Source organism: Ranitomeya imitator, chromosome 5 (genome assembly GCF_032444005.1).
Source record: "Ranitomeya imitator isolate aRanImi1 chromosome 5, aRanImi1.pri, whole genome shotgun sequence".
Taxonomy (NCBI): Eukaryota; Metazoa; Chordata; class Amphibia; order Anura; family Dendrobatidae; genus Ranitomeya; species Ranitomeya imitator.
In genome coordinates, this window is record NC_091286.1 from 15,286,430 (window position 1) to 15,356,963 (window position 70,534).

Genomic DNA, 70,534 nt, shown 5'->3' on the forward strand with positions numbered 1-70,534 from the left:
GGACGGCTCAATGACCCTGCGGAGGAACTACCGGTGTCCAAGACAACACAATGGTTTGCAGCCCGATGCAGGCACTCAACGTCAAGTATCTCAAGACCCGGTCTGTTCTCAAGCAGATGAGTCAGTGTTTATAAAATACCAATCAGATCAGATCCCCAAAAAATTTAAAACGATACAAATTAAGAAATAAATCGATTAAGCAGGAAATGGAAATATGTACAGTATCTGGAGACACAGACATAGCTATTTCTGTAATCCAATATTAGGTCATTCTCTTTGGTGGTGGTAATCACTTTATGTCGATGAACTCAACCTTCACCTGGAAAACGTCTACGATGATCTCCATCTGATCGCCATTGTCCTCACATTATGATACTGACTCCATCACATGCAGCCCTGTCCTAACTATCATCACATGAGTGGATTGCAAAAAAGGAACAAATATATTCCTTAGTTTACCAAAAAATGTCATCCATTATCTTTGATACAGAAGAGATTTTTTGGTATACAAAGACTAAATTCCAGTGGCTTTCTAGCATCAAGTCTTCAAGGTGAATGCCTGGTCCTCAGATGGCGACGTGTACTTGCATACCTTGACTTATTAGGCTATGGAGCACTAATAGAGCGATATTGTAGCATTATTCCCTGTGCCGAGCATTCTACATGGTTGCTTGAGCTGCTACTTCTTAGGTTGGAACCGACTTTGGTAAGTATTGGGCTTCATTATGATTGGATTCATGAAGAAAGGCACTGTGAATGTGGAGGAACATAGAAGGGCACTGTGAACGTGGAGGAACATAGAAGGGCAATGTGAATGTGGAGGAACATAGAAGGGCTTTGTGAATGTGGAGGAACATAGAAGGGCACTGTGAATGTGGAGGAACATAGAAGGGCACTGTGAATGTGGAGGAACATAGAAGGGCACTGTGAATGTGGAGGAACATAGAAGGGCACTGTGAATGTGGAGGAACATAGAAGGGCACTGTGAATGTGGAGGAACATAGAAGGGCACTGTGAATGTGGAGGAACATAGAAGGGCACTGTGAATGTGGAGGAACATAGAAGGGCACTGTGAATGTAGAGGAACATAGAAGGGCACTGTGAATGTGGAGGAACATAGAAGGGCAATGTGAATGTGGAGGAACATAGAAGGGCAATGTGAATGTGGAGGAACATAGAAGGGCATTGTGAATGTGGAGGAACATAGAAGGGCACTGTGAATGTGAAGGAACATAGAAGGGCACTGTGAATGTGGAGGAACATAGAAGGGCACTGTGAATGTGGAGGAACATAGAAGGGCACTGTGAATGTGGAGTAACATAGAAGGGCACTGTGAATGTGAAGGAACATAGAAGGGCACTGTGAATGTGGAGGAACATAGAAGGGCATTGTGAATGTGGAGGAACATAGAAGGGCACTGTGAATGTGGAGGAACATAGAAGGGCACTGTGAATGTGGAGGAACATAGAAGGGCACTGTGAATGTGGAGGAACATAGAAGGGCACTGTGAATGTGAAGGAACATAGAAGGGCACTGTGAATGTGGAGGAACATAGAAGGGCACTGTGAATGTGGAGGAACATAGAAGGGCACTGTGAATGTGGAGTAACATAGAAGGGCACTGTGAATGTGAAGGAACATAGAAGGGCACTGTGAATGTGGAGGAACATAGAAGGGCATTGTGAATGTGGAGGAACATAGAAGGGCACTGTGAATGTGGAGGAACATAGAAGGGCACTGTGAATGTGGAGGAACATAGAAGGGCACTGTGAATGTGGAGTAACATAGAAGGGCACTGTGAATGTGGAGGAACATAGAAGGGCACTGTGAATGTGGAGGAACATAGAAGGGCACTGTGAATGTGGAGGAACATAGAAGGGCACTGTGAATGTGGAGGAACATAGAAGGGCACTGTGAATGTAGAGGAACATAGAAGGGCACTGTGAATGTGGAGGAACATAGAAGGGCAATGTGAATGTGGAGGAACATAGAAGGGCAATGTGAATGTGGAGGAACATAGAAGGGCATTGTGAATGTGGAGGAACATAGAAGGGCACTGTGAATGTGAAGGAACATAGAAGGGCACTGTGAATGTGAAGGAACATAGAAGGGCACTGTGAATGTGGAGGAACATAGAAGGGCACTGTGAATGTGGAGGAACATAGAAGGGCACTGTGAATGTGGAGGAACATAGAAGGGCACTGTGAATGTGGAGGAACATAGAAGGGCACTGTGAATGTGGAGGAACATAGAAGGGCACTGTGAATGTGGAGGAACATAGAAGGGCACTGTGAATGTGGAGGAACATATAAGGGCACTGTGAATGTGGAGGAACATAGAAGGGCACTGTGAGTGTGGAGGAACATAGAAGGGCACTGTGAATGTGGAGGAACATAGAAGGGCACTGTGAATTTGGAGGAACATAGAAGGGCACTGTGAATGTGGAGGAACATAGAAGGGCCCTGTGAATGTGGAGGAACATAGAAGGGCACTGTGAATGTGGAGGAACATAGAAGGGCACTGTGAATGTAGAGGAACATGGTAGGGCACTGTGAATGTGGAGGAACATAGAAGGGCACTGTGAATGTAGAGGAACATAGAAGGGCACTGTGAATGTAGAGGAACATAGAAGGGCACTGTGAATGTGGAAGAACATAGAAGGGCACTGTGAATGTGGAGGAACATAGAAGGGCCCTGTGAATGAGAAAGAACATAGAAGGGCACTGTGAATGTAGAGGAACATAGAAGGGCACTGTGAATGTGGAGGAACATAGAAGGGCACTGTGAATATGGAGGAACATAGAAGGGCACTGTGAATGGGGAGGAACATAGAAGGGCACTGTGAATGTAGAGGAACATAGTAGGGCACTGTGAATGTGGAGGAACATAGAAGGGCACTGTGAATGTAGAGGAACATAGAAGGGCACTGTGAATGTAGAGGAACATAGAAGGGCACTGTGAATGTGGAAGAACATAGAAGGGCACTGTGAATGTGGAGGAACATAGAAGGGCCCTGTGAATGAGAAAGAACATAGAAGGGCACTGTGAATGTAGAGGAACATAGAAGGGCACTGTGAATGTGGAGGAACATAGAAGGGCACTGTGAATGTGGAGGAACATAGAAGGGCACTGTGAATGTGGAGGAACATAGAAGGGCACTGTGAATGTGGAGGAACATAGAAGGGCACTGTGAATGTAGAGGAACATAGAAGGGCACTGTGAATGTGGAGGAACATAGAAGGGCACTGTGAATGTGGAGGAACATAGAAGGGCACTGTGAATGTGGAGGAACATAGAAGGGCACTGTGAATGTGGAGGAACATAGAAGGGCACTGTGAATGTGGAGGAACATAGAAGGGCACTGTGAATGTGGAGGAACATAGAAGGGCACTGTGAATGTGGAGGAACATAGAAGGGCACTGTGATTGTGGAGGAACATAGAAGGGCACTGTGAATGCGGAGGAACATAGAAGGGCACTGTGAATGTGGAGGAGCATAGAAGCTACTGCCCACTTGCTACGTGGCTAATTATCATTGCATTGCGTTAAGCCACCTAATATACTCTGCTCTATTATATTATTGTGAACTTTGCTATTCGGCTAACCATCACTGAATTAAGTTTGCGAAAACACTCCACTCTCATACATTGCTGGACTCTACTATACCACAGGTCAGTTCTACCCTTTACTTCATGACTATTCAACTCTGCTACAATGCTGGACTCTACTATCCCAAAGGTCAGTTATACCCTTTACTTCATAACTATTCAACTCTGCTACATTGCTGGACTCTGCTATACCACAGGCTGTTCTACCCTTTACTCTGTGACTGTTCAACTCTGCTATATTGCTGGACTCTGCTAAACCAAAAGTCAGTTCTACTCTTTACTTCATGACTTTTCAACTCAGCTACATTATTCTGCTCTGCTATACCACAGGTCAGTTCTACCCTTTACTTTGTGACTGTGTAACTCAGCTACATTGCTGGACTCTACAGTCGCATTGGTCAGTGCTATCTAGGACTTGTACTTATGTTTTCCCAGTTCTGCTATGTCACTGACTCTAGTCTGCTGTTCCACTATCCTGTCTCTGCTTCGTAGATATCACAGTTATGATCCTGTAAAAATGTCTACTTCTTTTCATTTGCAGCTTTAAAGAGGCAAAAAGAAAGAGGCGCTCTCTAGACCAATGATTTTATGACCCAATAGACAATATAGCACTACCCTGTACTGTGCTTTCTTTATAGGTAGAACTCTATATAGCAGCACGACTGGGACAATAATCATTCCCTGGTGGATGTTGGCATCTGCAATCCTCTGAAGTCTAATGCCATCCAAACTGGAGGTAAATGATCAACTGGAAATAGCCAACGGTCTGCAGCCTAATGCGGGGCAGAGCCGAGGAACGGACGAAGCAGCTAGAAATAAAAGGAAGGAAATGTATTAAACTATGTATTTATACGAACTGTTTTTATTTTTATTTACAGTTCTTATCATAAATGATTTGTCAGAAAACATTTAGTTTCCTTTAAAAATCAACATTTTCTATGGGTGCCTTACTACAAAAGACTCACACAAATGTCGTCTGTTGATTGCAAACAAGATTTGTTATTTTGTACACCCAAAAAAAAACAATTTTTCCGAACATATTTATTGAAGACCATGTTGCAAAAATGAGGACACTTCAATGAAAGTCTTAGGATTTAATTCTAATCACCGTAACAAGAATTCAACCAAAGTCTGATTAATCATTCGACAGGTGTCCGGCAGACAGTGGACTACTTAACACAGAAAAGCCCTTCACATTTCATGCTGGAAGCAATGGAACCACATGGAAGAGAAATGTCACAGGTCCAAGAAAGGTGAAGGCTACAAGAAGATCAGCTTGTCAGATACTGTAACAAAAGTGATGCAAAAATGTAACAAAGATGGAACTGCAGCATCACACAGAGACGACCAGTGACCATGGAAGTTACCACCATCTTCTGATGAGAAGGGAGGAAGAAAATCAATTTTTAAGTTCACTGAAGTTATCCAAAGAAGTAGAAAGCCGAACCAGGGGACATATTTCCCATCACACAATATGGTGTACACTGCATTGGAACGACTTGCTTGGTGGTCGTCCACGAAGGAAGCCATTCCTAAAGCTCATTGACAAAAAAGGCCTCCTACAATTTACCAGAGTCCATGCTGAAAAACATAAAGACACCGGGACTCTTTTCTCTGGAGTGACGAGACTAAGGGAAATTTGTTAAGATCTGATGACTTCAACATTGGACAGCATCACAAAAGTGAGGAGTTCTAAGAAAAATGCCTGATGCCTACAGTGAGACCTGGTGGTGCTGGTGTCCTTATGTGGGGCTGTTTGAGATTTGCTGGTATCGGGGGCTACATGTCATGGATGGGTCCATGAAGTCCCAGATGTTCTGCTCAATAGCAACAGACCACTTTTCCAGCACGACAATGATACAAAGCAAGCAACTAAGGAAACTGCAGTATTTCTGAAGAAGAACAGGGAGAAAGTGACTCGGTGGTCAAGTGTCTCCTGATCTGACAACTGGACACCTATGAGGAGGTCTGAAGAGACAAGTTGTCATTACCCTCCATCCGGTATCAAGACTCTAGAAAAGCTCATTCTTAAGAACGGAGAAAAATCGATGTTGTAATATGTCGCCAACTTGTTAATTCCAAGCCTAGAAGACAGGACCGAGTCAAAGGACAAATTGGTCAGACCATTGTTCTATGAATCTCAGTCTGGTTAAAAATATGGGAAATTGTTCTTGCGTCCAGTGAGATATTGATTAAAATCTTACTTTTCAAGGGGGTGTACTCATTAATGCTGAACACTGTATATTTATTTTAATAAATCTCATTCCTGCACCCATAAAACTAATTCCATTTTCATTTCAAAGAATTAACCCCAGCAGAACATGATAACTCGTGTTCTTTCTATCCTTCTCCATTTGGCCATGCGATCCTTCTCGCGCTGTAATGGGATCATTCTCTCCATGGAACCTCCATTTATTACATTGTTTCTATTTCCTTTCTTTCCTCCCAGCTTAATTAAAACTCTTAAACAAACAATGTAACAAGAAGTAATCGTTTGTATGTTTCGTTTCCTGGAATCGTCGACGTCCATGTAATGGTATTTCTACGATTTAAGACCTCCTAAAGACTTGGTGTCAAATGCTCGGACCATTTCCAAGATGTCTGAACACAAATGAACTGCATCTTGTGGTGAGAGGGAAGGGGCATTGATTTCTAGCTAATATGTGATCCGGTTTTTCCAGTTACACCCATGTAAGCGATTTTCTGATAAAGATTGATGGGATTACTAGGACTGCTAACTATGCACCGGGCATAGAACAGATTGTCATCCGCTCATCCAGTCAACGTAATTGCACTTTGTTACATTCACGTAAAACTCAGCAGGACACAGTTCCTTTCTCCAATTAATAAAACCTTTGGAAATGTTCGGAGGCAGCAGTATGAGAAGTCTGGATTCTAATTTCTGAGCAGTTTCTGTTGTAAAGAGTCCTGAAAAAAAAAAGGTGTATTCACATATTTATCTTACAGGGGTAATCCAGCGCTTACTAGGGTTGAGCGAAACGGGTCGGCCATTTTCAGAAGTCGCCGACTTTTGGCAAAGCCAAATTTCATGAAACCCGACCCAACCCCTGTGTGGGGTCGGCCATGAGGTCGGCGATCTTCTGAATCTGGTATCGGAATTCCGATACCGAGTTCCGATATTTTTGCAATATCGGAAATCGGTATCAGAATCCATATTTAAGTGTAAAATAAAGAATTAAAATAAAAAATATTGCTATACTTACCCTCTCTATATTCCTATTAGGTATATACTCACCCTCGGACGCGCCCTGCTTCTTTCCGGCAGCCTTCCTTCCTAAGAATCAGCGCTTGAAGGACCTTCGGTGACGTCGCGGCTTGTGATTGGTCGCGTGAGCGGTCACATGGGCGGTCGCGCGACCAATCACAAGCCGCGACGTCATCTAAGGTCCTTCACGCGCTGATTCTAAGGAAGGAAGGCTGCCGGTTAGTACCAGGGCGCGTCAGAGGGTGAGTATAGCAATATTTTTTATTTTAATTCTTTATTTTACACTTAAATATGGATCCCAATGCCTGAAGGAGAGTTTCCTCTCCTTCAGACCCTGGGAACCATAGTATCCCATTGCACTGCATTGGGTTTCGTGTTTCGGCCGACCCCGACTTTTCTATAGGATCGGCCGATTTCACTCGACCCGACTTTTGAGAAAGTCGGGTTTTGTGAAACCCGACCCGATCCTATAAAAGTAAAAGTCGCTCAACCCTACTGCTTACATTTCCGACATTGCAAACTTTTTAACATCATAGTCACAGCTCTAAAGTAGAGGCACAACTTATCTGAGAAGTTCTGTTGAATGAGTGACGTTGTGCGCCGCATTTTGCCAACCTCGATCCAGCAAAATACATTCACTCAGGTAACGTGCGGATCCACATTTATGAAACGAAACGCGCGTCGGGGTAAGGGACGTTTGACAGACCATGCCACAGATGCACCAGATAATCTCTCCATCTTACGTAAATTATTCCTTTTTGCATTATAATATAGCCTCCTGCTTTCTTAGCACTGACATTGTATCAGTCACTGGCCTTGTGTGCTTCCTCAGTCCTACCTTTCTTATATCATTCTCCATCCTTTCCAATATTGTTACTACTATGTAGAGGAATAGCAGCGATTCTGTCTGTATGTACCATTGCACTTTATGGGACTTGTGAACACCCGTCCAGCACTTTATTGAGCTTCATGGATGCATAAAATGACATGTCTGTTTGCACTGGTCTTTCTTTATTCAGTCCCTCACACAAGAAGCACCTGTTTTATATGTACTGTATGTTTTGTGTTATTTTGGTGATTCTATAATATGGTAACATTTATTCTTTTTAATGCCTTCTAAGTGTTCGCTTTGTTTACCTAGTCCGCTGGTCTTTTCCTGGGTAGCAATTTTGATTTTATATCAAACTATAATTAATTTTTGACAATCTTTTCAACCCCAATTATTCAAACCTTGCAAAAAAAAAAAGTAAAATAAATGTTAGGTAGGAAGGAACATGTAAGATGCAAAACGTGACAGCAGGCTGCAGTGTAGCTTGTCAAACTTGACAAGTAAAACAAGTGTGCAAAAAAAACAGACATGCACAGTTAAATGTCTACATTTTTTTAAACATTTTTAAAATATTTTTTTTAACAAAATTCAACCGTTTTCCCAAAATAGGTGATAAGAAATTCCAGGTAGATTCATGTTCAAAAAGCCAGCGCCTGCCATAGGATGCTGTATTGGAGTGGTGTGCACGGATGTAAATTTGACTAGTAGAACAGTTGAACCCAAAAAAATTACTTTGTGAGGTAGACAGCTAAAGATAAAGGGAATCTGTCAGTAGGATCACCCCTCCCGAGCCGTCTATATGGGCATGTAGGTCATAGCAAGCTGAATAAAATGATACCTTGATACCTGCAATCCTGTTTTATTCCAGAGAAAACAATGTTTTTCTTATATGTAAATGAGCTACTAACAGATTCGCTTTATATATCTGGATTTTGAGGGGAAAAAAAGTATTTTTAAAAAAACATTTATTCCCTATTCACAAAAAGAATTGCATAAGAAATGCAAAAACTCAGTACAGTCTCGTCTGACAAGTAACACCATCTCTGACTGACATTGATTTTATTCATTTTTTCTGTTCAATGTATTGTTCTGTCTTGCTGCTGCTTTCCAGTGCATTATGAATGAAGTAAAAAATTAAGGAAGTGTAATTTAAATGCAGCAGAATAGATGCCAGATATGTCATATCATTGAATAATCACACCGAGTCTGGCACTTCCACTATCAATTGAATCTGTATTTCTCACAGGCTTCCTCTCTTACCGTTGTCAGTGCTGCATTTCTACAACACATTATTGTTTGGAAAATGTATCCAATGCTTTAGGGCAGGCTTGTGCAACATAAGGCACGCGGATCACATGCTACCTGACAAAGTTTTTTTTTTTTTGGCTGGCAGAAGCTTCCTCCTATATTCAAATGTATTTATGTCTTTCAGACACGAATATAATTGGACACTCGGGCTTCGGGACTGAGGCAGAGGGTCGCCTGTCAGCCCCGGCCCCGTCATGCAGTGATGTGATGAGGACAGCATGCTGCTCCCCTCAACACACTGCTTCTGGCAGAGACATTGGTAAGCGCTCCATGGAGGAGCTAAAAATTATAATTTTAGATGCCTTTCCCAGGTGGAGGAGCAAGTTGATATTACTGTGAGGGTACATTATGGGACAGTGGGTGACATTATGGGGCAATAAGCAGATAGTGAAATGGGGCATAGTATAGCGAGGGGCAGTGGAGTGGCTGACACGTCAAGCAGAGAGTATATTATGGAGAGGGGCAGTTTGTGGGGGGACATTATGGAGAGGGGCAGTGTGGGTGATATTATATAGAGGGGCAGTGTGTGATATTTTGGCAGTGTGGGAGGTATTATGTAGACAGGCAGTGTAGGAGGATTATTATGGAGATGTACAGTATAGGGGAAATTTTGGAGAAAGGTTGTGTGGTGATATATTATGGAGAGGGGGAAGGGCGGGGTAATAAATAGAAGGGTCATGTGGGGGATATTTTAGTGCGGGGCAGAGAGGGTGAAACATTACGGAGAAGGGCAGTGTGGGGGATATTTTAGGGGCAATGAGGGTGCAATATTATGGAGAAGGGACGTGTAGGAGGGATATTTTGTGCAGGAAGCACAGTGAGGGGCAATTATTTATTCAGGGCGTGAGGCCATGAGGGGAATTATATACGAGAGGCATAGTGAACCCGCTGGAGAGCATTGTGATTACAGCCATGCCTGTGGTTACAAAAAAAGAGTGTGTGGATTTAGTCAAACTATTTGATCAAATTAGATTTTAGTAAAACCTGACATGGGCTTTTGTTTTTGGAGAGATCTGTAGGATTGGTAGTGGGGTGGATCTCTCCCTCCTCTCTGGGCTTAGGGAGTAGCCCATTTCCATGAAAAATATTTAAACTTTCAGTTAAGGATTGGGTATGTCGGTGTGTTATTTGCAAGCATCTGAGCAGGGAGCTCTGTGCAGGACAGGTCTTTGAGAGACTGAACAAAGGCCAGAGTAGACAAAGCCATTGACGTGTCCATGATTGTTACGGCGGTGCAGTTACCCACTGCAACAGCTTTTATACGGACTGTTATGGACGACCCAGCTGCGATCCGGAGGACAACATTTGCCTTTGGTTTGTGAGTTTTGAAAATAAAGATGTTTTTTAAGTTGAACTTTCTTGGGTCACTGCCTCACTGCCACACTGACATGAAAGTGGTTGCCTTACAAGGGGCATAGCATTGGAGATATTTTTATTTATTAAATAATATAATGATACTTTTATTTTGAAGGGCACTGCGTCAGAAAGATCTTAAGACGGAGAACAGGTATGTCTGCAGAGACAAGATTTGGGTATAAAATCTTATCATGGCGACTGTACTACATGGGGACAAAAGTCATAGAAACGACTTCAATCAAAAAATATGTCACCTATAAGGTACCTGGATGTAAATATTTATTTCTGATACTGACTATGGACTATCAGTACTGTGGTCTCTGTATGGTCTACAGTTTGATGACGACTGATAACAACTCCCAGCATCACCTTACCATTTTTAAGGACACAATGAAAGTTTTAGGTTCTTGCAATGCAATTGTTTATGGAGCTGACCTGACATTGTAATTGATCAATGTATTAAATTTGGTGCTGAATATATGTACTGATAGTGGGTCTGGCACTGCATTCATGTATTGGTAGTGGTTCTGGCACTGCATTCATGTACTGATAGTGGTTCTGGCACTGCATTCATGTACTGATGCTGCATTCATTTGATGATGGTGGTTCTGGTGCTGTATTCATTGACTCATGGCGGTTTTGGTGTTGCAATCATGTACTGATGATGGTTCTGGCACCGCAATCATGTGCTGATGGTGGTTCTGATCTTGTACACATGTAGCAATACATAATGTGCTTCATGGCTATGTTAAAACTTAAAACTCCTCAAAACTTAGAGATTTGAGTTTCTGAAATAGGTTTAGAAAGTTTCTGCTCCAAAAACTCAATCTAAGCATGGGTTCACATAAATTTTTTTGGAGCAGAAACTCCACAGAAACACATCTAATGGATGTGTAATTTTTGAGGATTGAGAGCTGATGCTTTTAGTCTGGGAGAGTGTCAATATCCATGGCTCTTTAGCAGGTTATTAATATCAGCCTTCACCTGTCTGTTTAGCCTTTGCTGGTTATTGAATATAGGGGGGGACCCTAAGTTATTTTTTTCTGGGATCTCCCCTCTAATAAACAGTAAAGCGTAACCAAACAGCTCTAAGCTGATATTCATAGCCTGGAAATCTTTGTGGCAATTGTCCTGTTCCCAAAATATTAAGATCAGCCCCCAACCGTCGGATTTCCCTCAGCTGGTTATGAAAATTACAAGAAAATTGACCCCATTTTTTCAAGTAGAGTAAGGTCACCTGATTTCATAGCAGCTTTTTGTCATTCTTTTCAGGAGCCATTGCCGGACTGATGAATGATTGCGAATCCAGCACTATGCACTCCAGTATTCATCAGTCTGGCACTCGATCAACCACTTAGGTAACCTTCAGGTTACCAAAGTTTGCAGCCACTGGTTTTCACAGCAGCTGCATGGCCCAGAAACATAATGGGAAACTTTGAGGGACATTTTAAGGTTACTGGAGTTTTCAGCTGCTGGAACATCTTGAGGCTGTGAACTAAGGTTACCTTGGGTATGTATGTTACTGTACTTGGCTATGGCTATCTACTGATGTTATATTTTTGGGAAAGGGCCAATAGCCATAAAGGTTCCCAGGCTATTAATATCAGCTCACGACTAGTTGCTTAGCCTTTACTGGTTATTATAGGGGAGAACCCCCCAAAAAATGATGTGTAGGTTTATACAAATATTTATGCGGAGAAATGGGAAGGCAGTACTATCTGTGCCATCATCATGTAGCATGAGTCAATGCTATCTGTTGCTACATTATTCTGTGGATAAAACAATTTTTACCCCCAAGTATTATGGCTTCGACAACACCCTAAGACTATATGCCCACATCGCAGAATGTAAGCCGAATTTTCCTCATCAAAACTGGACTCTGTTCACAGGAAATCCACTCGTGTTTTTCTAGCGCTTTTTTTCAGGGGTTTTTTTTTTTGCATTTTTCTCGCGTTTTTTTTCCCATGCGTCCCAATACAATTATATAGCGGCAAAATCGCCGAAATTCCCCAAAATTAATGAACATGTTTTTTTTCCTGCGATGCATTTTTTCTGCGGAAAAAATGCAGCATGGGCACAACAATGCGGAATTCCATGAAAAATAATGAGATGTGTTTGGTAAGAGTTTTTTAAGCGTTTCTGCAGCAAAAAAAACGCTAAAAAAATGCAACGTGTGCACATAGCCTAACAAGTAAGAAAAGAAAAAGGAAAAACAACAAAAACAAAAATAGAAAGAACAGCAGAAAAGTCCGGTCACTGGAGACATTCACCGAGCACTTACATTATGTTTTGCTAAGGGCTCGCTCATTCCTATCAAACCGCTGCTTCCCTTCTTCCCGTAGTAAACAATGGAGGTTAAATGCTTTCATCTGCCTGAATTTTGATACTTGACACGGCAGTTTTCCTGCTGTAATGTGATTTTCAGAACAATAAAGAGACACAAGCACGATGCTGCTTTGAATTAACAATATTTTTATTCATTACAAGCCGCTTTCGTCTGAGTCTCGCGGGTGATCCAAGGTCATCCCAAGCTGAGCGCCCTCCGGAGAGTTCTGCTTAAAAAAAACATAACTCCCGACTCCTTCTCTTCATCTACAAGCAGTGAGCAAGGCTCGAAAACATTGTGTCTTAAGGTGGAGAAAGTCAAACTTTTCATGATGGGGAGACGCTGTCCGCAGGAGCCGAGGTGCTGAAATATTCACTTTCACTGCGGGAAGAAAATGAATAATTAATAGCTACCAAAGACTCACCCTGAGCAGATGTAAGGTTGTGTTTGTTGGCTCTCTTGTTTTATGTTTTAGCTTGAATATTTAATCGTCTGCTAGGGACAGAAATGGATATAAGGCATTGTACACCACCGTAAACACAAGGTGTCGACTGTGGCCGACAGGTCCAATTCCAGCTAGGCCTAGGTTTATACACAGACCCATATAGTCATGGCCAAAAGAATTGACACCCCTGCAATTCTGTCAGATAATACTCAGTTTCTTCCTGAAAATGATTGCAAACACAAATTCTTTGGTATTATTATCTTCATTTAATTTGTCTTCAATGAAAAAACACAAAAGAGAATGAAACAAAAAGCAAAACATTGATCATTTCACACAAAACTCCAAAAATGGGCCAGACAAAAGTATTGGCACCCTCAGCCTAATACTTGGTTGCACAACCTTTAGCCAAAATAACTGCGACCAACCGCTTCTGGTAACCATCAATGAGTTTCTTCCAATGCTCTGCTGGAATTTTAGGCCATTCTTCTTTGGCAAACTGCTCCAGTTCCCTGATATTTGAAGAGTGCCTTCTCCAAACTGCCATTTTTAGATCTCTCCACAGGTGTTCTATGGGATTCAGGTCTGGACTCATTGCTGGCCACCTTAGAAGTCTCCAGTGCTTTCTCTCAAACCATTTTCTAGTGCTTTTTGAAGTGTGCTTTGGGTCATTGTCCTGCTGGAAGACCCATGACCTCTGAGGGAGACCCAGCTTTTTCACACTGGGCCCTACATTATGCTGCAAAATTTGTTGGTAGTCTTCAGACTTCATAATGCCATGCACACGGTCAAGCAGTCCAGTGCCAGAGGCAGCAAAGCAACCCCAAAACATCAGGGAACCTCCGCCATGTTTGACTGTAGGGACCGTGTTCTTTTCTTTGAATGCCTCTTTTTTTCTCCTGTAAACTCTATGTTGATGCCTTTGCCCAAAAAGCTCTACTTTTGTCTCATCTGACAAGAGAACATTCTTCCAAAACGTTTTAGGCTTTTTCAGGTAAGTTTTGGCAAACTCCAGCCAGGCTTTTTTATGTCTCAGGGTAAGAAGTGGGGTCTTCCTGGGTCTCCTACCATACAGTCCCTTTTCATTCAGACACCGACGGATAGTACGGGTTGACACTGTTGTACCCTCGGACTGCAGGGCAGCTTGAACTTGTTTGGATGTTAGTCGAGGTTCTTTATCCAACATCCGCACAATCTTGCGTTGAAATCTCTTGTCAATTTTTCTTTTCCGTCCACATCTAGGGAGGTTAGCCACAGTGCCATGGGCTTTACACTTCTTGATGACACTGCGCACGGTAGACACAGGAACATTCAGGTCTCTGGAGATGGACTTGTAGCCTTGAGATTGCTCATGCCTCCTCACAATTTGGTTTCTCAAGTCCTGAGTCAGTTCTTTGGTCTTCTTTCTTTTCTCCATGCTCAATGTGGTCACACAAGGACACAGGACAGAGGTTGAGTCAACTTTAATCCATGTCAACTGGCTGCAAGTGTGATTTAGTTATTGCCAACACCTGTTAGGTGCCACAGGTAAGTTACAGGTGCTGTTAATTACACTAATTAGAGAAGCATCACATGATTTTTCGAACAGTGCTAATACTTTTGTCCACCCCTTTTTTATGTTTGGTGTGGAATTATATCCAATTTGGCTTTAGGACAATTCTTTGTGTTTTTTCATTTAAGACAAATTAAATGAAGATAATAACACCAAAGAATTTGTGTTTGCAATCATTTTCAGGAAGAAACTGAGTATTATCTGACAGAATTGCAGGGGTGTCAATACTTTTGGCTATCACTGTAATTAGGATGGCAACATGAACATTGCTCCTTCAGTAATTGAGACCCTTGAAACATGATTAACTGTCACATTCCAAAATGTGTCACATGTTGAACAGTCTGTATCACAGGAGACACTTTCACAAACCTTTTCTCAACAAATTTTGAGACTTTATTAATAATAATATGTCGTAGATATCAACCAGTTTTTTCTATAGATCAGCGTCATTATTGATGCTTTCCCCGGACTTCCTCATACATTGGACTTCCACAGTTAACGTTGGACGGAATCAAAGTATTCCTTGGTTTTCACCCTTTAACACTTCTAGAGGTATCAAGAATTGTGTGCAAGGGTTTCCAGATTATGTCTTCAAAGTAGTCAGACTGGTGGAGAAAGCTGAGAAAACAACTAAGTAGCAAAAGTCAAACCAGAGGATCACTAACAGGTACCGGGACTGTTATTTGGTTTTTCACTGTGTGCTTAAGAATCATAAGGCAGATAGTTGCTAACTACCTGCCGGTTGCACGCGGCACCGATTTCTGCTAGCACAAAGGGGTCACAGACTGCTCCTTCTGGTGATTTAACGGGTTTTGCTGATGTCTCGTTGAGAAGATCGCGGCCTCTTTTCTGCTCTGCCCCATCGACAGATCAGCTTGGAAGAAGAAGAGCTGCTCTGTTGACCTGGAGCAGCTGAATCGCCGGTAGGAGAGGTCGCTGACCACTCTGAGCCAGTGCTGAATGAAACGGGCAGTTAGTTGCATTTTTTGGCCCATAGAAAAAAATTTATAATAATCCTGGACAACCCCTTGAAGTTAGCTGGAACAAAACCCAAAGACCCAGGCAGAGTTCATTGGCAGAAATAGACCAAGGTCAAACAAGAATGGGCATCCAGGAGTTAGTCCAGCAGAACAGTCAAGTAATAGCCAAATCAGAAAACAAAAGAAATTCATCACAGTGTCTCATGATTCAGTCTACCAAAGCTCCGACAGTAATCACACATTATTTATTTTATTCCCTTATATTGCACCATCGTATCCAACAGCTGTACAGACATTATCATTAAATTCCCCATCAGGGCTTTTTACGTCATATTTTCTGATTAACTTTTAATATTTGGGTAATAATAAAGACGGCAGACATGGTTTTCGGGGAGATGAATGTATTTTTTTTCTTCTTATTTAGGGCTTAAAATGTTCTGAGGTAAGCGCCGTGTAACATCAATACTTCAGAGCGGGCTTTGTTGTGGAGAGAATAAGAAATGTGCTCTAGACAGATAATATTACGGCTGAAGATGATATGCTGCGATTTTAACGTTCTGTTCAAAACATTCCGAATATTTACAACCCGAAGAATAAGGAGCTTTTAAGAGGTAGTTTAAGGCAATTTGCTAATGATTTTCTTCCGACCATAAAATCACTTTCGAGATTATCTGTATCTGGTAATAAAGTAATGGAGAAGAACTTTACAAAGATCCAGTGGGCACAGAGAAAATGAGATTCATGTCCTGACTCCTAATCTCAGACGATGGAGCATCCGGTTGTGGAACTTCACTGGGATTTTTTTTTCATTTTCCTAAAAAAGTATCTACTGTGCTTCAGCCCTTGCATTAGCGAACAAACATGAAAATAAATAGCTTTATGATTTTTCTTATCAGAGAAATTTGTGTCTTTCATCTTTCAAATTGATCCAAAAAAAAGATATCAATTCATGGGAGAAATCCGCATTCAGTGAAAACTGACGTTTTTCTTATTTCTGAGATAGGAGTTGGCAAGTGGTGCTCTTAAGATTATATGGAGAATGGAGGAGGCGCTGGTAGCATGCATAAACATTCTGCTACAAGTTCTCTTAGCACAACAATTACAACGTGACGGAATTGGGTGTGGACCTGATGCACCATGGGCCAGTATTACCCTAGAGAGATGTGACTAAGCAACTATCTGGTTTTCACTACAGTCTCTGGTGGCCTGGTGGTGACGATAGGCTTGGCCATCGGTACAGTCTCTGGTGGCCTGGTGGTGAGGATAGGCTTGGCCATCGGTAGGCGCCAGGTGTCACTCGTTGGGGAAGCAGATGAGTCATGGATCAGAGCAGATATGTGAGGTACAGAAGGGTGAGACAGAGGCAAAGTCAGACAGTAGGAGGTCAGGGAAGGCATCATAGGTTCACTATACAAGCCGGGGTCAGAAGTGGAAAGATCAGAATAGATGAGTAGACAAGCCGAGTTGATAACAGAGGAGACTAAATAGAGGTACATAATGTCAGAAAGCTAGAAACAAATGCAGCTAGAACCTAAGCTAAGGCAAGGTGAGGAGGGCGTAGCTGCTTAATATAGTCCCTGCTGGTAAGGAACAGGCTGGAGAAGATAAACCCTGCAGATATTGCAGTGTTAAATTCCTGAAAGATCTGGCAATGCCTCCCTATTACCAGAGAAAGCAGGAATATGAAGTTTGGAAGTGCTGTATGAGGACTCAGTGCAGCTGCCTGACACAGGGGAGAGCAGAGCAGCAAACGCAGTGAGTAGGGTGGCACTAAGAAGATGGAGAGTTGCCAGGGTGACAGTAACCCCCCTTACATCCTCAACTTTTTAGGCTAGACCGCCTGTGAAGAGTGACAGAGGTGCAGACATTTTCAGCAGGCTTGTTCCTGGATGCCTTATTTCTAGCACACTTTGGACAGGTGGTTACAAAGTCCCAAACTTTCTTTAGCCTGCTTGGATTCCTGCCTCCAGAACACATTTCTCCTCCTCCTAGTTGAAGCAAAGGAATGTCTTTTTCAAGAACCGGAACTGCTTCAACCTTGGCAGGTTAAAGATGTGCTGGGCTTCCTCCTCAGAATCAGATGCGTCAAAGGATCGAGATAAGACACGGGTCTCAGACAAGGAAGGCAGGTCCAAAGGCATGGAAGGCGGGGACTTTGGCAAGACATTGGCATGGCAGTTGGTAGAGCACAATGGTCCCCATTGAAGCACCTTACCGGTGGACCAGTCAGCAACCGGTTCTTGTAGACTAAGTCATGGGAGACCTTCGAAAAGCAGAATTTACAGACCTAGATATCACATAAAATAGAAGTCTTTCAAAGTGATTGGTTCCAAACTGCAGGGTGACTGGAAGCATGACATGATGAATAGGCTCTGTCAGGGGTTGTCCCTCAATGGAGGCAATAACCAGAGAACAATTTAGCTGTTGCATAGGAAGTTGAAACCGAAGGACCAGATCCAGATGGATGAAGTTGGCAGCACAGTCAGAGTCTAAATGGGCTGCTGTGGACAGAGATCTTTCTCTTCAGATAAAGGTGAGTTGGGCTAAATATTTTGAAGAACTAACCTTCCTATCCAGGGTCATCTCTCCAACTATCCCAAGATGCTCGGGGCATTGACGAACATAATGTCCCTCGCTTTCATAGGACATGTACACATTCTCTCTATACATACGCTATCTCTCTTGTGCAGAAAGCTTGGCAATCTCGGCATGCATCTGTTCAATAGCAGACGTGTGACTGGCGGCAGCAAGGGGTACTGGAATGTAGGAACCAACCTGAGGGTCTATTGAAACTAGAAGATACTTAAATTCTTAAATATCCCTTTATACTTAAATTGTTAAGGGGCTACGTGCTGCATGAGGGCTCAGTGTGGCGGCATGACGCAAGGATAAGCATAGCGGCGAATGAAGTGACTAGAGCGGTGCTGAGAAGACATACAAGCCTCTGGAGTGACATACAGTTCTCCATTGAACTCTATGAGCTCCAACTGTCATCTCCTATCTCAGCAATGGGAAATTTCTTATTCGCTGAAGACGCATTTTACACGTGAACTAAGAATTTTGAGAAGTAACAATCCATCCTGGAGAACAAAAAAGCAGATTTCTCTACTAATATATATACATAAAAAGTGTCTCATTTTCACATGTATCATTGATTTATGGCAAATACATTAAAACAACGTATTGTGGTATTTATAAAAGCTCCTTAAAAGTGACAGTAGACCCCTACAAAGTAAGAAAAACATGATTGATATAACAAGAGCAGGAAAAAAATTTGTCTCAAAAAAGTTCCCATAATGATCCTGAAAATAGCTTCTAACATCGGTAGGTGCGATACAGCAGCCCATGGTGGTCCCTGCAACCTGCTGATTCCAACAGAAAATAATTGTCAATTAAAACAAGGGATAATGGAGCTGTGATGAAGATGATCTCGACCTTGGTGTACTCAGCTTTTTCTTGCTGACATTAGAGATATTGAGTTATTTGGGATATTGATACATAGGCTGATGATCATGGAGACCAGAATGCAATAAGAGCAAATTCTTCATGATGAGATGCTAATCTGATTAATGAAGTCAATGGTTTCTATAGGGCACAACCTGTCATTTTGGTCACGGGGATTGAGCTGCATGGGAGACTAGTCAGGCAAGGCGGGTCCTTAGCGTCTTCTCCCCACCGGCTGCATGTGACTGACAGGTTTCTCCCTGTAGTTGTACCCATCAATCTAAGGCAAGGGGCGGGAAGAAGCCACTGGGGACCCACCTGTCTGACTGGTGTGCCAAGTGTCCAATGATAAAAAAGGAAGGCAGCCGACAGCACATCAATAGTGGGATGCACGCTCCAGTCTAACGACCCAATTGGAAATGAACAGTCTTCAAAGCAAAAGAAACAGCATCCAGTTCAGGTGATAAAACAAAGCCAATATCTTTATTCTGCCACAATGCGACGTTTCGACCTAAAAAGGTCTTTATCAAGCATGTGTGCCAAGTGGGTCAGTGCCCAGAGGCTATTAAACTATGATTCTGGAATGTTTCAGAATTAAACCTGTTGTCACGGGGGTATTGGGTAGACTAAAGCTGATTACCCGGGCCCCTGCGATTTCCCTCAGACTAGGGAAAACCCTGGCTGTCCCTCTCCCAGAATTTACACTGATAGTGTGCTTGTCTGGGCTGCCAGGCCTGACCCTGACTTCTGTTTCAGCCCTATGCTGAAACCTCCACCCGCCACCCAGTGATAAGACCACACACCAACCTACACAGAAAGTACAGACAGGGAAAACTAAAAACGCACCACGCCGCAGACACACAGGAAAACACTATAATGTGCACAGGGCAAAAATAAACACAAATATAGGAAGGAGAACTATGACAAAGGATAATACACCACCAGATACGATACTTCAACTCCTAGACCACCACTCCAGACCGAGATCACCAGGCACAAGACACAAGCTATAATCGGCGACACCCAAAGTCCAGAATGACTATTTAAAGGCCATGGGCGTGACCCAGCCTCCAACCAGATTACCAGCCAGATTAACCCTGGATAACCTGGATAAAATCTAGCCGCCGCCACTGAGCGTATAGTGGACAAATGTGGAATTACCGCTGTCTGTCGTGCGCCCTAGTGTGAATAGCGTCCGACATGACACCTGTGTCCCTAAAATGATGCAGCCACGGTCTGATACATCCTGCCTACGGATCAGGCTACATGCATCAGCAGTCATGTTAACTTCAAGGGATCAATTCATTACGGGGAACACAGCAGAATTTTGGAATAAAACAACTTAATAAGTAAGACTAGAAGTTGGGCAAAAATATTGCAACTTTTAGCATTTTCACGCTAGTTACACCAATATTGATGGAACATGAGTGAGATCGGGCATGGCTAAGCCCACTGTCAAATGCATGATAAGTTATGCTACTTTAGTGCTGTAACTTACTTCATGATCTACTCCTGTACTTGATTGGAATACATTTATGCCGAAGGCACAAATCTGTTATAAGATACACCTAAATTATCAAATGGTGCAATAATAAATAATAATAATAATAATAAATTAGGCCTGTCCTACTCCAGTGGCTCCACTCCTTAAGACTGGCCTGTGCAATATCAGTCTAAATGAATCAGGGCCTCGACTCAGAAATTCCTAAAACTTAAGCAGAGATTCCACTCCACTGACAAAACTTCAATCAACATCATGTCGTTGAGAGCTCTACTGAGCTCCTAAGTCATTAAAGATCATTCTGAAGGTGAAAGAGGATCAGAGGCACCTAGAAGAGGACCAGAAGAAAGGGCAGGGAGCTGTGCTGAGGGACAGGTGAAGAACAGGGAAAGGCAAGCATCATTTTTTTTAATTTAAACTCAACATTTATTCTGCCCTTTTGGGGTCTAGAAAGAACTTTGAGCATAATAAGTCACACTCTGTGACCCGATATAAATGTGGTATTGTTGTAATCATACGAATAAAGATACGTTATTAAATTTTACGACATGTGGGACGACATAAAAAAAAAAAGAAAATACTTCCTGAATTGCTGGTTTTTGCTCATTTTGTCTCACGGAAAAAAATCAGAATAGAAAGCGATACAAAAAATGTCATGTGACCGAAAATGGTACCAAGAAAAAAGTCAACCCGGTCCACAAAATATAAGCCATAACATGACTCTGTTGGACAAAATATGAAAAATTATACTTCTCAAAATATGGTGATGCAAAAAAGTGTGTGACAGGCAGCAGCCAATAATAAAAACTCGATATAAATCTGGTATCGCTGTCATCTCACTAACCCGAGGAATAAAGTCACCTTATCACTTATACCACATGAGTAACGGTGTAAAAAGTAAATAAAACCAATTAGTCACCTGCTGTTGATCTTTTCATTCTGCCTTCCAAAGATCACAGAAAGGCTCGGTGCAGATTTATCCTGCGCTCTGCTCTGAGCACTTACATCGGGCATTCCGTGTAAATCTCTGAAATACGTGATTCAGATTGAACCTCCGATGGAAGATTCCCTATAAGGCTAGGTTCAGATTGCGTTAGTGCAATCCGTTTAGCGCCTAGCGCTAGTGGATTGCGCTAACACAATGTGTTGCAAAGGGGTCGCGTTAAACATCCCCACTCTCGCAGATCTCCGATCTGCGAGAGCGGGGAACGGACCACGGGTGCGCCTCAGACACTGCAAGCAGCGTTCGCGGCGCGCCACAAAACACCAGCACATTGCTAGCGCGTGCTGAAAATGGCACGCGCTAGTGATGCGCGTCCCCATTGCTGTTAATGGGTGCGCTAACGGATGCGTTGCACGGCGTTAATTTCGCCGTGCAACGCTGTCCGTTAGCGCGGTCCCATTAACGCAATGGGAACCTAGCCTAATGAGGCAGATGGAGGCAATATGGATGCTGTCCGACCTGTGAATCAACTGTGACCATCTTTTTAGGCATAAATAAAAGCGCAGTCCGCCACAATTTTGTGAAGGAAAAAGCTGAGCGGAGGCCAGACGGAGTCCAAAGTAACTCTGCTGCCACATTATAGTGAATGGATCCCTTGGGGGTTATGTCACTTGTAGATTACGATGGAAACCCCAAAGTAAGTGCTTAGTGTAGAGCACCTTGAGTGAGGCAGTTTTTAGAATGTTGTCGCTTTTGGGTATTTTCTGTCATATAGATCCCTCAAAATCACTTCAAATGTGATGCGGTCTCTAAAAAAATGGCTTTGTAAATTTTGTTGGAAAAATGAGAAATCGCTGGTCAAATTTTAACCCTCATAACTTCTTAACAGAAAACATTGTTTCAAAACCTGTGCTGATGTAAAGTAGACATTTGGGAAATGTTATTTATTACTTATTTTGTGTGACATATCTCTTATTTAAGGGCATACAAATTAAAAGTTTGAAAATTGCAAAATTTTCCACATTTTTGCCCAATTTCCGATTGTTCATGAATAAATGCAAGTCATATCGAAGAAATTTTACCACTATCATGAAGTACAATATGTCACGAAAAAACATTCTTAGAATCAGTGGGATCTGTTGAAGCGTTCCAGAGTTATTACTCCATAAATAGACACTGGTCAAAATGGCAAAATTTGAAAATTTGGCCTGGTCATAAAGGTGCAAACAGCCTTGAGGGTAATGGGGTTAAACATCTCCCAATGAAATATTGTTGTTACATCATGCGTCAGGATATGTGAAGCCAAGAGAAAAGGTGAGAATTGACACATCTGAACCACCACATATTACCAACCTGCTCCTCAGCAATAATTTATTAGATTAGAAGCAAAATTCTTTAAGAAGGAATTAAGGAATCCCTCCAAAAATGATCAAACCAGAAGGTTTGTAGTTAAGAGTTGTTTCCAAAATGTTAGGGATTGTGAGAAGGAAATGATAGACCAAATAGGTAATGATAAAGTGTATATTCATTGATCGTCCAGCCAACTTCCATCAAGAACAAGTCAACATAATTATTGATTATTAATGATTCCCCTTCGAATGGTCACGTACATGAAGACAGATTGTCCCCCATCTTCTGGTCTTCTACTAACTACTCATAGTTCTGTGCAGTAATTTGGGGCACACACCTTAATCAGTTTAGGTGTATAAAATCCAAATACATTGCGACCATGTACAACATCCACCCCTCGCCATGCTGTCTGCCATTACTAACATGTGACAGAATGGCCCGGTGGTGCAGGGCTCACTGATACCAGCATGGCCCTATGATAGGAGCCTTCAGTGTAACAAGTCCATCCATGACAATTCTTTGTCCTGATTCTTCACCCATCACCTGTGAGTGATATTATTGAGAAACGGAAGGAACCGCATCAACTCGGCCACTAAGTGGAGACCCTGTAACGTTAGAGAGCAAGTGTTCATACAGCCATACATCACAAGGCACAATGCTGAGCATCAGATGGAGTGGTGTAAAGCCACCACCACTGGACTCTGGAGGAGACGTGGTCTGTGCACGGAACGCACTTCTCTATCTGTGTCTGATGGAGGAGTCTGAGTTTGGTGACACCAGAAGGACGTTCCCCCCTGACTGCATTGTGCCCCCTGTACAGATGGTGGAGGAGGATAATGCTATGGGATTGTTATCAAGGGGTGGCCTCGGTTGCTCAGCTCGAATGAATGGGAAATCTGAATCTTCAGCAAAAGGCATTGTGGACAATGGTAGCTTCATCTTTCTGGGAACAGTTTGGGGAAGACCCATAACTGTGCCCAGTGAATAAGGTCCATACAGACATAAACGGGAGACCAATGGCAGCCGCACAGAGTCCCGATGTCAACTCCATCCAACACCAATGTGTAAATGGAAAGTCATTTTTCTAGGCTTCAGTGGTGATATAATGACATTTTTAGAAAGCTGTTTAGATAGTTATCAAAGGGGTGGTGTTATGATCTGGTGGCCTTGGAGCCGCATGGAACTTTCTCTGGAGTTGGTGGAAACTGTACTGACCGCAAATCCTGAACTTAACACCGCAACTAGAAGTAGCCGTGGGGTGTGCCTAACAAATCCTAGACACCTCGACACAGCCGGAGGACTAAATACCCCTATAGATGGAAGTAGGAATTCTACCTTGCCTCAGAGCAGAACCCCAAAGGATAGGCAGCCCCCCACAAATATTGACTGTGAGTAGTAGAGGAAAGACACACGCAGGCAGGAAACAGGATTTAGCAAAAGAGGCCACTTCTAGCTAGATAGGAAAGGATAGGACAGAATACTAAGAGGTCAGTATTAAAACCCTTCCAAAAAATATCCACAGCAGATGATACAAAAACTTCCACCATCTAACTAAAGATGTGGAGCGTATATCTGCAACTCCTGAGAATCCAACAAGACTGAGAAAACACTGACACAATCTAAGCTGGACAAGAGAAAACAAATGAATAGCACAAAATGATTAAGCACACAGCATGTGTGCCACAGGGAAAAAAAACCAAACACTTATCTTTTCTGAATTGGCAGCAAGGCAGGAGGAACCAGACAAAGATCCAAAACCTCCCTGAACCATGGACAACTGGCAAGGGCTAATGAATCCTGCACACCTAAATACCCCAGTCAGAACTGCAATCAGCAGATACACCTGACCATGACTGCCACTCAGGGACAACTGCATTACCACCTACAACCACTGGAGGGAACCCAAAAGCAGAATTCACAACAGTGTGGCACAAGTCTAATACAGGGAAACCTGATGACAATTTCTTTTTAAAAAACCATAAAGCCACAACAACAAGCAACCTAATAAGTAAGTGGAAAAACAGAGACCATTCTTCATTTTCGACTGAGCCCAAAGACTCACATTCTCAATTTTAAAAACAGTATCACGGTTTCACCCCTCAGTGCGTCTTGGATGTAGTCATTGACAGCTCAGCCATACAATCTGGAACAAGGACGTTCTGAGCTGTCAGTGTGTTGTTTGACAGCTCGGCCATCCAATCTGAGACTGGGAGGTGTCAGCTGTCTCCAGGTGCTCATTGTCCCAGATGATTGCCAGGCTACTTAACTGAGCTGTTACTCTCAGACCTCTGTCAGATGTACCTTTAGCTACTGTGTGATTTTTTCCTCTGTGCTTTGTGTTCTGTATGTTAATCTTTCATTGCCTGAGTTTGGACCTCGTTATGACCATCCGCCTGTTTAACCCCTTCTGCTCAGATCCATTATCCTCTCGGTATGCTGACCATGAAATGTTACCTGACTACACTTTTTGTCTCTTCCTTCTGTTTATAACGTGCCCTCCTAGCTTCCGACCTTGGGCTCCTTGACTATCCTGGCTCATGGCTTGGCCGTGAGAAGTGACTAGTGTCACAAACAATCAATCCCTCGAAAAGAAAAAAACTAAAAAAAAAAATGTTGGCGCCCTTAAGACTAGATGACAAAATAAACAGTCGATATCATGCTAAATATATTGAAGTCCAGCATATCCAGAATCAATAACAATAAAGAGATGCTAAACGCTCTTCTTTACAAATCAATAAATAAATACAAGAATGTCGAAAATACCTGACAAGCAGGAGATGTGAGCCCATGCTGAGCAAGGAGATCAACTTCTTAAAGGAAACTTGGTTAAATCAGTGAAACCAGAAATAATTAGGATTGTGAATACCCAAACCGCTTAATTATTGCTTTATGAAAAACTCTATAAATAATGAAATTAATTTATGCAACCCTGGGTTACACAACTGGCGGGAGGGAGGTTGTAAGATTAATTTATGCACACTCACCGGTACAGACCTGGTAGGAGCTTGGTATACCGAACTTATCTGATTACAGAAGTTTTTGAAGAAAATTGATAACAATAAATATATTAAATCAAAATGTTTTTTCAGTATTTTACATAAATTCAAAGTGAATTTGCAATTAATAAAGAACAGATCAAATTCTACAGTTAAGAAATTCAACCATAATGTTTAGGTGGCAAGGCCATAACCGGTCCTAAGCTAAGAGGTGGTAAAATGAAGCAAACATGATAAAATGAATGATGCCTTTCCAGAATAAAACTCAAGTTCACATCTGCAAGCGATTTATTGTGCATTATTTTCCTTCCTTTACCTCTGAACACTAGTAATGCTTTCACACACTAACTGTAATGTTTATTCAGTATTTGATTGCTTTCATTCCCTATCTCTATTGCTGAGCCGTGACTTCCTTTCACTATCCAGATTCACCCTAAAATAGCTGCTGCGTTCCCTGCTTCAGGTTTTGCACAGTGTATGACAGTCCCATGTGATTGGTTTTGCTTTACCATGTGATGTGATAGCTGCAAATGTAGTAAGGGGAAGGTATTATGGTTGATACACTATTTTGCAGTGTATAGAATGGTGGCAGCCATTTCGGGCAATTCACTCAAAAAAACTGTACAATTGCTCAAATTTGCTGGGCATAGCAAAATCATACAAATTCGATATTGAACCGATTAACTCATCAATCAGTCAAATGGCGCCGACCTGACACTGTCTGTAGTTGCTGTGCACAATCCTGCTGACAGGGTCACTTTAAAAAGCAATCAAAGGTAATAATAGATAAATAGATAGATAATAATAATCTTTATTTTTATAGAGCGCTAACATATTCCACAGCGCTTTACAGTTTGCACACATTATCATCACTGTCTCTATCAGTCTATGGAATGTGGGAGGAAACTGGAGAAGCCGGAGGTAACCCACGCAAACACGGGAAGAACATACAAACTCCTTGCAGATGTTGTCCTTGGTGGGATTTGAACCACTGAGCCAATGATAATAGATAGACAGATAGATAGATAGATAGATAGATAGATAGATAGATAGATAGAAAAAGAAAACACAGCAGCACTCTATATGAGCCAAGATATATGCAAACATTGAAAACATTGAATCTAAATTGTGTTATTATTCGGTAAGATGAAATTACAAAAATGAAGGTTGTTAGCGCATAAATTGGCCAATCCATGTGTGCAAATCAACCGCGACAAGGTGACCTCTCTCTGATGGGTCCCTGTTCTACTATACATACCTCTCTTGAGCTATTGGCCTACAGTTAAATTGACAAAACATGTCTCTCCCGGGCTATGAGCCTATAATTCAATTGGGTGAATAGAACTGATGAACATCACTTGCTGGTCAATCGGAGGAGTGCATAGTCAGGCTCAAGAGTGGTGGTTCAGTTCACAAAATAGATGGCATCATGAGAAAAGAAGATTATGTGGCAATACTGAAGCAACATCTAAGCCAGGAAGTTAAAGCTTAGGCGGAAATGGGTCTTCCAAATGAGCAATGACCCCAAGCATACTGCCAAAATGGCAACAACGTGGCTTCAGGATAACAAAGTCAATGTTTTGGAGTGGCCATCACAAAGCCCTGATCTCAATCCTATGGAAAATTTGTGGGCAAAACTGACAAGGCCGGTGCGAGCAAGGCGACTTAAAAACCGGGATCAGTTACACCAATTTTGTCAGGACAGGAGGAATGAGCCCAAATTTGGACCAACTATTGTGAGAAGCTTGTGGAAGGAGATCCCCAACGTCTGACCAATGTAATTCAGATTAAGGGCAATGGTGCCAAATAGGGATGGGTGAACCCGCATGAACAATGCCGGAAAAAGTCGAAGACCGCTGAGTGCAGTGAATACTGCCGGCAGTTAATGAGCAGCCCCGGAAGCAGATGCGCCTGGGAGACAGCGGGACGGGAGGGTGTGCGTCGCTGGACAGGTAAGTATAATTCTAATGTTTATTATTAATTTTCTGCTTTTTTTTTTACAGCCTCTCCCCCACCCCATTTTATATATGTAAAGTCTGAGTTCAGGGTTTGGACGCAAGTTCATGTCATGTCCGGCCCGAAACTCAAAATATACAAAAAACTTAGGTGAACTCACCGATCCCGAACATTGTGGGGTTCGCCCATCACTAGTACCAAATACTAATGAAATGGATGGAAACTTTTGACTAAAAATGCCTTAAAACATTCTCTCTCTCATTATTCTGGCATTTGGCAAATATTAATAATTATGGTAATCCTAATTGTCCTAAAACAAGAAAGGCTTATTCTGATTTCATATCGGATATTGAGAAAAACCTGCAGATGTGTCTTTATATAGTGGATGGAAACTTCTGGTCTCAACTGTAGAAAGATAATAGATAGATAATAGATAATAGATAGATATATAATAGGTAAATAGATAGATAATAGATAGATATATAATAGGTAAATAGATAGATAATAGATACCGTATATACTCGAGTATAAGCCGAGATTTTCAGCCCAAATTTTTGGGCTGAAAGTGCCCCTCTCGGCTTATACTCGAGTCAATGTGGGTGGCAGGGTCGGCGGGTGAGGGCGCTGAGGCATACTTACCTAGTCCCAGCGATCCTGGCGCTCCCTGCCGTCCCACGGTCTTCTGTGCTGCAGCTTCTTCCCCTCTTCAGCAGTCACGTGGGACCGCTCATTACAGAAATGAATAAGCGGCTCCACCTCCCATAGGGGCGGAGCCGCCTATTCATTCCTCTAATCAGCGGTGCCGGTGACCGCTGATAGAGAAAGAAGCTGCGGCACCGAAGACCAGGCAGAGGGACAGCGCGAGGATCGCCAGGACTAGGTAAGTATAGCATATTCACCTGTCCTCGTTCCAGCCGCCGGGAGCCGCTCCATCTTCCCGGCCGGCGCCTCCATCTTCCCGGCGTCTGCGCTCTGACTGTTCAGGCAGAGGGCGCGATGACGCATATAGTGTGCGCGGCGCCCTCTGCCTGATCAGTCAGAGCAGAGACGCCGGGAAGATGGAGGCGCCGGAACGAGACGCCGGGAGCTGCAATCAAGGGAGGTGAGTATGTGGTTTTTTTTTTTATTGCAGCAGCGGCGGCAGAGATTTCTATGGGGCACAATGAACGGTGCAGAGCACCGTATATGGCACAGCAATGGGGCACAATGAACGGTGCAGAGCACCGTATATGGCACATCTATGGGGCACAGTGAACGGTGCAGAGCACCGTATATGGCACAGCAATGGGGCACAATGAACGGTGCAGAGCACCGTATATGGCACAGCAATGGGGCACAATGAACGGTGCAGAGCACCGTATATGTCACAGCAATGGGGCACAATGAACGGTGCAGAGCACCGTATATGGCACAGCAATGGGGCACAATGAACGGTGCAGGGCACCGTATATGGCACAGCAATGGGGCACAATGAACGGTGCAAAGCACCGTATATGGCACAGCAATGGGGCACAATGAACGGTGCAGAGCACCGTATATGGCACAGCAATGGGGCACAATGAACGGTGCAGAGCACCGTATATGGGCACAGATATGGGGCACAGTGAACGGTGCAGAGCACTGTATATGTCACAGCAATGGGGCACAATGAACGGTGCAGAGCACCGTATACGGGCACAGATATGGGGCACAATGAACGGTGCAGAGCACCGTATATGGGCACAGATATGGGGCACAGTGAACGGTGCAGAGCACTGTATATGGCACATCTATGGGGCACAGTGAACGGTGCAGAGCACCGTATATGGCACAGCAATGGGGCACAATGAACGGTGCAGAGCACCGTATATGGGCACAGATATGGGGCACAATGAACGGTGCAGAGCACCGTATATGGGCACAGATATGGGGCACAGTGAACGGTGCAGAGCACCGTATATGGCACAGCAATGGGGCACAGTGAACGGTGCAGAGCACCGTATATGGCACATCTATGGGGCACAATGAACGGTGCAGAGCACCGTATATGGCACAGCAATGGGGCACAGTGAACGGTGCAGAGCACTGTACATGGCACAGCAATGGGGCACAATGAACGGTGCAGAGCACTATATGGGGCACAGCTATGGGGAAATAATGAACGGTGCAGAGCACTATATGGCACAGCTATGGGGAAATAATGATCTATTTTTATTTTTGATATTCACCGGTAAATGCTGCATTTCCACCCTAGGCTTATACTCGAGTCAATAAGTTTTCCCAGTTTTTTGTGGCAAAATTAGGGGGGTCGGCTTATACTCGGGTCGGCTTATACTCGAGTATATACGGTAGATATATAATAGGTAAATAGATAGATAATAGGTAGATAGATAAAAAATAGACAGATACATTTATGTTTCAGTCACATGTAATTTTGCAGTCGCTGAATGTCTATATCTGCTCACATATTGTACCATATGTCAAAGAGACAACATTAGAGTCAGGTTGTATGATGGTAATTTACTGTTATGTCTCCACGTTGCCACACATCTCCAGTATTTCCATCTCTTAGAAGTTACAACCTACTGATAGAATGTGTCAAGAAAGCAATTTCACTGACATGATTCTCAAAATGATAATATATTATGTATATCAAGCGCGTCTCTTTACTAGATGTTTATAACTTGCAAGAAGAAAAATGAGATCAAGTCATCACTGTGTCCATAATGGAAAAAGGGGAAATATCTGACAACATTTGAGACTGGAGAACTACATGAGAAACCAGGATGAAGTATCCATGGAATATATGTCACACAGTATATTGCTACAGATACAGAGCAAACATGAGACAGTCTATTTATTTCCTTTTACCTCCTTCATCTTTTTGCTTTCTCCTTCAATTTTTCATTTTCATTTATCTCTCTCTTCCTTACGTCTTTATTTTTCATCAACCTATCATCTTCAACATCTCCATCTTTTCTGCGCTCCTTCTCCATCTTGTCCTGTTACCATTTCCCAATTTCCTATTAATTCTTTCCTTTATGTTATTTATTTTTCTTCAAGTTTCTTTTTTCGACTATCTCATGTAAATGTGTCATGTCAATTTTTACTTCATGGAAACACATCAATGTTAAGATGCCATCATGGCAGTTATACTTAAATACTGAGGCGCTTGGTTTGGAGGTTTCACATCTATACAGAGGCATGGAGCTTGGTGGTTACATTAAAATACTTCTGCACAGAGCTTGACTGTTATATATCAGTACCCAGCCACAGAGCTTGATGTTTGACCTATAATACTGAGGCACAGAGTTTTGCAGCTACACATCAGTAAGGGACAATATTTTTCAGTTACCCAGTAAGCCACGGAGCTTTGGAGTTACACATCAGTAAGGCAAAGAGCTTTGGAGTTACACATTAGTAAGGCAAAGAGCTTTGGAGTTATACATCAGAAAGGCACAGAGCTTTAGAGTTACAGATTAGTAAGGCACATAACTTTGGAGTTACCCATGAGTAAGGCACAGAGCTTTGGAGTTACCCATGAGTAAGGCACAGAGCTTTGGAGTTATACATCAGTAAGGCACATAGCTTTATAGTAACACATCAGTAAGGCACAGAGCTTTAGAGTTACACATCAGTAAGGCACAGAGCTTTGGAGTGATACATCAGTAAGGCACAGAGCTTTGGAGTTATACATAGTAACATAGTAACATAGTTAGTAATGCCGAAAAAAGACATTTGTCAATCCAGTTCAGCCTATATTCCATCATAACAAATCCCCAGATCTACGTCCTTCTACAGAACCTAATAATTGTATGATACAATATTGTTCTGCTCCAGGAAGACATCCAGGCCTCTCTTGAACCCCTCGACTGAGTTCGCAATCACCACCTCCTCAAGCAAGCAATTCCAGATTCTCACTGCCCTAACAGTAAAGAATCCTCTTCTATGTTGGTGGAAAAACCTTCTCTCCTCCAGACGCAAAGAATGCCCCCTTGTGCCCGTCAACTTCCTTGGTATAAACAGATCCTCAGCGAGATATTTGTATTGTCCCCTTATATACTTATACATGGTTATTAGATCACCCATGTTATGGTCTGGTGGCCTAGGAGCAGCATGAGACGGACTCTGGAGAAGGTGGTCCCTGTACTGACCACAAACCCTGAACCTAGCAGCACAACTAGAAGTAGCCGTGGGGGTACCTAACACTCCCTAGACCCCTCGGCACAGCCTAAGATCTAACTACCCCTAAAGACAGAAACAGGAAACTTATCTTGCCTCAGAGAAACTCCCCAAAGGATAGATAGCCCCCCACAAATATTGACTGTGAGAGGAGAGGGAAATAACATACGCAGATATGAAATCAGATTTTAGCATAGGAGGCCATACTAGCTAAAAAGAAAGAATAGAACAGAGTACTCTGCGGTCAGTATAAAAACACTAGAAAATATCCACCGCAGAAAATACGGATCACCACATCTGACTAAAGACATGGGGGGTATATCTGCATCTCCAGAGAAATAGCTAGGCTGCAAAAAATCCTTCACAGACTAAGCTGGACAAGACAAAAACATGAAAATGCACAGAACTATAAGGTCCACAGCAGGTGGACAACAAAAACAAAGCCAGGACTTATCTTTGTACAAAAGCACAGCAAACTGGAGAGACCAGCAGGGAAGTGAATCCTTCAAGAACAATGGACAACTGGCACTGACTAAAGGATCCTGCAAAGCTATATACCCCAGTCAGTTTTGCAATTAGTAGATACACCTGTCCACTCCTGCAGTCCAGGCACAACTGCATTACCCTCTACAACCACCGGAGGGAGCCCAAAAGCTGAATTCACAACAGTACCCCCCCCTTGAGGAGGGGTCACCGAACCCTCACCAGAGCCCCCAGGCTGATCAGGATGAGCCCGATGAAAGGCACGAACCAAATCAACGGCATGGACATCAGAGGCAGAAATCCAAGAATTATCCTCCTGGCCATAACCCTTCCACTTGACAAGGTACTGAAGCTTCCGCCTCGAAAAACGGGAATCCAAAACCTTCTCAACAACATATTCCAACTCCCCATCGACCAATACAGGGGCCGGAGGATCAACAGAGGGAACAACGGGCTCCACATATTTCCGCAACAAAGATCTATGGAAGACATTATGAATAGCAAAAGAAGCCGGAAGCGCCAGGCGAAAGGACACCGGATTAATAATCTCAGAAATCCTTCAAGAACAATGGACAACTGGCACTGACTAAAGGATCCTGCAAAGCTATATACCCCAGTCAGTTTTGCAATTAGTAGATACACCTGTCCACTCCTGCAGTCCAGGCACAACTGCATTACCCTCTACAACCACCGGAGGGAGCCCAAAAGCTGAATTCACAACACACCCCTCAGTCGTCTTTTTTCTAGACTAAATAATCCTAATTTCTCTAATCTATCTGGGTATTGTAGTTCTCCCATCCCCTTTATTAATTTTGTGGCCAAATTCTGTGCTAAGCGTCTCAAAAACATTTTTTTTCCTAATGTTCAAAAAGAAAGTTTGCAATTCATATTTCATGTATTTGCTATTTGACGTGTTTTGGCACGATAGAGTGCAACCTTTTTTTGTATATTATATATGGAGGTAGCTGCTCCTGGTATGCACCTATTCACACTAGTTTGGATGTGCCAGTCTTTTTTCTGTCATTACATATCAGTAAGGCACAGAGCTTTGCATTTATACATTAGTGAGGCACAGAGCTTTGCGGTTGCACATTAGTGAGGCGCAGATCTTTGGAGTTATACATCAGTAAGGCACAGAGCTTAGTTACACATTAGTGAGGCACAGAGCTTTGTAGTTGCACATTAGTGAGGCACAGAGCTTTGTAGTTACACATTAGTGAGACACAGCTTTGTAGTTGCACATTAGTGAGGCACAGAGCTTTGTAGTTACACATTAGTGAGACACAGAGCTTTGTTGTTACACATTAGTAAGGCACAGAGCTTTGCAGTTGTACATTAGTCAGGCACATAGCTTTGTAGTTACACATTAGTGAAGCACAGAGCTTTGTAGTTACACATTAGTGAGGCACAGAGCTTTGTAGTTACACATTAGTGAGGCACAGAGCTTTGTAGTTACATATTAGTGTGGCACAGAGCTTTGTAGTTACACATTAGTGAGGCACAGAGCTTTGCATTTACACATTAGTGAGGCACAGAGCTTTGTAGTTACACATTAGTGAAGCACAGAGCTTTGTAGTTACACATTAGTGAGGCACAGAGCTTTGTAGTTTCACATTAGTGAAGCACAGAGCTTTGTAGTTACACATTAGTGAAGCACAGAGCTTTGTAGTTACACATTAGTGAGGCACAGAGCTTTGTAGTTACACATTAGTGAGGCACAGAGCTTTGCATTTACACATTAGTGAGGCACAGAGCTTTGTAGTTACACATTAGTGAGGCACAAAGCTTTGCATTTACACATTAGTGAGGCACAGAGCTTTGTAGTTACACATTAGTGAAGCACAGAGCTTTGTAGTTACACATTAGTGAGGCACCGAGCTTTGCAGTTACACATTAGTGAGGGACAGAGCTTTGCAGTTACACATTAGTGAAGCACAGAGCTTTGTAGTTACACATTAGTGAGGCACAGAGCTTTGTAGTTACACATTAGTGAAGCACAGAGCTTTGTAGTTACACATTAGTGAAGCACAGAGCTTTGTAGTTACACATTAGTGAGGCACAGAGCATTGTAGTTACACATTAGTGAGACACAGAGCTTTGTAGTTACACATTAGTGAGGCACAGAGCTTTGTAGTTACACATTAGTGAGGCACAGAGCTTTGTAGTTACACATTAGTGAGGCACAGAGCTTTGTAGTTACACATTAGTGAGTCACAGAGCTTTGTAGTTACACATTAGTGAGGCACCGAGCTTTGTAGTTACACATTAGTGAGGCACAGAGCTTTGTAGTTACACATTAGTGAGGCACAGAGCTTTGTAGTTACACATTAATGAGGCACAGAGCTTTGTAGTTACACATTAGTGAGGCACAGAGCTTTGTAGTTGCACATTAGTGAGGCACAGAGCTTTGTAGTTACACATTAGTGAGGCACAGAGCTTTGTAGTTACACATTAGTGAGGCACAGAGCATTGTAGTTACACATTAGTGAGACACAGAGCTTTGTAGTTACACATTAGTGAGGCACAGAGCTTTGTAGTTACACATTAGTGAGGCACAGAGCTTTGTAGTTACACATTAGTGAGGCACAGAGCTTTGTAGTTACACATTAGTGAGTCACAGAGCTTTGTAGTTACACATTAGTGAGGCACCGAGCTTTGTAGTTACACATTAGTGAGGCACAGAGCTTTGTAGTTACACATTAGTGAGGCACAGAGCTTTGTAGTTACACATTAATGAGGCACAGAGCTTTGTAGTTACACATTAGTGAGGCACAGAGCTTTGTAGTTACACATTAGTGAGGCACAGAGCTTTGTAGTTACACATTAGTGAGGCACCGAGCTTTGTAGTTACACATCAGTAAGGCATAGAGCTTTGTAGTTACACATTAGTGAGTCACAGAGCTTTGTAGTTACACATTAGTGAGGCACCGAGCTTTGTAGTTACACATCAGTAAGGCACAGAGCTTTGTAGTTACACATTAGTGAGGCACAGAGCTTTGTAGTTACACATTAGTGAGGCACAGAGCTTTGTAGTTACACATTAGTGAGGCACAGAGCTTTGTAGTTACACATTAGTGAGGCACAGAGCTTTGTAGTTGCACATTAGTGAGGCACAGAGCTTTGTAGTTACACATTAGTGAGGCACAGAGCTTTGTAGTTACACATTAATGAGGCACAGAGCTTTGTAGTTACACATTAGTGAGGCACAGAGCTTTGTAGTTGCACATTAGTGAGGCACAGAGCTTTGTAGTTACACATTAGTGAGGCACCGAGCTTTGTAGTTACACATCAGTAAGGCATAGAGCTTTGTAGTTACACATTAGTGAGGCACAGAGCTTTGTAGTTACACATTAGTGAGGCACAGATCTTTGTAGTTACACATTAGTGAGGCACAGAGCTTTGTAGTTACACATTAGTGAGGCACAGAGCTTTGTAGTTACACATTAGTGAGGCACAGAGCTTTGTAGTTACACATTAGTGAGGCACAGAGCTTTGTAGTTACACATTAATGAGGCACAGAGCTTTGTAGTTACACATTAGTGAGGCACAGATCTTTGTAGTTACACATTAGTGAGGCACAGATCTTTGTAGTTACACATTAGTGAGGCACAGAGCTTTGTAGTTACACATTAGTGAGACACAGAGCTTTGTAGTTACACATTAGTGAGGCACAGAGCTTTGTAGTTACACATTAGTGAGGCACAGATCTTTGTAGTTACACATTAGTGAGGCACAGAGATTTGTAGTTACACATTAGTGAGGCACAGAGCGTTGTAGTTACACATTAGTGAGACACAGAGCTTTGCAGTTACACATTAGTGAGGCACAGAGCGTTGTAGTTACACATTAGTGAGACACAGAGCTTTGTAGTTACACATTAGTGAGGCACAGAGCTTTGTAGTTACACATTAGTGAGGCACAGATATTTGTAGTTACACATTAGTGAGGCACAGAGCTTTGTAGTTACACATTAGTGAGGCACAGAGATTTGTAGTTACACATTAGTGAGGCACAGAGCGTTGTAGTTACACATTAGTGAGACACAGAGCTTTGTAGTTACACATTAGTGAGGCACAGAGCTTTGTAGTTACACATTAGTGAGGCACAGATCTTTGTAGTTACACATTAGTGAGGCACAGAGCTTTGCAGTTACAATTAGGGACAGAACTTTGTAGTTACATATCAGTAATTTGGTTATGCCTTCAGAATGAAGCACAAATCTTACTTCATAGATAACAATATATAACATATATCCACTGCACAGAAAGCTACATGTGCATGATGGTGGTACATTACCAACTATTGTTTGAGCTACTCCTTTTATATTTCCTCCTACTGCAAGCAAGAACGACCTGAAGCTACAAGAGCAAAGCTTCAGGGAAGTCTAATACCCCGCAGCATCCCTGCAGGATACAGGATCATTTATGCTTTTTAACAGTTTGTAGCCTGCTTTTCAGAGTAAGAGTTTAGTTCTAAAATAAAGAAAATAGTTGAAAGCTATAGCGCATCTGATAGCAAGTCATGGCATGCTTTATCAGAAGCATTAGTTGTAGGGGAGAAAACGCAAAGCGGCTGGTAGAGTGCCTGCGGCTCCATAATGTAGAGGAATAGAGACTCAGTGAGCTTTTATACTGCCTGATACATTAGCCAAGCAGCTGTAACCAACGCTCTTTCTGCCTGCTTTGGTAATTATGATTATCCTCCTATCGAAATATTCCTGAATAAGCTAATATATTAAAGGTTATCGAGGCAGAGTTCTTATCTACATTATATCTGTGTGACAGGGGCTGTGTGATCATCATCAATAACTGTGATAGGGGTTTCTAACACTTATGTAGAAAAGGTGTGTGACTGTGTGGTACTGTCCATAGAATTTCATCATACAGGAGAATCTGGTAACTTGCCCCATTGAACTAGTCGTGAAATTTTCAGGGTGTCACCATGAGATCAAATTACCTAAGTAAAGAAAAGTACAGCATACTGTACATAGCTTGGCAGTTGCACTTCACTACTATGGCACTGAGCTTTGCGGTTTCAATTCCATGCTGAGGTTGACGAGTATTTCTTGTCTGTGGGACTCACTGAGTTCATACAGGTGCAGAGGTCCAACAGTATAAAATCAAGATACTCCACAGGACTCTGTCAGCAATGTGTTTAAAAAAATCCTTTTTAGTTTATTAAATCGAATGGTTTCAAAGTTACAACTCATTTTGAAGTCCTAAGGTTTCTTTGTCAAGTTAAAATACTAAAATAATGTCAAAACTTAAGGATTGAGGATGGGGAGGTCTATGCATGGAAATCGAGCCGAACATAACTCCAAAATTTTAATAAAGTGTTTACACGACCTGCTGTGACCATTCAAAACAATAAAGTGTAAAGGTCTGTATGTTGCACTATTACTGAGAAGCTGAATGCATCAACATCTGAGATTGCCAAGCAGCCATTACCCTGGTCCAGAGTATTGGGAGCACATGTGTGATCGGGACCAATACAAGCCAGTAATTGCAACAGTACCTGGACACTTCAGAGAGACGACTAGAGATGAGCAAACATTTTAAGGTTCAGTTTGGCTGTGTCCGCCGAACTTCCCAATGTTCGCCGAATAGTTTGCCAAACATAATCCGAACACCATTGAATTCAAAAGGAGGCAAAACCAAAAGCATAGACAACACCTTCAGGGGGTCCAAAAGGTGCCCAAACAGCTCAAATGAGGGTCAGACACTAGGAAAAATGGCATCAATTGACCGGTTAATTGTGCCATAATTAAATAATTTTTAAAAAGATTGACGTGGGTTCCCTTGTGTTTTTGATAACCAGCCACGTATTCTCAGGCTGGTAAAGGGCCATGGATATTGCCCTGCCCAGCCTAAAGATAGCAGCCTTCAGCCTCCCATAAATGGCACATCTATTAGATGTGCCAATTCTTGCGCTTTGCCCAGCTCTTCCCACTTGCCCTGTGGTAGTGGCAAGTGGGTTTCATATTTGTGGGGTTGATGTCACCTTTGAATTGTCCGGTGACATCAAACCCAGAGGTTAGTAATGGAGAGGCATCTATAAGACACCCCCATTACTAACCCAATAATGATAGTATATAAAAAAATGCACCCAGATTAAAGTCCTCAAATTGAACGAATGACACAGACACCTTTAATGAACCTAAATTAAACCATACTCACATCATCGCCCAGTCCACTGCAGTCAATGTCTCCTGTAAGAGAATTAAAATAATAAACAACAATATTCTTCACCTATCTGCTGAGACGATAATACATTTGTTTCGCGACACGTCTACCTATGCTACATCTAAATGGCAGGTTGCATTGTTGCATAATGATAATGTGACTATACAGCCCGTTATCCATCAGAGACACTGATCTGTGCATTCTAGCTCAGCTCTGTGTCTCGCAGTGATGTCAGAAAGGTCCTGGGAGTTCACAGCCAATGAACTCAGTTCAACTCACTGACGTCAGCGCAAGTGCCATTACAACTTTTCGCAGGTACCCATTCAGATGAAGAAGTTTATTCTCAGCGAGGAAAGGCAAGTGTAAGTAGGACCTGGTATAAGAGAGATGCCCTAATGTGGCTACCAGGTACACATAAATTCACCAATATTTCTAGTGCAGTAATGCAGTTCAATTTTCATGTTTCATGTTTGCATGTTTTACCGCCACAGTGTGATGCCTTATTTATTTGACTTTATACGAGTTGGTGACTCTAGGTTCAGCACCTGTTCACACTTATTCTATGTTTGGATGTGACAGTCAGTTTTTTGAAATTTGTATTCACTAGCCTTCTGACTGAGCACTCCGCCTCCTAGCCACAGAGTTTTTTGAAATTTGTTTTCAGCCAAAGAGGCACAGCCGACGCGGTTTCAGTCATTGCTCAGAACATTGTGAACGACAATTGTAGCTGAACCCTTGCAGTGACTGACAGCCGGCTCTACAATGTGTCAGGGGATTACTTGTTGCATTTTTCCAAATATAAACTAAATCCACCACCATTAAAGCCTCTCAGTCCAACAATCTGTATGTCAGCCTGCAACCCCCTTTGCATATTCAAAAGAACACCTTTAATAATCCCGCCGTATGATGCGATCAAGTCCGATGGACGTTTCTGGTCTTGCTCGGCACCTCCTCTATCCCCTCGATCACTGTCCTCCTGCCTTGCTTGATGTTGATGATGCATCCTATGTCATCTACATAGCTCCACCAATGTTGCTCATCGGCAGGCGTACTCCGCCCTGCCCTGCTGAAGCCTAAGCAAAGTCCTGTAATACACATGAACCGGCTTTACTTCTGGGTCATCGGTACTCTTTGTCCTGGCGCATGCCCATTACACCAATTTTTTCTGCCCGCATGTGACCGCTGAAATGGTGCAAAGGCTTTTGGGCCGAGAGTGAATAAATCAACATGTATCTCACTAGTAATTTTGTTTTCCATTCCACTCTATTACGCCCAGGTTCACATATACTAGACCTGACTCCATATATTTTGGCTTTTCTAATTTCGCATATGACAACTGTATGATGGGGAAGATCATTCGAATGTGGGTAGTTCGAAAGCAAAAAGGCTCCGAACATCTGAGAGGAGCAAATAAATGAGCAGAACAATGTAAGAAGCTGTGAACTTTGCAGAGATCAGACAGAAATCCAGGCGCTGTCATTATAAGTATTACTGGCTCATATCGAACAAGTGTTACAAAAGCTTAGCCTGGGGCTTTCACCCAGCAAGGTCCATTTGGTCTCTTTCCAGCTGAAGCTAAAAAAAAAAAGACTTGATCAATTACAATTTGCATTCTGAATAGATATGACATCGAAGAAATAAAAAGGAAGATCTCATTATAAATCTGGAAATATCATATCCATTATCTGGTAAGAAATAATTCCGCCACCTGATACTTGCGTTCCCAGCTGGAATCTGTTTTCTTTTGATATTACACACACGGGATGAGACTAAGAAATGGAGCGTAATCACAGCAGATCGGGGTGGTCATGGGCTCCTTTTCCAATCCACACACATATTAGGGTCAAGACTACTGCTACTCGTGAAGCTTTCCCTGCAGAAGACTAATTTCCAGTATATCGGTCAGCTAACACCATCATCCATCGTAACACGATCACTACTGGATGAAGATGAGCCAACTGGCTATAGGGCAAATTTGGCAAATTAATTTGAAATTGGACCAGAATAAGTTTGGTGCAAGCTGAATCTATTGGAAAGGGGTGAAACAAAATGATCTTATAATAACTTTTCTTTGGCCCTCCCGATACCTCTCCAGCTGTCAACTATCCTGGATGCAGCATATCTATGTTCTACGAGTCTTCTTCTCTTTTTATGCCTCTGGTGCTGCCATTCTTCACAAGTCCCCACCACGCCATCTTTTGGAGTGCGATGTAAGTCATAGACAAGGACGACGGTGAAAAACGGCAAAGTTGTAAGACTGGAAAGAGGAGAATATCGATGCTAAATGGGAGAAGAAATTATGGAGGAGCTGAACAATGGATCGGTGGTGGAAGAAGAGGAACAGGGAGGGCCAAGAAGAGGTTAGCTTCGAATTTTGTTTTTGAATTGCAAAAATATGTGATTCGTTACGAATTGGTTTAGATCATATGGCCTGTCTGCATGACGTTAAGCCTCTAGCTCACTTTTTAATAGTCGACTGTTTTGGGGTTTGTATTAAATTTCCCAATGGTTGCAGTCAATGACGAGCTCAATAGTAAACTCAGGTTTCTCCAATGAGTGTTTTATATTTCCCCTTTTGAAAATGTACAGTTTGCGAAAAATTCATCACCTACCCCTGTGTCCCTCTGCTGAGATCCACACCGATGGGAAGATTGGGGAATTCTTATCTCCGATGGGGAATCCCCATTACACAATGGTTGGTTGCCCGAATACTGATCCAGTAATTAATTAATTCATTAATTAATTCATGGTGCTGCTGGCAAAAATAAAAATCAAGCACACAACTCTTCAGCCCCATGAGGAAAGAAAGAAGAGCCGAGCAAACATGTGTACTACCGCTCCAGGATAAAATTGACCATTTTGCTGATTGATGCAGTCGGACCCCCGCCAATCAACAAGAGGATATTATGGGTTTTCACGAGAGAGCCCTTTTAAACTCAAAAGCTGTAATCCTGGGTGGAGGGTCAGAAGGCGTCTTCATTAGCGATGAGCGAATGTGTTCAGATAACGTGTTGTCCAAGCATGCTCGGGGGTTATCCGGGTATCTTGGGCATGCTCACAGTGCTGCTGTCCATATTGGCTTTATTCTGGTCCAGTACTGATGATACTTTGTAATAGAAAAAGCTGGGTTACGTTCGGAACAAGTTAGGCCCCCAAGCTGAATGTTTTGGATCATGTAGAAAAGCAGCCGAGTACGGTGCCATTTTGCAATTTTTGACACAATATTTCCTTAAAAAATCCCGATTTCTGCAGTTTTTATGAACTTTCCCCACCATTGAGCTGCGCTCATTTTTCCTTATTTTTTTTTAATAACCTACAACATTTTCCAAAACTTGAACTCATTTTTGCGTTATTTTTCATAAACTTTTGCAGAGAATTCAGCCTATTCACACACTACAGGGAAATTACAGAAAGCAACAGGAAAATGACTGCATTTTGGCACAGAAAGCGGGAGCAGCTGGCATCAGACGTCTTTCTTCGGGTCCATGATGGTGGTTTTGGCTCGGAGAGACATGACACCTGCCGGCGTCTGTGTGATCGTTACCTACGAATAAACATTTGAAAAGAAAACTACAATAGACGTTTCTACAAGTTGCAGAAAGTAGAGTGGGAGCACATTCGCTCCTTTCAGTGATGTTCGCTCATTTAATATGTGGATTTTCAATAATTAGACAATCGCCAGTAGTTTTGTGGAAGGCGGGATGGTTTTATCCGGGAAAAATAAGGCTCACACAAAAGAAAGAATTGACTTCAGGACAAAACCAAAAACAACAGATGGAAAAAATTATTTCATTTTTTTTGTTCCTTTTTTTAAGCATTTTGTATGTTTTTTACCTTGAAAAAAAAGTATCCGGATATGTGCACGCGATTTACTTGAATTGGAAGTCTGCTACTGTTAAAAAGCCCACTAAAAAGAGACAATGGTCCACCTCAACTATCTGTAGAGAGACAATGGCCCACCTCACTTCTGAAAAAGACACAAATACCCCTCCGGCCTCGGCTGACTGTGACCCATCTCAGGGTTTCTGCTGATAGAGGCAGATTGCACTTGACAACAGGCAGTATTCTGACTCCATGACTAAGGCTGGTTTCACATTTGCGTTTTTTGCCGCTGGGTTTTAGCGCAAAAAAAGCATGCGTTTTTTTCCCTATACTTAACATTAAAAACGCATGCATTTTTTTGCATGCGTTTTGCCGCCGCATGCGTCTTTTATATGCATGCGTTGTGTTGCAGAAATGCAACATGTAGTAATTTCTAGCGGCGTTTTTTTGCCGCACAAAAACCTATTGCTGTCTATGTAAACGCATGCGTTTTTAAGCACATGCGTTTTAATAGAAAAACACAATAATACACACTAATAAACCAACCCCAAACCCTAACCCTAAGGGATCCTAACCCTAACCCTAAGGGATCCTAACCCTAACGCTAAGGGATCCTAACCCTAACCCTAAGGGATCCTAACCCTAACCCTAAGGGATCCTAACCCTAACCCTAAATGTTAGGGTTAGGGTTAGGATACCTTAGAGTTAGGGTTAGGGCTAGGATCCCTTAGGGTGAGGGTTAGGGTTAGGATCCCTTAGGGTTAGGGTTAGGGTTAGGGTTAGGGATAGGGTTAAGGTTCGGGTTAGGATCCCTAGGGTTACTAGGGATCCTAACCCTAACCCTATCCCTAACCCTAGCTATTTCTGTTTAAAGTGGGTTTTGTTGATTTTGATGATTGGCAGCTGTCAGACACTTCTCATCATGCGTTTTAAAAATGCAAACGCAGGAAAAAACGCATGTAAACGCATCAAAACGCCGCGTTTGTATTAAAACATGCCAAAACTCATGTGTCTAAAAAAACTCTGCGTTTTAACGCGTTTACATGCATTTTTTTCACCACATGCGTTTGCGTTTAAAACGCTGCGTTTTTAAAAGCAAATGTGAAACCAGCCTAAGCTGCAAGCGTAGGGCGCTGCGAGACACCGTTTCTAGGCTGCCTCTTTTAAACCGTACTCACATGTTGTGATGTCCTCAGATAGTTTTAACTTGATTGTATGGGAGCGTGTATGAAGATTCCAGATGAAGGTTTATTTTACAGTTTAATTCTCGTAGATATGTGCACATATAGCAGGTAAAAATGACTTTTCGGAAACAGGGCTGCATACACACGAGCTTCTATGATGGCTGATAGATGGTGAATGAGGAAGAAGGGAGGGGTTACGATGTCAGAGCTACAGGGAGAGAGGAAGGACAAATCTCTAAGAGGGCAAACCTTATTGCATAGCAACTAAACAGCACAATATAACAACACAATCATAATGTAATACTCTGTGTATGGTTCCTAAATCATGGAACATGACAGGCAGAGATGCACTTAGCGGCTACAACACTGCATGCAAATTGCCTCTTCAGAGATAAAGAGGACTTGAACTCTATAGCGCCACCTGTTTTTCCTCTTTTTCTTTGAAGAGGCAATTTGCATATTATATTTCCCAGAGGAGCATTGCGCGGCGAATCAGCCTCCTTACCTTGACAAGCCAGAGATGGTATGTCCCTCTCCACAAGAAGAAACCTTACAACACTGTAGTAATTTTCAGGAGAAATCTAAACATTTCTATTCATTGATACATTTTTATACACTGGGAACTGCCCACAGCCCATCCGTTCTGGGAATATGACCTCTGCAGTCAATCACTACCCATGTGACCTCTGCAGTCAATCACTACCCATGTGACCTCTGCAGTCAATCACTACCCATGTGACCTCTGCAGTCAATCACTACCCATGTGACCTCTGCAGTCAATCACTACCCATGTGATCTCTGAAGTCAATCACTACCCATGTGATCTCTGAAGTCAATCACTACCCATGTGACCTCTGCAGTCAATCACTACCCATGTGATCTCTGAAGTCAATCACTACCCATGTGACCTCTGCAGTTAATCACTACCCATGTGATCTCTGAAGTCAATCACTACCCATGTGATCTCTGAAGTCAATCACTACCCATGTGATCTCTGAAGTCAATCACTATCCATGTGATCTCTACAGTCAATCACTACCCATGTGATCTCTGAAGTCAATCACTAGCTACATGAACTCTGCAGTCAATCACTACCCATGTGATCTCTGCAGTCAATCACTACCCATGTGACCTCTGCGGTCTATCACTACCCATGTGATCTCTGAAGTCAATCACTAGCTACATGAACTCTGCAGTCAATCACTACCCATGTGATCTCTGAAGTCAATCACTACCCATGTGACCTCTTCAGTCAATCACTACCCATGTGATCTCTGAAGTCAATCACTAGCTACATGAACTCTGCAGTCAATCACTACCCATGTGATCTCTGAAGTCAATCACTACCCATGTGACCTCTGCAGTTAATCACTACCCATGTGATCTCTGAAGTCAATCACTACCCATGTGATCTCTGAAGTCAATCACTACCCATGTGATCTCTGAAGTCAATCACTACCCATGTGATCTCTGAAGTCAATCACTAGCTACATGAACTCTGCAGTTAATCACTACCCATGTGATCTCTGAAGTCAATCACTACCCATGTGATCTCTGAAGTCAATCACTACCCATGTGACCTCTGCAGTCAATCACTACCCATGTGATCTCTGAAGTCAATCACTAGCTACATGAACTCTGCAGTCAATCACTACCCATGTGATCTCTGCAGTCAATCACTACCCATGTGACCTCTGCGGTCTATCACTACCCATGTGATCTCTGAAGTCAATCACTAGCTACATGAACTCTGCAGTCAATCACTACCCATGTGATCTCTGAAGTCAATCACTACCCATGTGACCTCTGCAGTCAATCACTACCCATGTGATCTCTGAAGTCAATCACTAGCTACATGAACTCTGCAGTCAATCACTACCCATGTGATCTCTGAAGTCAATCACTACCCATGTGACCTCTGCAGTTAATCACTACCCATGTGATCTCTGAAGTCAATCACTACCCATGTGATCTCTGAAGTCAATCACTACCCATGTGATCTCTGAAGTCAATCACTACCCATGTGATCTCTGAAGTCAATCACTAGCTACATGAACTCTGCAGTTAATCACTACCCATGTGATCTCTGAAGTCAATCACTACCCATGTGATCTCTGAAGTCAATCACTACCCATGTGACCTCTGCAGTCAATCACTACCCATGTGATCTCTGAAGTCAATCACTACCCATGTGACCTCTGCAGTCAATCACTACCCATGTGACCTCTGCAGTCAATCACTACCCATGTGACCTCTGCAGTCAATCACTACCCATGTGATCTCTGAAGTCAATCACTACCCATGTGATCTCTGAAGTCAATCACTACCCATGTGACCTCTGCAGTCAATCACTACCCATGTGATCTCTGAAGTCAATCACTACCCATGTGACCTCTGCAGTTAATCACTACCCATGTGATCTCTGAAGTCAATCACTACCCATGTGATCTCTGAAGTCAATCACTACCCATGTGATCTCTGAAGTCAATCACTATCCATGTGATCTCTACAGTCAATCACTACCCATGTGATCTCTGAAGTCAATCACTAGCTACATGAACTCTGCAGTCAATCACTACCCATGTGATCTCTGCAGTCAATCACTACCCATGTGACCTCTGCGGTCTATCACTACCCATGTGATCTCTGAAGTCAATCACTAGCTACATGAACTCTGCAGTCAATCACTACCCATGTGATCTCTGAAGTCAATCACTACCCATGTGACCTCTTCAGTCAATCACTACCCATGTGATCTCTGAAGTCAATCACTAGCTACATGAACTCTGCAGTCAATCACTACCCATGTGATCTCTGAAGTCAATCACTACCCATGTGACCTCTGCAGTTAATCACTACCCATGTGATCTCTGAAGTCAATCACTACCCATGTGATCTCTGAAGTCAATCACTACCCATGTGATCTCTGAAGTCAATCACTACCCATGTGATCTCTGAAGTCAATCACTAGCTACATGAACTCTGCAGTTAATCACTACCCATGTGATCTCTGAAGTCAATCACTACCCATGTGATCTCTGAAGTCAATCACTACCCATGTGACCTCTGCAGTCAATCACTACCCATGTGATCTCTGAAGTCAATCACTAGCTACATGAACTCTGCAGTCAATCACTACCCATGTGATCTCTGCAGTCAATCACTACCCATGTGACCTCTGCGGTCTATCACTACCCATGTGATCTCTGAAGTCAATCACTAGCTACATGAACTCTGCAGTCAATCACTACCCATGTGATCTCTGAAGTCAATCACTACCCATGTGACCTCTGCAGTCAATCACTACCCATGTGATCTCTGAAGTCAATCACTAGCTACATGAACTCTGCAGTCAATCACTACCCATGTGATCTCTGAAGTCAATCACTACCCATGTGACCTCTGCAGTTAATCACTACCCATGTGATCTCTGAAGTCAATCACTACCCATGTGATCTCTGAAGTCAATCACTACCCATGTGATCTCTGAAGTCAATCACTATCCATGTGATCTCTACAGTCAATCACTACCCATGTGATCTCTGAAGTCAATCACTAGCTACATGAACTCTGCAGTCAATCACTACCCATGTGATCTCTGCAGTCAATCACTACCCATGTGACCTCTGCGGTCTATCACTACCCATGTGATCTCTGAAGTCAATCACTAGCTACATGAACTCTGCAGTCAATCACTACCCATGTGATCTCTGAAGTCAATCACTACCCATGTGACCTCTTCAGTCAATCACTACCCATGTGATCTCTGAAGTCAATCACTAGCTACATGAACTCTGCAGTCAATCACTACCCATGTGATCTCTGAAGTCAATCACTACCCATGTGACCTCTGCAGTTAATCACTACCCATGTGATCTCTGAAGTCAATCACTACCCATGTGATCTCTGAAGTCAATCACTACCCATGTGATCTCTGAAGTCAATCACTACCCATGTGATCTCTGAAGTCAATCACTAGCTACATGAACTCTGCAGTCAATCACTACCCATGTGATCTCTGAAGTCAATCACTACCCATGTGACCTCTGCAGTCAATCACTACCCATGTGATCTCTGAAGTCAATCACTAGCTACATGAACTCTGCAGTCAATCACTACCCATGTGATCTCTGAAGTCAATCACTACCCATGTGACCTCTGCAGTTAATCACTACCCATGTGATCTCTGAAGTCAATCACTACCCATGTGATCTCTGAAGTCAATCACTACCCATGTGATCTCTGAAGTCAATCACTATCCATGTGATCTCTACAGTCAATCACTACCCATGTGATCTCTGAAGTCAATCACTAGCTACATGAACTCTGCAGTCAATCACTACCCATGTGATCTCTGCAGTCAATCACTACCCATGTGACCTCTGCGGTCTATCACTACCCATGTGATCTCTGAAGTCAATCACTAGCTACATGAACTCTGCAGTCAATCACTACCCATGTGATCTCTGAAGTCAATCACTACCCATGTGACCTCTTCAGTCAATCACTACCCATGTGATCTCTGAAGTCAATCACTAGCTACATGAACTCTGCAGTCAATCACTACCCATGTGATCTCTGAAGTCAATCACTACCCATGTGACCTCTGCAGTTAATCACTACCCATGTGATCTCTGAAGTCAATCACTACCCATGTGATCTCTGAAGTCAATCACTACCCATGTGATCTCTGAAGTCAATCACTACCCATGTGATCTCTGAAGTCAATCACTAGCTACATGAACTCTGCAGTTAATCACTACCCATGTGATCTCTGAAGTCAATCACTACCCATGTGATCTCTGAAGTCAATCACTACCCATGTGACCTCTGCAGTCAATCACTACCCATGTGATCTCTGAAGTCAATCACTAGCTACATGAACTCTGCAGTCAATCACTACCCATGTGATCTCTGCAGTCAATCACTACCCATGTGACCTCTGCGGTCTATCACTACCCATGTGATCTCTGAAGTCAATCACTAGCTACATGAACTCTGCAGTCAATCACTACCCATGTGATCTCTGAAGTCAATCACTACCCATGTGACCTCTGCAGTCAATCACTACCCATGTGATCTCTGAAGTCAATCACTAGCTACATGAACTCTGCAGTCAATCACTACCCATGTGATCTCTGAAGTCAATCACTACCCATGTGACCTCTGCAGTTAATCACTACCCATGTGATCTCTGAAGTCAATCACTACCCATGTGATCTCTGAAGTCAATCACTACCCATGTGATCTCTGAAGTCAATCACTACCCATGTGATCTCTGAAGTCAATCACTAGCTACATGAACTCTGCAGTTAATCACTACCCATGTGATCTCTGAAGTCAATCACTACCCATGTGATCTCTGAAGTCAATCACTACCCATGTGACCTCTGCAGTCAATCACTACCCATGTGATCTCTGAAGTCAATCACTACCCATGTGACCTCTGCAGTCAATCACTACCCATGTGACCTCTGCAGTCAATCACTACCCATGTGACCTCTGCAGTCAATCACTACCCATGTGATCTCTGAAGTCAATCACTACCCATGTGATCTCTGAAGTCAATCACTACCCATGTGACCTCTGCAGTCAATCACTACCCATGTGATCTCTGAAGTCAATCACTACCCATGTGACCTCTGCAGTTAATCACTACCCATGTGATCTCTGAAGTCAATCACTACCCATGTGATCTCTGAAGTCAATCACTACCCATGTGATCTCTGAAGTCAATCACTATCCATGTGATCTCTACAGTCAATCACTACCCATGTGATCTCTGAAGTCAATCACTAGCTACATGAACTCTGCAGTCAATCACTACCCATGTGATCTCTGCAGTCAATCACTACCCATGTGACCTCTGCGGTCTATCACTACCCATGTGATCTCTGAAGTCAATCACTAGCTACATGAACTCTGCAGTCAATCACTACCCATGTGATCTCTGAAGTCAATCACTACCCATGTGACCTCTTCAGTCAATCACTACCCATGTGATCTCTGAAGTCAATCACTAGCTACATGAACTCTGCAGTCAATCACTACCCATGTGATCTCTGAAGTCAATCACTACCCATGTGACCTCTGCAGTTAATCACTACCCATGTGATCTCTGAAGTCAATCACTACCCATGTGATCTCTGAAGTCAATCACTACCCATGTGATCTCTGAAGTCAATCACTACCCATGTGATCTCTGAAGTCAATCACTAGCTACATGAACTCTGCAGTTAATCACTACCCATGTGATCTCTGAAGTCAATCACTACCCATGTGATCTCTGAAGTCAATCACTACCCATGTGACCTCTGCAGTCAATCACTACCCATGTGATCTCTGAAGTCAATCACTAGCTACATGAACTCTGCAGTCAATCACTACCCATGTGATCTCTGCAGTCAATCACTACCCATGTGACCTCTGCGGTCTATCACTACCCATGTGATCTCTGAAGTCAATCACTAGCTACATGAACTCTGCAGTCAATCACTACCCATGTGATCTCTGAAGTCAATCACTACCCATGTGACCTCTGCAGTCAATCACTACCCATGTGATCTCTGAAGTCAATCACTAGCTACATGAACTCTGCAGTCAATCACTACCCATGTGATCTCTGAAGTCAATCACTACCCATGTGACCTCTGCAGTTAATCACTACCCATGTGATCTCTGAAGTCAATCACTACCCATGTGATCTCTGAAGTCAATCACTACCCATGTGATCTCTGAAGTCAATCACTACCCATGTGATCTCTGAAGTCAATCACTAGCTACATGAACTCTGCAGTTAATCACTACCCATGTGATCTCTGAAGTCAATCACTACCCATGTGATCTCTGAAGTCAATCACTACCCATGTGACCTCTGCAGTCAATCACTACCCATGTGATCTCTGAAGTCAATCACTAGCTACATGAACTCTGCAGTCAATCACTAAGTACCCATGTGATCTCTGCAGTCAATCACTACCCATGTGACCTCTGCGGTCTATCACTACCCATGTGATCTCTGAAGTCAATCACTAGCTACATGAACTCTGCAGTCAATCACTACCCATGTGATCTCTGAAGTCAATCACTACCCATGTGACCTCTGCAGTCAATCACTACCCATGTGATCTCTGAAGTCAATCACTAGCTACATGAACTCTGCAGTCAATCACTACCCATGTGATCTCTGAAGTCAATCACTAGCTACATGAACTCTGCAGTCAATCACTACCCATGTGATCTCTGAAGTCAATCACTACCCATGTGACCTCTGCAGTTAATCACTACCCATGTGATCTCTGAAGTCAATCACTACCCATGTGATCTCTGAAGTCAATCACTACCCATGTGATCTCTGAAGTCAATCACTACCCATGTGATCTCTGAAGTCAATCACTACCCATGTGACCTCTGCAGTCAATCACTACCCATGTGATCTCTGAAGTTAATCACTAGCTACATGAACTCTGCAGTCAATCACTACCCATGTGATCTCTGAAGTCAATCACTACCCATGTGACCTCTGCAGTTAATCACTACCCATGTGATCTCTGAAGTCAATCACTACCCATGTGATCTCTGAAGTCAATCACTACCCATGTGATCTCTGAAGTCAATCACTACCCATGTGATCTCTGAAGTCAATCACTAGCTACATGAACTCTGCAGTTAATCACTACCCATGTGATCTCTGAAGTCAATCACTACCCATGTGATCTCTGAAGGCAATCACTACCCATGTGACCTCTGCAGTTAATCACTACCCATGTGATCTCTGAAGTCAATCACTAGCTACATGAACTCTGCAGTTAATCACTACCCATGTGATCTCTGCAGTCAATCACTACCCATGTGATCTCTGCAGTCAATCACTACCCATGTGATCTCTGAAGTCAATCACTAGCTACATGAACTCTGCAGTCAATCATCCACAACGTAAGCTCCGCAGTCAATCACTGGCCACAACAGTGACTTCCTATAACCCTCCAAATTCTATATCATGAATGATAACGGGCCCTATTCCTTTATATCTCAGGGGCCCACATAATTCTCTGTCTAACCTCACGCATTTGTGTTATCGCACCTTAGCGATTCACAACCCCAACGAAAACTGTTGAGCTGATTTTTTAGTTGCCGTTTGAAATATTGGAGGAGAATTTTGGAGACCAGAACTGTTTTGTGTCTTTTCTTCATTTATCTTTGTTTCTTCTGCTTTTGTTGTCATCCGATCTATTACAGTCATGAACATATGCAAATTACCGCTTAACATAAATCAATTCCTACCGCCAGCGGAGCCGGTGGTACAGTAATGCGCCGAAGATGAGCTTAGAAATCATTATATTTCCACCTCAATTTCACTGACAAGTCTGCGAGTGAGATTACTGGGCATGTGAGCAGATTAGTCTACGGGAGGAGTGTGACTGGGAATCAGACGGAAAGTTAATTTTGGTGTAACGATATCATTCTAGAAAATCGGCTCTGATGAAAAATTGTGGAAAGTGTCCAAAATGTCTGCAAATTGAGAGCGTAATCCCACTGTATATACTTTATAGCCTTAGATAATGAACACGGGCGACAAAAATGCAAATATATAAAGAAAAAAAAAACAGAAGAAAAGAAATGTAAAAAGTTCAGGGATAAAATGTAACATTTTATACAACCCCTATGTTATTCATAGATATGTAAAAGTTGGGGGGTTGGCGAGCTGGGATGAAGGTTACGTTGGAAAAATTTGGCAAGGGCACCAATCTAATTGTTTCCAGAGATGAGTAGTGTGAGATGAAAAGCTTTAAAGAAAATGATAATTTTGCGATACTCTGTCATGAGATGTCTATGTGTGACCACCAAGTGGTTGTAATGTGTATTGCAGCCTATTCAGGATTTTACCTGCACGTTATGATAATGCGTTAAAAAGAGAGAAGTCCGTTTTTTGTTTTTTTTTTTTATGAATTTTCTTGTATTATTATTTTTTTTAATTTAAATCCTGCTTCGTGTTCTTTTTTAATTATGTTTCCTGAAATTATTTTATATTTCTGGACTTCCTAAAAGTAATCTGCTGGCTTTTTCTTGCTATATAATCGGACAACAGCATGATGTAGGGACAGAGACCCTGATTACATGGATGTGTCACTTAGTTTACTGGGCACAACAGTTGTGACATAATCACAGTTTTCTCTGCTGTAGATCTGGCAGAGCTCGGAATGCTGAGCCCTGTATAACCCCGCCCACACCACTGATTGGCAGCTTTTAGTGTACATTGTTTTTGCAATCACTGCAGGAGTTGGTTTGGACCAGGAGGCACGAGACATCTAGTCTCCGGCTAACAAAACACTAATTTTATTGAAACAGCAAAACACAGGCCAGTATGTGACACATTGCTGGAATCAGGGTCTCCGCCTCTACATTGTGCTGCTCTCAGATTACACTACAGAACCTGACAGATTCTCTGTAAGGGTTGCCAATCTTCTGGGCACCAGAGAAGCCTTCTGAAAGGAACTTCTCTTGGAAAGTAATTTTTGCGAGGGTCTGGGATATGCCTAACAGTCACCTCTCATGAGATAAGGGCAAAAGCAAAGATCCTTAAAAGGGCAAAATAGGTTCAAAGAGCATTTCAAATGTGGCTGGCCTGTAGCTGAAAAGGATAGATAGAGAAGTGATGCCATCTGCTTTTAGCCAATCAGCTTAGTTGAAGATTTTCTCGGCAGTGATGATAGGCTGAAAGCTGCTCTTCACTGCTCCTCCCAAAACTCCTTTTCAGATCAATACCCGATACAGTCATGAGAAAAAAATAAGTACACTCTTTTTTAATTTTATGGTTTTACTTTTCAGAACATAATAAATAAAAGGTCTTAAAGATGGATAAGTAAATCCTTAAATTAACAACAGTAAATTAAAAATTACAGTGTGTCTTTATTTATTTACCAAAAACGCTTCAAAGTGCAGAAATAGTGTGTGAAAAATTAGGTACATCCTTACTGCTTCCATGAGAATTAAGAAGGTGAAAAAAAGTCAGTTTTTGCTAAGTGAATGTCTGTAAAATGAACAAGTCAGCTGCCAGACCAGCAAAATGCCAGAACTTCTGCTTTTATAAAGGTGGTCATGAATTAATAGCCACCAGGGACCAAGCCTTGATGTAAACCAGTTGTACAGGAGGAGGGGTCCCCAGTGGTTTCTCCTTGCCCGCTGCTTTGGATTGACAGGTCTCTCTCTATAGGTGAACGTACGCGGACGACTTAAGTACAAACGTGTCAATCCAGGGCAGAAGTTGACTTAAGTAAGTTTTTCTCCGAAACGCAGCAGTGTTTTAGAGTCAAACACGTCTGGCTGAGTTCATAGAGCCAGTGCCTGATACATGATGTCCACAGATTGGGCAGAATGTATCAGCTGACAAGTTATCTTTGATAATTTTTTAGCACTAAGTGTGACTACCTTTATAAAAAGCTGAAGTTTTGGCAGCTTGCTGGTCTGAATCATTCACTCATGTGTTAACACAATGCCAGAAAGAAAAGGCATCAGCAATAATCGTAGAGAGCAAATTGTTTCTGACCATCAATCTGAAAAGGGTTATAAGGCCATTTCGAAACTCTTTGGAGTCCATCATTCTACTATGAGAGAGATTATTCAGAATTAGAAAGCATTACAGAGAGTTGACAATCTTCCCAAGAGTGGATGTCTTAGCAAATTTATCCCACAGTCAGATTGGGAAAGCTCAATGAAAATGCAAAAAAAAAAAACCCAAGAGCTTCAGCTCGGAATCTAAAGGCCTCAAAGTGTGAAATGCTCGGGTTCATGACAGTACAAAGTACTGCCACAATGAACGGAAGCAGATTTATAAAGTGTGTGCTAAAATCCCTCCAGAATAAGGACACGATGAAGCTTGTTGTACAGTATGCTTTTATTCATCTGAGTTTGTAGTTACCTAATTTTTAAAACTTTTATAGAGCAGATTTTTTTTATTATGTCCTGATATACAAAAAAGGTGGCTACTTTGAAGAATCGAGAATATAAGACATAATTTCAGTTGTTTCACACTTTTTTGTTGAGTATATAATTCCACATGTGTTAATTCATAGTTTTGATGCCTTCAGAGTGAATGTACAATTTTCATAGTCATGAAAATACAGAAAAATCTTTAAATGAGAAGGTGTGTCCAAACTTTTGGTCTGTACTGTATAAAACCATAGAATTCACAGAAGGTGTACTTATTTTTTTTTTTCCATGACTATATGTTATTGCAGCAGTGGTTTTAGGCACAAATCAACAGAAGAAATTATCGTTTACCTACTAGTTTAACCCATTATGAGCTTCTTGAAGGTGCTACGGAGCAGCTCACGACTTCGGTGTCGGTGTCGTAAGCGGAGATCTGGTCATTGTAGGAGAACTTGCGAGTATAAAGTAAAAGTTAGGCTTATGGGGGTCCAGATAATTAGTGGGTACAATATAGTGGGTACAGGTGATCTCAAGCTTAGGGGAACCCAAAACGTCCAATACCCTTAAAGACCAGTTAAAGTTGAATACTTTGCATCACTGAGAACAGCGCACCCCAGCAATGTTTCCTTCCTCTCCATCAGTGGACTTGCTGGTGGCAAGAGATCTGGGTCTGCCGATTAAAGTTCCCCAATTAGAGGGATCCTAATGAAGATCTAAGGTGCGTTGGATATTAATGCTGAGACGTTTTAGGTCATGTACCCCAAAAATACTCCAGCATCTGTCATTAAACACTGCTGAGATATCACCGGCCATATCTCTGCTGTTCCATAAACCCATCGCTTTTTATCATAACCCACAGGCTCATCATAGATGCATACATACAAAGCTAAAATGACAAATGAACGAGAGTTAGAAAAAAAAATCTTTAAGAAATGACATGCCAGCCATTACTTGACAAAACTGAGCTCTGACTTGGAGTGACATGCCCCAGGAACGTCGTCTCCAGTGAACCAGCTGCCGCGCTAATGAGCATGAAATTAGAAATAAAAATGCCAAAAGGTATGATCGGGCTTGATTGGTATTGATGTTGTCATGGTGATGTCTTGGCGCACCTGTTTACTTGAATAAACGACCTAGAAAACTGTAAACATGGAGACGAGCCTCAGACCGGCAGGTCCAAGCACACAAAAGTGAATCTACAGACACGTGATAAGCAGTCAATATATCCAGTCTACCCAATACACCTGTAATGGGCCCCTCCAATCACCTGCTGGCCAATAACAAATCCGTCTGCCCAAATGGAAGGAGAATTGGACACCGATCGATGACTTCACAATTGGAAGTTTCAGACTTCTAATTTTCTCATCCCTATTGCATCTGTATCTCTTCAGATGAATCTTTTTGGGGACCATTGGTGGTAACACGCTTCAACTTCCTAACTAGGCGTTCATCAGATATCTGGATTTGATGGGGCTGATACTAGATGAAGAACACTCTCACGGAAAGGGGGCTCACTGGGTGAGGTGGATCCTCTAAACCCAAGGTCCTGTGGTTACATGGGCCACAGGCATCTGTGTAGCAGATGTTTGAGGTACGCATGCCAAAAAACGGTTAGCAGTGGTAATCAACTGGGAGCCACAGTCAGACTGCAGAGTTACTGAAGACCACATGCAGACTAGAGACTCAAGGACTGGAAGTAGTAGGCAGATTGTAGAGTTACTGAAGACCACAGGCAGACTAGAGACTCAAGGACTGGAAGTAGTAGGCAGATTGTAGAGTTACTGAAGACCACATGCAGACTAGAGACTCAAGGACTGGAAGTAGTAGGCAGATTGTAGAGTAACTGAAGACCACATGCAGACTAGAGACTCTAGGACTGGAAGTAGTAGGCAGATTGTAGAGCTGCTGAAGACCACAGGCAGACTAGAGACTCAAGGACTGGAAGTAGTAGGCAGATTGCAGAGTTACTGAAGACCACAGGCAGACTAGAGACTCAAGGACTGGAAGTAGTAGGCAGATTGTAGAGTTACTGAAGAGCACAGGAGGCTGGAAACTCTAGGACTGGAAGTAGTAGGCAGATTGTAGAGTTACTGAAGACCACAGGCAGACTAGAGACTCAAGGACTGAAAGTAGTAGGCAGATTGTAGAGTTACTGAAGAGCACAGGCAGACTAGAGACTCTAGGACTGGAAGTAGTAGGCAGATTGTAGAGTTACTGAAGAGCACAGGCAGACTAGAGACTCTAGGACTGGAAGTAGTAGGCAGATTGTAGAGTTGCTGAAGAGCACATGCAGACTAGAGACTCTAGGACTGGAAGTAGTAGGCAGATTGTAGAGTTGCTGAAGACCACAGGCAGACTAGAGACTCTACGACTGGAAGTAGTAGGCAGATTGTAGAGTTACTGAAGACCACAGGCAGATTAGAGACTCTAGGACTGGAAGTAGTAGGCAGATTGTAGAGTTGCTGAAGAGCACAGGCAGGCTGGAAACTCAAGGACTGGAAGTAGTAGGCAGATTGTAGAGTTGCTGAAGACCCCAGCAGACTAGAGACTCAAGGACTGGAAGTAGTAGGCAAACTGCAGAGTAACAAACCAGTAAGGGGATAACACATGTTCCTTCTTCTGGCTACTGTTTGTTGTCACTATAGAAGAGTGAATCTTTAAAATTGAATTTAAGACATATTTACTTAATCTGGATTGGGAGGGTGCAATAAAATCTAACTGAAAGGGTTAAAAAAATCCTCACCTCTCCACCGCACCCCCAGTATCTGTCACTTCATGCATGGAGAGCCTGTGTGTTGTGACTGTCATAAAGCCACGACACATGCAGCTGTGGCGCCGGACGCCTGATTATCAGGAGCGATCCAGGTATCTGGGTTCCCGCTATTTGGTAAGCTCTATTAGCGACCCAGATAAGGAGGGATCCGACGATATTCGCTCATATCCACTCCTCTACAGTCTTCTTCTCCCTCTTAGTTTTCTGGAAGGTGCCGCCAGGGACTGGACTCTACGAAGTCCAGTTAATTGTTTTTGAAAATTTTCCAGCACGTTTCCAGCAAAATAGTGGTCAACAACATTTGTGCGTATCGAATCCCCTAAAATTTGGATTTGTAAAAATTTGGGGAAATTTGTTAGAAGTTTTGGCAAAATTTGTATGATATTTGATTCGTTTGTGATCGGTTTATTAATCTCAAGCTGAGGGAAATCCTCAGGTTCCCCTCCTACAGTCCCCCTCTAACTTGTAGAGGATGTAATGACACATTCATGTACGAGTTATCGCTACCATTGTCGATAGTCTTCTGTTTAGATCTTTTGTGGGGATTTCCACTTTCCTCGATGCAAGATCACCGTCGAGCAGCCATTAAGTTAGCGGCAGCCTCTTAATTACTGAACACTGAGCATTGCATTCAGCCCGGATGCACACACTCCGCATCAGCCTCCTTAATAACCTCTGATGGCAATGAAAAGAAGCTCCTGCGAGGAAGGTGTGCCGGGTTTAATTAAAGCAATTAGTGATACATGTGAGACTTGTGTTTTACATTCCGTGTCTGCTTTAGATCACCGGAGCTGACTAAAAGCTTCCTGGATTACCCGCCTCGTGTTCCTAGGAAATTACAGTATTCATGTCAGAGACTTCCGGACCGATGGATGCGTTAGCCGGGTGGTGAACCGCTGCTCGGATTCCGACTCGGTGACAATGTGAATATTAAGGCTCATACTTGCTAATACCGTATCATCAGTCAGCTATGGGGCGATGCGTTACCTATGGAGTCACATGAAGGATTTTACTCATGGGTTCCATAACATCCCCTCAATGACCAGTCCTGAAAAAAAAGCCTCAATAATGAGCAGATTTTTTTTTTTTCAATTTTTGTCTCTTTGCATTTCAGATTTTTTTTTTAAATTTTTACACTGTTGTGGCTGCACTAGTTTTATTTAAGAGTATAATTCACAAAAATGCCCATAAATAAATATATCCCTAATCAGGGAAATAAAGACCACTAATTCAATACACCTATGTCACATCTTTGGAAATGAAAATGAATATAATCCCAAAGCAAGTGGTACTTTTTTTGCTAAAATTTATTTTTATTATAAACAATTAAAATATATGACAATAACAGAAAAAAGATGCTGGAACCCAAAAAGAGGGACACTATATCCATAGGAAAAACATCCACCATAGTATTTTAGCACTACTACATATTATATCTTTATATATAACACTGTATCACTTGCAATGCAAGGGCACCTACTGGGGAAGTGGGGCTAAGTTACCCTGTGATTAAGCTTGTAAATGTAAATAGCACAGCCGTGCTTAATAGCCAACACTCTAAGATGTCTTTTATAAATTCCCTGCGGTGGTACAATAAACATGCAAAGATAATGCCAATGAAGAGTGAGATAAGTACAAATTTACCTGTAGTGTGCTGTGTGGTGTTTCCTCGGCGTCCCTCTGCCTCGACGCGCGTTTCGCCAGATGCTTCTTCGGGAGGCGTATTTAAGAGTATTAGGTTTTGGTTTCTACGTGTAAATTAATCACGTTGCGATTTATGGAATTTTCTTTTTCGGTTTTAAAAAACTAATTTTGGTATTGTTATTAGACATCAGCGAATCATCCAAAATGTGCTTCAAGGAAATTCTCTCAAATTGGGCGGCAGATTTAAGTTGGTTGGAATAAAAGCGGTCAAATAAGGGGTTAAACTATTGTACTCACCTGTCCTGTCACCGCATATTCCCTCCTAGTCCTCCGATAGATTCTGATGGATCTCTGCTCCAGGACGGATGTTCTGGGGCTGATTTGGCCTCGTCGTCAGGTGCGTCGTTCTATACGTGACATAAACATCGGAAAATCCGGACCAATGTGAAAACCAATACGAAGAAAGCAGAGGACTGGTGGAGGTGCAATACTCATTGGATACAATACTTTATTATTTTTAAATCCCTTCCTGACCATATAAAGAATCCAGAAAAATGTCGACCTTTCTCCTGAATTTGTGATAATCGAATCCCAAACAGTATTTGAATTTTGGCAAATCCAAATGTTTTAGGTGTTTACTAACAAATCTGACTAGTTATAATTATTTGTGATAATTGATATATTTTATCTTATGTTCACATAAGATAATTCACGGAATAATTTATAAATAATTCTGCAAGTTTTTACCATTGTTGATACCTAACATAAGTTTGTTTTTTGCTTGCTTGTTTTTCTGTTACATATTTCTAAAGATGCTATTGACATGAAATTCTCACCAGATGCCAGTAACAATGCATCCAATCCACACAGGCAAAGAAATCAAAAGGTCTTGAATAGGGATAGGCGGACCCATGGATGTTTGGGTCAGCCGAACTTTTCGGGTACCAGAACTTGATCCCGAACCCAGACCCCATTCAAATGGGAGGGCCTGAACATCCGGCAGTTCCCTCACGGTCGTCTGTGTGACAACATAGGAAACAACAGCTCTGATCTGCGGTAACCAAACTGACATCATCACCGGTCACAGCGCTTTGGTTCCCACGCTGTCACACAGATGACAGCGTGTGAAGCGTGTGAGCCAGCAGCTGTGACTGGAGGTGAAAAGGTTATCCCCGGTAACTACTACTCTCATCAGAATTTGCCTGTTCTCATTGATAGAGGTGAGAGGAGGCGACACTGATGAGAGTATTTAGCAGCCGACGCCTGTGCATAGTAAGAAATATGTTAGTTATATCAAATTAGTGCAATGCGTGTGTAGTTTATTATACATGAATTTAGCTAATAAATAAAGAAAGAAAAAAATGGCATGGGTCCCCTTATTTTTAATACCCAGCTGAGGGAAAGCAGACAGCTGTGGGCAGGTGTTAACAGCTCACAGCTGTCTACGTAGCCTTTACTGGTTATTAAGGGTTAGGTGTTACCCAGTTTGGCGCTTTTTAGAAAAATAAATACATAAAAGAATGGTGATTTGTAACCTGTGCCATACTAAAAACACCAGGGACCTGACCACCATCAGCATGATGAGGCACATGAAATCAAAGCACTCAACTAGGTGGGCCAAACACATGGGTCCACAATCACTGTCTCCAGGTTACACCACTGCCCCTTCCCGTGCTATGTGCTTGCCAATGCTCTCTCCATGACACATGCACAAATGCTTCCCACCCTCCACCTGTCGTTACACATTCGCAAGCACCATCAGCAACCATGTATAATTCCTAATCCCAGTGCAGCGTTTAGCTGTCCCTAACTAGGTCTTGGAAGACAAGTGAAAATAACCAGCCATCCACTCAGTTACTGGGAAGATATACTTAATCATCGATATGTGGACAAGTGCTTGTGGCCAGGGACGCTACATTTCCCTGACGGCACGCTGGGTGAACCTTGTGGAGGCCGGAACTGATTCACACCCTGGGATCACACACTATCAACGCTAAGGATGGTGGGCCTTGTTCCATCATGACTTCCTCCACCTCCCCTCTTCCTCCTCCATCTCCAAATTATCATCTCGGAGCATGTTGTCCATATCAGTCGAAATCAGGAAGCACTGGAGCTCTGCTTTGGTGAAGCTACAAAAGGCTCTGAAGAAACTAATTTGTTTAGGAGACAAACAGCACACCGCCGCAGAGTTGTGAAAAGGTATAACAAATCAGACAGATGTCTGGCTCTCGCCACTGAACCTACAACCACGCATGGAGAGGAAAAAACATACACAGGCAGAAAAACAGGATCCAGCACAGGAGGCCACTCTAGCTAAATAGGACAGGATAGGACAGAGTTCTGTGCGGTCAGTATTAAAACCCTTCAAAAATATCCACAGCAGAATATACAAAAACTTCCTACATCTAACTAAAGATGTAGGAGCGTATATCTGCAACTCCAGCGAATCCTACAATCAGAGCAGGAATACAAACAAAAACAAGCACACAGCAGTGTGCCACAGACACAAAAAACCAAACACTTATCTTTGCTGAATTTGGCAGCTAGCAGGAGAAGCCAGAAAGTGATCCAACACTTCACAAGGAACATTGACAACTGGCAAGGGCTAATGAATCCTGCACACTTAAATATCCCAGTCAGAACAGCAATTAGCAGATACACCTGGCCAGGACTGCGACTCAGAGACAACTGCATTCCCACCTACAACCACTGGAGGGAACCCAAGAGCAGAATTCACAACACAGCTGCTGCCGATCTGGCAGTGCTGCATTGGTGCTTGCAAGTGCCAGCTTCAGAAGGAAAGGCGTGCCCTCTGTAGGAGTGAAGCTGGTGCAGGCTGAACCTGGAATTAATCCAGTGAACTCATAAATTCGGACAAACAACCGCACTCAGAAAATGTATTCAGATTGCATCAGAAGAGTGAAGTATTTATTGAGTAACACCACAGTGGTCAATGGGGTTCTGAGGTAACGTTTCAACCCTATGGGTCTTTATCAAACCTCACTTACTAAGTAGAGAATGATAGGGGAGAGAGGAGGACGCTTGTCCAATGGACGGAGACAGAGGCTCCACAAAGTATCCAAACTAGCTGGAAGGTGCGAGGGTCTGGTACGGCACAGACAGGGGGCAGGGTCCCTAGAGGCACTGTGGGTCCCGCAGGAGGAGAAAAGCCAACCCATATGTAGGCTTTGCGGAGAGAGGTGTCCATATTCACCCAAGCATACAGACATTGGCCTTCGGTAAGTGTTCACATTTGGACAAGGAGGTCAGGGACCCATCAGTTTAATGAGACCACCTTGACGATGGTTGATGGGATTACACTATTTGGCCAAATTCTGTGCTAAGCGTCTCGAAAAATTTTTCCTAATGTTCAAAAAGCCAGTGTGCTATTCATATTTCATGTATTTCATATTTGACGTGTTTTGGCACGATAGAGTGCAACCTTTTCTTGTATTTTATAGGGTCATGAGGCGGTCCTGACTCAAACTTTTAAGAGGGTCATCTTGGAACCCTTGCTCTTATTATCTTTGCTCCTTTTCTTTGGCTCCACCCATGACAACACACTTCTTCTGCTTTCCGCATGCCACGTGGCGTGATAATGGCGGTTACCAAACAGTTCAATAAAGTTTATGGCACACAGGACCCGGTGGTACTGGGCTACGTCGATCCTGTTCGTGACGCCAAGTTCCAACGCCCACCAGTGCCGTGGGGCCCTCACAACCGGGTCGGACAGTTCTTTGGGGAAGTCACGGCCCTGTGACTTCCCCAAAGAACCATCCGACCCGCTTCCGAGTACCCCACGGCACTGGTGGGCATCGCATAAGCATAGGTATAGCTGTGTAGGTGTTTGTCTAACACCTTTTTATTTTTTAGAGATCCGATGAGCCAGTCATGAGATAGTTAATGTAAAACTCATATGCAAATCAGCCGGAAATACACAGTGGGTGTGTCAGTTCACTTAGACTTCTTCCATTGCCACGCCCCCAGTGCACTTCCAGTGTTTGATTTCTCTGCAGCGCTTCCGCAGGGCAAATAAGGTAGTACACGCACCCTATTAAAGTCAATGAAGGGCTCCATAAAAAGCATCCTACCTCTCTCCAGAGAGAAAAATATTACTTTTATATCTGTTCTCCAAATTGTCTGACAGATAAAGAGGTTACATGAGTCCTCTCGCTCTATTAAAGGGATTGTCCACTAATGGCTGCAGTGGGCACATGACAAGAGGCACAACACTAACATCACAGGCATGGCCCAGGTCCAAGAGGTCATTTATTTAGCAATTAATTAGTGAACAACCCCTGTAATTCAGAAAGCACCAATAACATATTTTCTAGCCCAAACAGCTCCTTTAATAACTTTTTTAAAACTATTTTTATGAAAACATAAAATTATAGATAAATTGTGGTTGTGAATCTTTACGGGCAAAGTGATTCAGGGGGACACAGATGTTTTATGGATGTGCGGAGTGAACGAGCAAAGAGACATTAAGTATCAATTAGGGAGACAGAAAACCATATTGTTCTTCAGATCCAAATTTATTAAACCATTTGTAATCTGAAATTTTCTTCCAATTTACACAGAGGTGAAAAATCTCCTGCAGGACGAGGATGGATGGCGGACAGTCGGTGATTTATCAGCGGTCCGCGCACGATTCTCTGTAATTGAACATATGGGGTGGAAATGGGGAGACGGAATATTTGTATCTTATAATTAACTTCTAATGTCTCCACGGATTCGATTTGTTGCTGGGTTACAGTTCTGGTTTGTTCTTCCCTCATCTAAATATTCTTAATAAAGATAACAAAGGTCACTTGTGTGAGACCCCCAACAATTCACAGAATACATGGTAACAGCAGTGACCCTCTGGGCATTTAAAGGGGAACTGAATTGTCATCAATGTTGGCATAAACCGATAGTATAGACAAATATAAGAAACTTCGCAATATATCTTAATGGATAGTTTAGCTTATTTCTTAACTTAAGGGACATTTTTCCCCTCCCGATGCATCCATTCTGAAAAAAACAAAAAACAGCTCAACTCCATCTTTCCCATGACAAAACTGAGATGTCAGATTACATCTCCTATTATGCTCTATGAGAGTGAACCCTGAGCTGGATTCACAGCTACACTGCTCAGTGCTGCTGTAGAATTTCATCCATGCTGCTGCTTCTTCTGTCTGTGTTCTATCTAAAGAATAAAAGCCAGGAATCTGCCCATGTGCGTAGTGATGTATGGGAGACATCACAGCAGATCGTCACCTCCAACCAGATCAGAATCATTGCAAATCTAATATATAAAGCTGAATGTGTGTGTGTGTGTGTGTGTGTGTGTGTGTGTGTGTGTGTGTGTGTGTGTGTGTGTGTGTGTGTGTGTGTGTGTGTGTGTGTGTGTGTGTGTGTGTGTGTGTGTGTGTATGTATGTCCGGGATTGTCATCTGCACTGTCGCAGCTACAGCCACAAAATTTTGCACAGTCACACGTCTGGACCCCGAGAGCGTCATAGGCTATGTTGTGAGGTGAAATTTTAACCCCGCGCTTTCCAATTCACCAAACAATTTTGCCCCTATCTACATAATGGGGAAAAAGTGAAAGGACAAGTGTTGGAGGCGTCGCAGCTACAGAAACAAAATTTTGCACAGTCACACGTCTGGACCCTGAGAGCGTCATAGGCTATGTTGTGAGGTGAAATTTTAACCCCTCGCTTTCCAATTCACCAAACAATTTTGCCCCTATCTACATAATGGGGAAAAATGAAAGGAAAAGTGTTGGAGGCAAATTGACAGCTGCCAGATGTGAACAAGGGGGACTTAAAGAGTGAGAGCGATGGCGCCAAAGAGAATATACCGTACAGTTGCTAAGGTGGGGCCCCGACATGGGATACTCACCACACACGGGGATATGAACACACACAAAATGCGCCACACACTACCACATGCTTGAACACATATACCACCCTCAGCACACATTTCACCACACATACACCAACCTCGCCACATAAAAGTCGAAACACAAAAGTCGCCGCTCAAAACTCGCCACGCGCAGAACTCGCCACATGCAAAAACTAGGCTCTTGCAAAACTCGCCACAAGTGCAAAACTCACCTCATGGAAAACTCACCACACGCAAAACTTGCACACGCGGAAAAATTGCCACATGCACAAAAGTTGCAACACATGCAAAAGTTGCCTCACACAAAACTTACACATACTCAAAAGGCACCACACATAAAACTCACCATGTGCAAAACTTGCTGCACACAACTTGCTACACTAACCTGTCACATGCAACTCGACACACAAAAAGTTGCTACACGCATGTCGCCACACAAAACTCATCTCATAAAAGTCGCTACATGCATGTCGCCACACGCAGCTCAACACACACAACTTGACAAACGAAACGCCCTAAAACACACAAGTCTGGTATTATCCTTCAAAAATAAAAATCTGATTAATAAGCAGACAAACTACAAGAGCAACAAATGTACCATATAGGAAATACGGCAGCTGTCAGTCACATGACCTGTCTATTATGTGTATGTGTGAGCTTAGGCTACGTTCACACTAGCGTTCGGCTAGTGTGCGTCGCGCTAGCGTCGGGCGATGCAGCGGCGACGCACGCGTCATGCTCCCCTATGTTTAACATGGGGGACGCATGCGTTTTTGCTTGTTGCGTTTTCCGACACGTGCGTCTTTTTTGATGCTAGCGTCGGACCAAGAAAACGCAACAAGTTGCATTTTTCTTGCGTCCGATTTTCGTCAAAAAACGACACACGCGTCAAAAAACGCAGCGTTTGCACGCGTTTTTCGGTGCATTGTGCGTCGCGTCGCCGACGCAGCGGCGCACAACGCTAGTGTGAACGTAGCCTAATATATACTGCCAGGGGGGAGGGCTTCCTGTTGTCTGGGGATTTATCAGGCTGCCAATTTAGCTTACAAATACTGAGGTAAAAATACTGAGCAAATAACGTGTGAACGAGGTCTAATACAGGAGGAGATGACACACAGGTATATACTATATACAGGGGAGATGACACACAGATATATACTATATACAGGAGAGATGACACACAGGTATATACTATATAGAGGAGGAGATGACATACAGGTACATATATATACAGGAGGAGATGACATACAGGTATATACTATATACAGGAGGAGATAACACACACAGGTATATACTATACACAGGAGCAGATGACCTACAGGTATATACTATATACAGGAGGAGATGACATACAGGTATATGCTATATATATAAGATGACATGCAGGTATATACTATATACAATAGGGGATTACACACAGATATATACTATATATAGGGGAGATGACACACAGGTATATACTATATACAGGAGGAGATGACATACAGGTATATACTATATATAGAAGGAGATGACATTCAAGTATATACCTTATCTAGGGGAGATGACACACAGCAGGTATATACTATATACAGGGGAGATGACATACAGGTATATACTATATACAGGAGATGACATACAGATGTATACTACATATAAGGGAGATGACAAACATGTATATACTGAGGTGATGAGGTGAAAATGAGAGGTGTGAGGTGAAAATGAAAAGGTGTGAGTGCAAAATGAGAGGAGTGAGGAAAAATAGTGGAGTGATCGGAATATGACAGATGTGAGGTTGAAATGACAAGTGTTAGGGGGGAATGAGAGGTGTGAGGGGGAAAATGAGAGGTGTGAGGGGGAAAATGAGAGATGTGATTGGGAAAATGAGAGGCGTGATGGGAAAATAAGAGAAGTGAGGTGCTATAACTAACCACAGTTATTTACTATGCCCAGGCAACGCCGGGCTCTTCAGCTAGTTAATTGATAAAACTTGAAGAGGAGAGAACGGGTGAAAACTGCAGGATTCAAGTCACATAATGGCCCAACCTAGGGTTATTCCTCATGTTATTCTGAACAGTTACTTGAAAGTAATGTTACCCTTTAAATGCCAACCCCTCTTGTCACCACTAACAATAAATTCTCCCAAGGTTCCTAAGGATGATACGGAAAACACCGACTCTTAGGTGTAATTTTACTAAGAATCATCCATTTTATGGCCCAGATTGCATAACTGTCTTGTCAACATTGGTCTTATTGGGAATTTTGAGAATGATGGGGCTGGGTCCTCAGAAATGCACCTTTAGCTGCAGGTTGTAGACGTGAAGACAATGGGCCCGATTCATCTTTAGATTCATCAGTGCTTTCATAATAATTACTTCTCACTGAGTGACGCTGTGATTTGCAACAAATTCATCAAACGATTTGTACCTTTCTTCAAGAAGAATTTAGTGGTTTAATTTTCTGATCAAGTTCTGATCTAGTTTTTATATCAGTTGCTTTTCCAGGTGGTTTAGCTAGATCATGAAATACAACTTTTCAAAAAAGTCTCAAAATTTGCTGCAACTCTACTTCAGTCCCCCCCAAACCCGATGTGATTTTTTTGTATGCAAGATTAAATGTCTGACTTTTTTTTCTTCCATACAGTATAATGGGCCCCATATAGTCCTCTATACAATACAATGTGCCTCACGTAGCCCTGTATACAGTATAATGGGCCCCACATAGTCCTCCATACAGTATAATGTGCTTCTCGTAGCCCTCCATACAGTATAATGGGCCCCACATAGTCCTCCATACAGTATAATGGGCCTCACATAATCTTCCATACAGAATATTGGGCCCCACATAGTCCTCGAAACAATACAATGTGCCTCATGTAGCCCTCTATACACTATAATGGGCCCTACATAGTCCTCCATACAGTATAATGGGCCTCACATAATCTTCCATACAGTATAATGGGCCCCACATAGTCCTCCATACAGTACAATGTGCATCACATAGCCCTCCATACAATATAATGGGCCGCACATAGTCCTCCGTACAGTATAATGGGCCCCACATAATCTTCAGTACAGTATAATGGCCCCACATAGTCCTCCATTATGTATAATGCCTTCCAACACAGCCCTACATACAGTATAAGTATAATGGCCCCCACACAGCCGCCATACAATATAATGACCCCATATAGTAATAAACTTCCATTTATCCATGACCTCTTTATCAATAACAAACTCTCCTTCCTCGGCATCACTGAAACCTGGCTCACCCCTTCTGACACAGCCTCCCCTGCGGCACTCTCTTACGGTGGCTTCCACCTTTCTCACACACCCCGCCCCAGCAGCAAGCATGGCGGAGGAGTTGGTTTTCTCCTGTCAGATAACTGCTCCTTCACCCCAATCCCACTGCCACCCTCTGTTATCCTCCCTTCCTTTGAGGTGCACTCTGTGCGCATCTACTCCCCCTCCAACCTCCAACTGGCTGTCATCTACCGTCCCCCAGGGCCAGCCACCACCTTCTTCGACCACTTCACCACCTGGCTACTCCACTTCCTCGCCGCTGACATCCCCACTATCATCATGGGCGACTTCAACATCCCCATTGACACTTCCCTCTCAGCTGCCACTAAACTTCTATCTCTCACTTCCTCCTTTGGCCTCACTCAATGGTCTTCTGCAGCCACCCACAAAGATGGTCACACACTGGACCTCATTCTCACCCGCCTCTGCTCCCTATCTAACCTCTCAAACTCACCTCTTCCTCTTTCTGACCACAACCTACTTACATTCTCTTCCCTTTCCACTCCTTGTCTACAACCCCCACCCCACAAACTCTCACACCCTCGCAGAAATCTTAAACACCTTGATCTTCACTCACTCTCTGAATCCCTCCTCCCTCTCACAGACATAAGCTCCCTACACAATGCGGATGATGCTGCCGCTCTATATAACACCACAATAGCTGCAGCTTTGGAATCTCTTGCCCCTCTCACACATACCAAAGCTCGCAAAATCAACAGACAACCCTGGCACACCAGCATGACAAAAGAACTGAGGCGAGCTTCCAGAGCTGCTGAGCGCAGATGGAAAAGATCCCACTCCATCGAGCACTTCATCGCATTCAAACAGTCCCTCACTACTTTCAAAACCACGCTCGCCACAGCAAAACAAACCTACTTCTCATCTCTCATTACCTCCCTGTCTCACAACCCCAAACAGTTATTCAACACCTTCAACTCTCTCCTCCGTCCCCCAGCACCTCCTCCCTCCCCACTCATCTCAGCTGAAGACTTCGCCTCATTTTTCAAGCAGAAAATTGAGAACATCAGAGACAATTTTAGTAAACAACCCCCAGAACCCTTCCTCCCAACTACCCAGCCCTCCACCTCCAAAACCAACTTCTCCACCATTACAGAAGACGGACTCTCCACTCTACTCTCAAGATCGCATCTCACCACCTGTGCACTTGACCCACTCCCATCCCACTTCATCCCAAACCTCACCACAGTCTTCATCCCAACCCTAACCCATCTCTTTAACCTATCACTAACAACTGGCATTTTCCCCTCAAGCTTTAAACATGCCACAATCACACCTATCCTCAAAAAGCCCTCTCTTGACCCATCCTCTGTATCTAGCTATCGCCCTATATCACTTCTCCCCTTTGCCTCAAAACTACTGGAACAACATGTCCATATTGAACTGTCCTCCCATCTATCTTCCTGCTCCTTCTTCGACCGCTTTCAATCAGGCTTCCGGTCACACCACTCCACTGAAACTGCCCTAACTAAGGTCACCAATGACCTATTAACCGCCAAGAGCAAGCGACACTACTCTGTCCTCCTCCTCCTGGACCTGTCCTCTGCCTTTGACACAGTGGACCATTCCCTGCTGCTGCAGACCCTCTCATCCCTTGGCATCACAGAATTGGCCCTATCCTGGATCTCATCATACCTAACTGACCGTACATTCAGCGTCTCCCACTCACACACCACCTCCTCACCTTGCCCCCTATCTGTCGGAGTCCCGCAAGGTTCAGTTCTAGGACCCCTGCTCTTCTCCATCTACACCTTTGGCCTGGGACAGCTCATAGAATCTCACGGCTTTCAGTATCATCTCTATGCCGACGACACACAGATCTACATCTCTGGACCAGATATCACCTCCCTACTAACCAGAATCCCTCAATGTCTGTCTGCTATTTCATCCTTCTTCTCCACTAGATTTCTAAAACTTAACATGGACAAAACAGAATTCATCATCTTTCCCCCATCTCACGCGATCTCCCCAACGAACCTATCCATTACAGTAAACGGCTGCCCACTCTCCCCAGTCCCACAAGCCCGCTGTCTTGGGGTAATCCTTGACACTGATCTCTCCTTTAAACCACATATCCAAACCCTTTCCACTTCCTGCCGCCTCCAACTCAAAAATATTTCACGGATCCGCACATTCCTAAACCAAGAATCTGCAAAAACCCTAGTCCATGCCCTCATCATCTCCCGCCTTGACTACTGTAACCTCCTGCTCTGTGGCCTCCCCTCTAACACTCTTGCACCCCTCCAATCTATTCTAAACTCTGCTGCCCGACTAATCCACCTGTCCCCCCGCTATTCACCGGCCTCTCCCCTCTGTCAATCCCTGCACTGGCTCCCCATCACCCAGAGACTCCA

The 70,534-nt window shown here is 42.9% G+C and overlaps 1 long non-coding RNA gene across 1 annotated transcript; it reads right to left on the reverse strand.

Moving 5' to 3' along the window:
* Positions 1–12,800: 12,800 nt before the first annotated feature.
* LOC138680509 (uncharacterized) lies at positions 12,801–43,797 on the reverse strand. The gene is made up of 3 exons (XR_011321626.1): positions 43,642–43,797; positions 38,636–38,667; positions 12,801–13,032 (listed from the first exon to the last, which is right to left on the reverse strand). It is a non-coding gene; the product is annotated as an uncharacterized lncRNA (long non-coding RNA).
* Positions 43,798–70,534: the final 26,737 nt, after the last annotated feature.